Source organism: Gossypium raimondii, chromosome 10 (genome assembly GCF_025698545.1).
Source record: "Gossypium raimondii isolate GPD5lz chromosome 10, ASM2569854v1, whole genome shotgun sequence".
Lineage (NCBI taxonomy): Eukaryota > Viridiplantae > Streptophyta > Magnoliopsida > Malvales > Malvaceae > Gossypium > Gossypium raimondii.
This window is the reverse complement of record NC_068574.1, coordinates 51,603,032-51,675,120: the sequence shown is the minus strand read 5'-3', so window position 1 is coordinate 51,675,120 and position 72,089 is coordinate 51,603,032. Positions and strand designations below refer to the sequence as shown.

At 32.0% G+C, this 72,089-nt stretch overlaps 2 protein-coding genes and 4 non-coding genes across 6 annotated transcripts; 4 read left to right on the top strand and 2 right to left on the bottom strand.

The window, feature by feature from the left end:
• Nucleotides 1-2,354: 2,354 nt before the first annotated feature.
• LOC128034225 (small nucleolar RNA R71) lies at nucleotides 2,355-2,461 on the top strand. Its single transcript, XR_008190356.1, has one exon. It is a non-coding gene; the product is annotated as a small nucleolar RNA R71 (small nucleolar RNA).
• A 13,394-nt stretch (nucleotides 2,462-15,855) lies between these two features.
• On the top strand, nucleotides 15,856-15,929 carry TRNAN-GUU (transfer RNA asparagine (anticodon GUU)). Its single transcript has one exon. It is a non-coding gene; the product is annotated as a tRNA-Asn (tRNA).
• A 26,620-nt stretch (nucleotides 15,930-42,549) lies between these two features.
• TRNAN-GUU (transfer RNA asparagine (anticodon GUU)) lies at nucleotides 42,550-42,623 on the bottom strand. Its single transcript has one exon. It is a non-coding gene; the product is annotated as a tRNA-Asn (tRNA).
• Nucleotides 42,624-46,700: 4,077 nt separating this feature from the next.
• LOC105775569 (uncharacterized) lies at nucleotides 46,701-50,816 on the bottom strand. Its single transcript, XM_012598076.2, has 4 exons — nucleotides 50,795-50,816; nucleotides 47,748-47,815; nucleotides 47,469-47,676; nucleotides 46,701-47,248 (listed from the first exon to the last, which is right to left on the bottom strand). The coding sequence occupies exons 1-4, from the start codon at nucleotides 50,814-50,816 to the stop codon at nucleotides 46,701-46,703; spliced, it is 846 nt and encodes a 281-aa protein (XP_012453530.2).
• A 9,954-nt stretch (nucleotides 50,817-60,770) lies between these two features.
• On the top strand, nucleotides 60,771-63,653 carry LOC105775568 (protein CANDIDATE G-PROTEIN COUPLED RECEPTOR 2-like). The gene is made up of 7 exons (XM_052621897.1): nucleotides 60,771-60,884; nucleotides 61,041-61,091; nucleotides 62,076-62,267; nucleotides 62,632-62,786; nucleotides 62,875-62,977; nucleotides 63,085-63,166; nucleotides 63,275-63,653. Exons 4-7 carry the CDS (start codon nucleotides 62,744-62,746, stop codon nucleotides 63,350-63,352), a joined length of 306 nt encoding a protein of 101 aa, XP_052477857.1. The 5' UTR covers nucleotides 60,771-60,884; nucleotides 61,041-61,091; nucleotides 62,076-62,267; nucleotides 62,632-62,743; the 3' UTR covers nucleotides 63,353-63,653.
• A 5,999-nt stretch (nucleotides 63,654-69,652) lies between these two features.
• Nucleotides 69,653-69,726, top strand: TRNAN-GUU (transfer RNA asparagine (anticodon GUU)). The gene has a single exon. It is a non-coding gene; the product is annotated as a tRNA-Asn (tRNA).
• Nucleotides 69,727-72,089: the final 2,363 nt, after the last annotated feature.

The window sequence follows — 72,089 nt, the reverse complement described above, 5'->3', positions numbered from 1 at the left end:
GATTAAATAAGATTTTTGAGGGCTAGGAGGCTTTATGAAAATGCACGGATTGCGATACTTGAAGCCAGGTATCGCCTAACCCGATTTGTATATCGCAATACCCTATAGTGGATATTGTGATATCCTCTTTTCTTGGACCCTTCAAATTCCAATCTCTTTGAGGTATTGCGATACCACTGTGTAAACCAATTTCTTTTTTGTTTGAAATTCTAAGGGTATCGTGATATAAGGGATTTGATATCATGATACCAAAAAGAATTTTGGCCCATTTTTCAGAACTGTCCACGAAAATGCGATATCCCCCATTAGGTACTGTGATTTCACTGAGCTCATCCTAAAAACACTACAAAATCATCAAATTTCACCTTAATCCTCAAAAATTCAACCTATCAAGTTTAAAACTAGACCAACACAAAATAAAATCCTAATTTACATGTAGAAAAAAGTGGACTCAATGCTCAATAATTCAAATATTCACAAATATTTGGTTCAATCCCCACAGGCGATGAGTTAAAAATTCAACTTTGGGCGGTTAGTTACACCACCGAAATGATGTTTCATTGGTGTTCTTGACACTTGAACACGTATTTTGTTCTGTACGTGACCAAGGCCTCTTGAGAATCGTATCTTTTTTCTTATCCCTGTTCATTTCCTAACACTCTTACATGGCATTTGAACACCTAAAAAGTGACACCATTCTATGAAGTTTGCAAATCTGTTAGCATGACAATTTTTTTGTCTCAATTACTTGGCACTTATACTCTTGTGATGGCAACACCTTCTTCGACCTAGACTCAGGCTCAACACATTTGAATCTTTGGTTTCTACCTCGATGTCCATAGTCAAGGCACCCTGTCCAACTTCGATGGTAGCTCTAGACGTGGTCAAGAAATGTCTCCTTAAGAGTATAGGAATTTCCAGATCCTCCTCGAAGTCAAGCATGATAAAGTCAACAACCTTCACTAACACATATCCAAGGATCCATTAAGACGCACTAAAGATCAATCGGCTAATTATAATGTTATTATTATTTCCTTAAGCTCTCCCAAACCTAACCTTCTATAAATTGACAATGGCGTGAGGTTAATACTGGCATTTAGATAACACAGTGCCTTCTGAAACTCACTCCACCTATCTCAATTAGGATGGTAAAGCAACTGGGATCCTTTAGTTTGGGAGGAACTCTTCTAAAAACTACCGCACTACAATCCTCATTAAGTGCAATTTTCTCTCATTTCCCTATTTTCCTCCTACAAGATATAACATCCTTAAGGAATTTGTATATTTTGGCATTTTCTCCAGGATTTCTAACAATGGGAGGTTCACATTTAAGGCTTTAAACATTTTGAGAAAGTCTAAAAAGTCCTCATGATCCCTCTTTTTATTCTCTTCAAGTAGCTTGGAAAGGGTATGGGCTTCGCGCTTGGTGGTGGTGGTGGAATGGTTCTATCCTCGGGTTCGGCTTATGTGGGTTCACTATCTCGTCTCTCCTTCTCTAGCACACCATCTCCAACATTAGGAGTGTGGATGCTCTCATCCTTCTCACCTACTTCTTTCTCTCTACTATTTGATCGAATAGGTTCCTTCACCATATCCCCAAATATAAGGGTGATCACCTTTGCGTGCTCTGTTCCTTCTCTCTTCAGATTAGGTTTGGTATTACTGTGTATGCTAGAGGCTAAATTGTTTTGAAACAATTATAAAAATTGGTCTAATTGACCACGAATTTGGCGTACATTAACTTGCACTACATGTAAACCTTCCTATACTTTGCTCACCCTAATTGACAATAGGGGTCACTACTATAGGTCGATTTTTTCTCTTGGTCTTGGGGTGCCCTAAAAGGTAATGGAGGTTGATACGGTGCACTGGGTTTTAGCAGATTAAGGTTCTGGTTCCTTTGATTTGAAGGTCCCGCTTGGTTCCCTCCCCACCCGAGGTTAGGATGGTTATGGCATCCCAGGTTATAGGTGGAGTAAGGGTTATATCCTCTATTCCCTACATAGTTGACCTACATAAGGTTACCCTCATCATCGTGTCTTGCATTAAAATAGGTTAGATTGGGCTAATTTTGGGCTTGCACCTTGGCCGCATTCATTTCCAATTGATTTAACCTTTCAAGGACTTGTTGGTACTTATCTTCACTACTAATAGTGTTCACCGCCAATTGTTTGGCTCGGTATGTGAACCGCTCAATCGTCCGCATATAAGAGTTCATGGCCATGTCTTTGATGAGTTGACAAACCTCGACATAAGTCTTTGACATGAATGCTCTTATAGATGCTCTATCAAGACTAGAGCATAAGTTTCTGTCAAGTCCATTGTAAAAGACTTGAAGTTGTAACCAATCTTGTAAACCATGGTATGGACACTTGTGCCACATCAACTTAAAGCGCTCCCAAGCCTCATATAGTGATTCTCTATCCAATTGTCTGAAATTCGTAATATCCATCCTAAGTTTCATAGACTTGAATGGTGGGAAATATTTTTCCAAAAACTTGCTCGTTAGCTCGTCCTAAGTGTTGATGAAATCTACCAACTGCGAATCTAACAACATAAAAGCATCATTAGTAAGAGAGAAAGGGAATAACCGAAGACATATGGTGTCATTAGGTACCCCATTATATTTGAAAGTATCGCAAATGGTTAGTAACCACTTGAAATGCTGATTGGATCCTCATTCATCGACCCTCAAAATTGAAGGTTCGATTGTATCATTTCAATCATTGTTTGTTTGATTTCGAAGTTGTTAGCATTAATCGTTGGGCGATTAATGCTACCTTGAACAACATCTAAGTTTGGTATCGCGCAGTCGTGTAGAGTTCGCTGCTCCATAGGTAATCGTGGTGGTTGTCGAATCTCTCCTTACGGATTTTCAATAGGTTGCTCCCTTGGTGGAAATAGAATGCATCTAGGGTGTTGCACCCTCCTTACGTGTGTGATGATACATTCTGGTTCTGGCTCAAATGGTAAGAACCCGTTATCGGTTCAAGTCATACAACGTTTCCTACAAGCAAGAGATAGTGAAGAAAATTAATTAAAATTGGAAACAAAATAAAAACAAATAGAAAATAAGGCCGTATTTATAAATCCTATTTTGGCTACTTATCTCTACCTATAAGTGTACACTAAAAATTACTCAATCTTACACCATCTTCCCTAGCAACGACGCCAACAACTTGACCTAACTTTCGCGTGCCTATTAAAACGAATGATTTTATGAAACCAATTTAAAGAGCGGGTTTTAACTGTAAGTAATATTTATAGTTCCAATAGAACACGAAGTATTCCAAGGGTTCGAACCAAAAGGATGAGGCAATTTAGCAATAGCTAGCATACACAATAGAGTCTAAACGACTATAAACACTATTTTATAATACGACAATTTATAACAAGAAAAAATTGTAAGAAAATTAAATATTCTACTCTAAGGACTAAACTGCAAGAAATGTAAAACTAAATGACTATCTAATAGTTACTAATGGGGGTTGGTTCACTTCAACGTGGTTTACTGAACCTCAAAATAAAGACATAAATCGCATAAATTACTAGATGGCTCCATTTTATCTTCCAATCTCAAATTTACCAACTTAGACGAATTAGGTCCAGTTTATCTTCTGAACTCACCGGTTAATTTGAGACTAATGAATGGGTGCGCGACAATGATGTACACTAAGTAAGTGACGCTAATTGAGTGATTATATAAAACCCATGATAATTGATGTGATTATGATTATGACTATGATGTATGTCTAGATCTAATCCTCATGATATGTGATGTACGGCTTTGTGATATATGTGATGATTTAAACATGTGACATTTATATATGTGTATGTTAAAAATATTGAGATCCATGATCTAATGTGAAAAGCATGTTTAACATGTTAAAAGTGATTATCATGTGATATGTGATTATGAGAGCATGTTTACATGCACAAGTGTAAAGGTGATCCATATGTGTTAAAAAGTGAATTTAACATATCACATGCATGGGGTGGGTAATTGTAAAAGGTGAAAGTAATGGTAGTTTATTTGCAAATCAGTGGTGGCTTGTCCACAAAGTATATTAGTGGCAGTATATCTGTATATCAGTGGTGGCTTATCCACAAATGGTGTTTCAAATGGACGAGTTGTGACACCCCTAACTTGTATCCGTTGCCGGAACGGGGTTATAGAGCATTACCAGGGTTTACCGATCAAATAGATAGAAATTTCAAAAATTTCATAACATATCAATATTCATAATAAAACCAATCAAAATCATATATACTGTCCCTTATACAAGACCTCAAAGCCCTAAATAAGCATTAGAAACGAGTCGGGACTAAATTGGAAACTTAGAGAATCTTTGGAAAACATAGAAAATTTTCAAAGTTGTAGAAAATGACCACTTTCAAACCATTTCTTTCACCCTTTCAAGCATAAGCCTACAAGAAATTTGTACATGTATACAAGGCCTTTAAACAGACTCAAATTATGCAAAGAATGACTAATCTCCATACCAAATGTTCATACAACCAATATGCCAAAAGGCACCTCAATCATCAAGCATCAACTTATATATTTACATGAGCATATTTGTTCAAACCTTAACCATACATATCTAATTAATCTCAACACTATTTCCATGCTATATCAAAAATAATCTCACTACATTTGACCACAATTATACCATTTACCAAACGAATTGTTTCCATACCAATACATAACACAATTAACAAATACCAACCTTACCATATTAGGCATACCATATTTCAATCATGCACATCTATTCAAGACTTTTCCAAAACACACCATGTCTTGGCCATATTGAGATCGATACAACATATACCAACTTGGTTATTTCTAAACATGCATCAAATTGACCATATTAACCACAACCAACAAGATATCAGTAGTACCTTAAGTACCTCAAATTCAAGGCAACATTTCATGCCATGATTATCAACCAAAATGACATATATATATATACCAAACTCATCAATTAAACATTAGACATAATCCACCTATACATGCCATTATAACCTTAACCAAGATGTCAAAATCTACCGATATAATCGCTGGATAGTGTGATAGATCTCCGATGAGCTTCCAACCTGATCGAGCTTCCGATAATCTGTAAAGTAAGAGATAAACAACTACGTAAGCAATGAATGTTTAGTAAGTTCGTACAAAATTTCAACATAATATTCCAATTCAATAATAAACTTTATATGATAAATATAAAGTTATACCAATGCCTCAAGATTTATCAACTACATAACCACTAACTCATAAATGAGTAAGTCTATCAACATCATATATTTGTTCATTCCTAACATAATAAGATTCTATAAAACGTTTTACACCATCATTGACATTTTCATAAAACTATGAATAACTTCCTTTACTTACTTTCCATTCCATTTACTAAACATAAACTTAAATAATAACATCAATTAACTAATTAATATATTTATTCATAATATAGGTAAGTTCAACCATAACATACGTAATTTCTCATACATAAGTACATTATTCAACTCATCAATCCCTTTTCATCATATCACATTTCAATTATGAACTTATCGTTTCATTTATATAATACCGTATGTAAGCATATACATCAATCATAATCTCAAGCTTGTCATAAGCCTAATCACCATCATCAATACACAAGTTAGTGCATTTATGTATAAAACTCATTTTCATGTTTCAAAACACTATCCCATTTTCAATTTTCATACAATATCATCTAATATCAATCATAGTACTGTTTTATTTAATTACCCCTATTAACATAAATCAGACTCGGACGGATACACGGAGCTAACCAACACACCAGTTTGGCACCCAGTGCCTTATCGGATAAATCCAAAGGAGTAACTATGTCCAACGCTATATAAATTGACACCCAGTGTCTCATCGTTTAAACTGAAGTAAATTGGCACCTAGTGCCTCATCGACTCGAAGTCGAAGAAATACCTAAAGTTTTCCTATCCTATGGCATGCCATCTATATCTGACTCAGCCTAATACAGTTAATAAGGTTTAATTTCACATTTCAGATATAACCAATATCCAATACTAATTTTTCATATAATCATATATATACACATAAATTAAATTCAATCTATAATAATCAATATCCAACTTTCACATTAACACATATATTCATTTCAATTCAATAATCAATACATTCAATATGTATCTACCAATTCAATCCATTTCAATCAATTATCAAAATGTCAATTACTCGCCTCAACAATTACCATATGCATTAAATTGAATTATAACAATTAACAACTAAGTTCGGATTATAGAAATACAAAATGCACAATTGATATATAAACACATATTAATGACTAAGATCACAACTATCATATGTCAACCTTTTGAATTCATACATATTAGCACATCATTTCAACATCATTTCGTACTATACTCAAATTGCACATGCTAACATCTTTTATTTGATTAACAATGTCCCAATTCACACAATTGCTATATAAATAGCTATTCACATATCAAACCACAATTATTTATACATTGGCATTAGCCATTCAATACTCAATTCATGAGTACATAACTCATGTATCTCATTTAGTCACAACATATCTCATTTTCATTTATGTTCAGGTCAATATTCGATAAATAACAAATCTTTCAAATTCATTAAACAATTTACCTTACCAGGATTTTCCATATGAAGAACGACTTATGGATATGAGTACATTGTCAATCCAACCAAACACACCAAATGCTCACAAGAGTCAATCCCTCCAACACACCAAATCATGACGGTACTCTATCCCGCGTTTAATCCAATCCGAGTAATCAAATTCAACATTATCTCTCAAATTACCGTTAATTATCAAAAATAAAAAAATATACAATTTGTACCATGTTAATCTACTAAAAAATTCATATTGATGTTAAATTCTAACCGTACGAACTTACTTGGCTAAATTGCAGAAATGTCAATGTATAGGGGAATTTTGGTTATTTTCCATTCTCATCTATTTTCCACTCAACCTTAATCTAAATTAATAATTTCATTCAATTTATTAATTCAGACAATAAAGCAATTTATTTTATGACATTTATTTTTACAATTTTATAAAATTGCCTCTAACATTTTACTTTTATTCAATTTAGTCCCTAAGCCTAAAACATGCAAATTAACCATTTTTAATGCAAACCCAAGCTAGCTGAATATACATGGCATTCATTACAGCCTATTTTTGCAATAATTTTACAAAAAACCTTGTATTTTTACTATTTCAACAATTTAGCCCCTAATTAGAAAATTCATCAAAATTACTTAACAAAAACTTTTAAATATCAACCAACATCTCAAATTCATCATTTAATAACTAAAATCATATAGATTCATCAATGACAATATTCAAAATCTTTAATAGTTTCAAAATCGAAGGTACGGACTAGCTGGACCTAGTTGCAACGATCTCAAAAACATAAAAACTATTAAAAACAGGGCTAAATTGAACTTACATGCACCATCAAAAGAATGGCCGAAACTTGATGCTTCCATGGTTTCTTTCTTTCTTTTTTTCATTCGTGAAGAAGAAGACACCAAAATGAATATAAACATTTTGGTTTTAATTTAATTTAATTTAATTTAATTATCAAATTACCATTTTGCCCTTAGTTAAAAAAATAAATAAAACACCAAAGTCATGTCCATATTTGTCCATCACATAAATATATGGCATAATTACCATCAAAGGAAGGTTTAATTTCACAATTGGTCCTTCAATTTAATTAAATTCTAACTAAATAAACTTATTTACAATTTAATCCTAAACTAATTAGGATTAAAAGAACAATTAATCCAAAAGCTAGTGGATTCAATCATAACACCACTGCTTGGAAACTTTGACCATGGTTTGATTACCATTTAATTCCTTTTCCTTTATTCAATTAACCATTTAATCACTCAAATCAAATAGTGATTAAATTTTACATCTTTATAATTTAGTCCTTTTAATTAATTAACTATCGAAACGTTAAAATTTTTAACTAAACTTTCATACCACCTTAATGGCACTCTGTAAATATTTATAAAAATATTTACAGCTCTATTTATAGAAATGATGCCCCAATACCTCATTTTCTAGAACCACTTAACCTTGAGGTCTTTCCACTTAAACTTAATTAATCATTCGAATAGCATAAATTATCATATCAATAATATTTTTAAAACCATATTTGACTTGTAAATATTAAATAATAAAATTTATGAACTTACTCATCAAATTTGGTGGCCCCGAAACAACGATTTCTGACACCACTAAAAACGGGTTATTATACGAGTTTTAGGGAACTCGATTCGTGGTATGTAGTGGAGATGGGTAGGAAATTTTAAAAAATGTGTATCATTTTTAAATATGCATTGATATGTCCATACATAAGTATCAGTGTTATAATCTATGAAAATTATGCTGTTTGACATGTAGGGATTCTTTTATGGAATGATCTGTATATGAAAATATATTTGTATTGATCTCACACTAAGCCATTTAAAGCTCACCCACATTACTTGTGTGTTTTAGATAATCCTCGTGGTTAGGACTAGGATTTAGTTATCAGAATGCTCTTGAAAAATGGTTTTCATGATTATGGGCTTATATTTTATTTTGGGACTTTTATGGACTTTATGATTTTATTTGGGCTTTTATTTTCATGATAAACTATTGAACTGTGGCATGTTATTTTAAATTTTGAACATTGGTTAATTTGCATGGATTTCTATTATGGATAGAATGAATTGGTATTTTCTTAATAAAATTATTTTTGTAAACTCCATTTAATGAACATGAACTTAAGAATTACTACGAGGTTTTCAAAATAAAGACAAATGATTTTTGCATTATTTTTAAAGAAACAATAACTTCAATTTTTCAAAGACAAATGAATCCAAGTTAAAGTTTAGCTACATAATCTCAAAGTAAAGAAAATAAACATAACAATGGAAAATAAAACAGCCATGAAAGTGAAGTTTAACAAGAATATAAAAGTTTATATTTTATGAAAAAAAATTAAATAGCATGAAACTAAAATCATTTAACAAGAAAATCTAAAGCACGAAACATAAAAGGAACAAGCTTTAACAAATTTAGAGTAAAATAAACTGAAATAAATTAATCTAAAGCTTAAAAGGTTTTGAAAGCAAGGTACAGGGATTGGAAATGCAAATAAACCTTAGCTATAATAATAACTAACTTAACTAATACTAAAAACAATAAGAACAAGAAGTAAATTTAGAAAAATAAACTATAATCTAAGGTAGAAGAAGAGAAAAATAAAAACCCTAGAAAAGTGCAGAGAAAGACTAAAGAAAACCTAGAGAAAACTAAATCTAAAACTAAGCTAATGTGTGTCTCTCTCCTCCTCAGCAAATTTTGGCTATTTTGAAGTGTATTCTCTTGACGAAGGTGATATCGAGATACCTAGAAGTAGATATTGTGATATCTCGAGAAATATTGAAACCTGGGGTCTTCCTTGGGAGGTGGATATTGCGATATCCAAAGAGGATACAACATGTTCTGAAAATTCTACCTCACAAAGGTAGAATTGTAACAACCTAATTTCAGTGGAAACGAGAATGATGGTTCCAGAACCCCGTACTCAGACTGAGTCAGTATATATTATTTATTAATATTTACATGTCTGTTATAGTGTTATATTGAATTTTAATCTAATGAATTTTATCTATTGGACAATTAGTAAAAGTAAAAGTGGTTCAACCCTAAAGTTAGTGGCTTTGGATAGGTAATTTTATCAAATTATTGACTAATTACGGTACAAGGACTAAATCGTAAAAACCACAAATGTCAATCACTATTGAATTTTATTAGCTAAAATACTTAATTAGAAATTGTTTAAGGCTTTAAGTGACAATTAACCAGTTTTTAATATTAGTGGAGAGCGGGAACATGCATCTTGACTTTGTTTTGGTAATAAAATATGGTAAACAAAGAAATGGAAAATGTTGTCATCCATTTTCTTCGTTTCTTCCATCGAAATTTCAACTTAAGTAACCAAAGGAAGCCATTTTTATCTTCATGCATTCATCCTTTACATGTAAGTGATTTTGAGGTCGACTTTTTTTTGTAATTTTTATGTTTTTTAGATTGTTATAGCTTAATTTAGCTAGCTCGAGTATTAAATCGTAAAATTATTAAAGTTTTAAAATGTTTCTATGGATGGTTTTTGAGATTTTTTATGTTTATTGGTAGGAGTTGAAGCTTAGAAAAGTAATATGACTAGTTTGTAAAGTGAAATTTGTTAGTTTTGGGACTAAAATGAAAATATTTCAAAATTGGCATGAAATTTATATAACTATTGATTTTAGAGGGCTTTTCAAGGATGAAATTGAAATCAAATTGAAGAACGAGGCTTAAATATGAAATTTATGATTGTTTCGATTTTAGGGACTAAATTGAATACAAAGTTTTAAGGGCATTTGACTAATGAAATTGAGATGATATATGTTTATAATAGGATGAAATAAAAAGTTGAAATTGATAAATTGAATTGAATAATTGTATAGATTTGGAATTTAACCAAATCGAAGCAATCGTGAAAAAAGGCAAATTTATTGATTAGTCCTTAGAGAATTGTTTGTTTTCTGTTTTCCAAGTAAGTTCATATGGTAACATTGTACTTCATTTTCTATATATTTGAATTATGAATTTGTGTATCTTGATAGTAAATTAAATTGTTTGCAATTTGGTGCAAAAAGGTAAGGTATGAACTAAATCGTAACGAATTGATTAATTAATTGATAAATTGAACACAATGAATTGTAAATTGAAATGATTAAGGAATTGAACTTGAATTGGAGTGAAATAGGATATGTTATGTGATAAATTGATGATTTGATAAAATGAGCTGAATTGATTCGATTTATCTGATAGGCACTGGGTGCCAAACTGGTGTGATTGGTTGGATTTGTGTATCCGTTCGAGTCCAAGTCAGGTTAATAGGGATATGTATAATGTCAATGGAATAAATAACATTCAAATTGAGTTGATATAATGATTGGTCAATGCATATACATATTGTGAATTGATTATACAAGTCTGCAGGGCCAATATAGAAATGTGACAAATCGATGAATGTGATTCTGAATTCGTATTATGAAACGAAGTAGTGATTGACATTAAATTGACATTTGATGTATTTTTGATATAAAGATGAATTAATAAGATGTGGAAATGAAGTTTATTTGGTTTAATATGAATTGGGTTGAGAATGATATTGAATGTGATTCTAAGTGATTGGGTTTGTTTTATATTTGAATTGCTATATAATGTGGTTAAATGTTTAGTCACCTTTTTTATATTTGATTGTTCATGTTAAGCAAAAGTTACCAAGCTAAGCAACATGTATTGTTCTATTGTAAACTGAGGTAAGTTATTGGTTTAATGCCTATGAACTTACTAAGCATTGTATATACTTACCTTATTTGTTTTCCCTTTCCTTGTAGATTGCCAACTTGCGGAACAAGTCAAACGAATCGTCCAAAGCTCACACTATCTCGATATTGGTTCAGTCTTTTGACCGTATTAAGGCTCGATTATGTATGACATGTAATTAGGAGTTGTTTTGGTTTACTTGTATAGTGATATGGCTTAAAATCCTTGTTGGTATGATTGTGGCAAATAATATGCTTAGTTTAAAACATATGTATTTAGTAAATGGATTGAATTGTGCATTTGGTATCTGAAATGACATTTTGAGTATGCAATTACATAAGTAATATGATGTCATGATATGATAAAAGACTTGGTTGACGAGGTTGAGTTTATTTAAGTTAATTTGATATGTTTTGATACCAAATTGTGGAAATGTTGGATTAGTTGGTTTGAAAGGGAGATATATGATATTTTGGCATGTCTATAGAGTTTATAAATGTATATAGGCTTTATGTAAATAAGTATTATCTTGGATGTAAATGGTTATGGTATGCATATACTACTTGTTTTGATGGTTATATGTTTATAAATCTTGTTTTGTGTTCGTGCTCATTTGAGTGGTAATGTTGTGGAACTATATTGTGGTTAGCATTTAAAGTCATATATGTCTTGTAATTGAAAAGTGTGTGTTTGTGAATGAGGATGGCAATACTTTGAGTGCCTAGGTGAATGGGTTGATGTTCATGTGACTATTGAGGAATGAATAAGTATTGAGGTTGTGTGTGGTTACTTAAGTAAAGAAATGGATGTATGTTTGAATACCATTTGATGTATATTAGTAGACTAATTGAACATGGTTTAATTGAGGTCATTTGTGGTGTTTTAAATTATTTAATATAGGTTGATTGAATGCCTTTATGCACCATTGTATTCATCCATAGATTTGGGACATGATTTCCAAACTTGTGGTTTTTCTATCGATATCATGAACTAAGGTATTGGTACTTTACCAAATGAATAATTTTTTTTAAATGGACAGAATGCCAACTTGGTATCAATACCCATAAAAGTATCAATACCTATTTGTTAAGGAATGATACTTTTTGAAAGTATCAATAAAATGGTTTTGCTTCAAATTTCCAAATTTGACAAAATGTCAAACTGTATATCGATAATGTATTTAATATCAATACTTCTTAATGGGAGTATAAACTTAGTTCTAAAGTTTTAAAAATTTTCAAATTGGTCCTTAATCATGCTCGAATCTATTAAACTATGTTTGTATGCTCGAATTAGTCTCTGTTTGGTTCATAACTTCTATTATGCATGTATTTAGAATAACTTGATGATTTAAATTGAATTCAATGTTACGTTTTGCATATGAATATTCTGGTAATTGTAGTAGCATCTTGAAACTCGTGTCCGACGATTAGACCGGGTGAGGGGTGTTACAAGAACTCACAATTGCTGAACTTAGCAAAATGTTGTCTACACATCAGAGTTTGTATTAATAATTCTTTATTTTATAAATTTTTTTATATTTTTATTTACTTTATATTTTTTAAATTGCTATTGATACTCATTTATTTAAGAATTATTATCAATTGTTTTTTTTAATAATTTTCTTATACAAATACTTAAGTAAATAGAAATCATGGTGAAACTAAAACTGGAATTGCTTTTCCAACAAGGAAAAGGACCGAGTCACCACCGACTCTAATAATCTTATATAAACTCAAAAGTACCCTCGCTTTAAATCCATATTTCACTGTACTAGTATCATTGGTTATAATTTTTTTCTTTCAATTTCAAGTCATTGATTGTCTTTGAGAAATACTTGGATCACAAGAAACCATGTCATATCATCAAAGAAAATATTATAAGTATCAAGAAAATTACTACAGTCAAAAGTTTATTCATCCCAAACCGAAAAATATCGGTAATTCATGGAAACCATTGGCTACATGGGAGAAAAAATTCTATATGAAAGTGGAAGCAAAGTCATGGGAAATATTTGTTGAAAAATAATTTGTTTTAAATTATTAAAGTATTCAAGTGGGATGATTCAATTAGTTTAAAAGCTTTCCAAGAAGCCAAACAAAAATTTTGGGAAATTATCATGATTTGCCTAGCAAAAACTAGTTGTCAAGTAATGCAACAGATATGTATATCGATGATATTGACTGAAACGCCAAAATTGACCCAAAACTTTTTTTGGAAATAAAATCTATTTCCGATGATGAAGAGCAGGAGGAGAAAGATGAAGTTAAAAAGATGGATTCGTTTTCAATTTCATTAGAGCAAATTCCAGCTACTGGATGGGATGAATATAAGGAACCTATACCATGGTTACCTTTTATAGTTGAAAAAAAATATAATATTATTAAATAGGAAATAAAATAATTTTATTTGATAGAAAAAAGAGAGAGTGTGATTCAAACAAATAAAATAAGTCTGAATGCAAACCCATCTAAATACAAACAACTATATCTAAGAAACAACAACAAAAAAAAAAAAAAAAAAGAAAGGAGATTAAAGTGTGAAGTATACAAATCTCCTCAATTGCTAATATACTAGTTTTTTTATGTACAGTTGATTTACATTTTGAATTTTTTATTTAATTAGTTATATATATTTAAAAATACATGATTAATTATTTTTAATTCCTGTAATATAAAATAATTATGATATATAATAAGATGTTGCTTATATATAGATTTCAATTGTTAAAATTACAATAAAATGTAATTCGAAATTTTTATTTAGTTATAGTATAATAGTAAAATATTTTATTATTTCAAGAAAAAATTAAAATAATAAGATATTGATTATCATATAAATTTAAATATTTTAAATTACAATGAAAGTGTAATTCAATGTTTATTCGATTTTATCTATGCAAACTTTTCTATTAATTTTTTAGTTCCGATATAATAGCATAAACAATAGTTTAATTAAATCACAATGAATGTATATTTCAACATTAATTTAAAATATAATTTAATATTGTCAGTTAAGTATTTGCTCAATTGGCATCGCTATTATTGTCAACGTAGGAGGACGTGAGTTTGAGTGTGATGAAGCGCATTATCCTCCTATTTAAGTGTTGAGGAGGGATTATGAGTAGTTCTAAGCATTATATCAAAAAGAGCTAATATTATAAGAACTTAATGTTCAAAAAAATATAATTTAATATTTATCCAACTTTATCTATTCAAAAGTTTAGTTTTAATGTAATAATAAAAACATTTTGCATGTTTAAGGAAGAAATAATAAAAATAATAAAACTTTTAGATATTTGAATAATTTAAATTACAACGAAATGTAATTTAACATTGTGGTTTTAATGTATTAATAGTTATCATATTAAATTTAAATTTAATGTAAAATATTAGATTTAATTTTGAAATCTACTTAAAAACTAATTTTAACATTCTATATTAAATATATATATTTCAATTAAAAATAAAAAATTAATTTAAAGTTATAATAAAATTGAATCAAGTACAATCAAACTTCATAATTCATCTTCAAAATCCATTTTATTTATTTGGGATGAGGTTGTCATAATAATTATTTTAAAATTTTATAGTAATTTCTTTTTGTAAATGAAATAATTATTGAAATTAAATCATTTAATTGTATTATAAAAAACAATATGTTGTAAATCAAAGACAAATAAAAATAATTAAAATTAAATTATATGTAAACAAACCAAAATTCAACTTCTTCAAAAATTAAAATAAAATCTAATAAACATATTTAAATGTTCTCAATCTTGATCTTCTTCTTCAATTTATCCTACTCATCATCATCCTCTTTCTTGATCTTCTTCTTCAATCTATCATCCTTGTCGTCATCTTCAATCAAAATTGGTTCTTGAATTTTAGCACAACATCATTAAACATCAAAGCTTGAATTTTAGTTTCATAATATTTAAAAATTAAAGTAGTAAAAAGTGAATAAAAATAAAATATAAATATCACAAAACAACCTCATGTTTGGTTAAATTAATTTTCCATCACATTCTAGTGCCTTATTAACGTTAACAAGGGAATCTAATAAATAATACCAAAAATGATTTTGTTTTCCTAGCTTGTTTTAAATTTCACTTGAAAGTGTTAGAATGTTTATAATTCTCAATTTACTTTTAATTGGCATATAACTGTAGCACTAGTTAAGTGACAATTAATCTAAAATGATAATCGTAAATTAAATATTAAGATGAAATTAATATATAAAAAAATTAGTAATATAATAAAAAATTCAAAAAATTTGCTAGCAAAGATATACTAATTATTGCAATAATATTGTTTACTATATATACAACTAGTATTGTTATTAAATAATTTAAACTTATATGGTCTTCAACCGGCGTTGTTGAATTTAAGTGGGTTGCACAGAATTATACGCATGAAATACAAAGCAAGTTGCTGGAATAGCTCAGTTGGTTAGAGCGTGTGGCTGTTAACCACAAGGTCGGAGGTTCAAGCCCTCCTTCTAGCGCTTCTCACATATTTTTATGGTTTAGTTTGAAAACATTAACAATATTTTACCATAAAATACATACATGGGAATTTACGAAAATTAACAAATTTATTATTTTTCCAAAATTAGTAACATAATCAATTACCACCCATGCTACTGTGAATCATCTGTTCTTATTTTAATATTATATATTTTAAAAATTACAAATTTATTTTAAAAGTTATTTTTGATTTAGAAGATAATCTATATTTCTAATTGAGTTATTGTCTTGAAAAAAATGTTAATTGGCACCCGACTATGGGTAAGTCTTTTTTTTTTTGGGAATTAAAGTTTTTCAGACAACTAATAGTTTGTTTTAAACCCAATCCAAGTATATACTTGATTTGTTAACGGAAACAAATATGTAAGATACTAAATGTGTGCTCTCTCCTATTGCCTCACCGCAACAATTAAAGTTTTCTCAGATTATGTACTCTCCTACATAAACTCACTGGAAAGCAATCAAACGAATTCTCTTATACTTGAAAAGCACTATAAATTATGGCCTATGAATCAATTGCCAATTTTAAAACATTCTTAGCATATATGCAGATGCGGATTGGGTTAGGGACCCAACAAATCGGACTTCCACCATTGGATATATTCTCTTCTTTGGGCACACTCCTATTAGTTTATCATCGGAAAAACAACCAACTATAGCCAGGTCCTCGACTGAAGTTGAATATAGGGCTGTTGCTACCATTGCTACTAAAACATTTTGGGTGTTTCATCTTTTGCAAGAACTTCAAGTCCCTCTTTCTCGTACTCATCAATTTTTTTTTGATAATCTTGGGGCACATATTGTTGTCAACAACTTGTTATGCATAGAAATATGAAGCACCTCGTAATCGATCTTCACTTTATCCAAGATTACGTTGATTGGAAAACTTTCAATGTCAATCAACCTTACCTAAACTTGCCTTTGTTCATCAACTTTCCAAGTTAAGTGTTGTTATACAACCCCTAAACTTGAGGGGGCATATTAATGATAGAGCTTGACCAAGTCTTCCTTTGTTTGTCTTTATCTCTTTTTGAAATGATAAAATGATAAAAATTGAAATTCATTTCAACAATTTTAGAAAATTATAAAAAATAAAAGTAAATAAAATTTCAAAATATATAAAGTGAGAGAAAATGAGGAAAATTGTTTTAAACCTCTAAATTTTCTCTCTGCATTATTTGTATGGAAATAACCAATACCCATACTTAAAAAATGAAAAAAAAGTAAGAAAAATTATTGCTGCTTTGTTTTTTACCTCATATGTTTCTTAACATGGCTTTTTCCTTAAAAGAAAAGAAAACATAATATAATTTGTTTTTTGCAATTTGGGTTTTGAAAAAATAAATGAATTAAAAAATAAAATTTTGTTGTATATTTTGTGTTTTTCTAAAAAATAATATCGAGTCGATTTCACAAGCCCCTATGATATTAGTTTTGAATGTTCTTCAGAGGCATAGAACTTGACTTAAAGATATTACTAATTTGGTTTCAAGAAACATTGAGGAAACATATAATGATTTAACCTCTCTCTCTTTTTTTTTTTTAGTTTGTTATTAAATTCTATTGAATGATAATTTTTTTTTATACATATTAGTTCTTCAACAACATTGTTTGGTGTCTCTGTTATCCATGGTTAAAACCATACACCCAAAATAAATTACAATCACGTTCAAAACCTTGCATATACTTAAGTTTCTCTTTGGCCCACCGTTGTCATCATTGACATAATATTCAAGTTTTTTTTTTTTTATAATTGAGTTGATGATTTCGATTTGATTTTAATATTCTTATTTCTTAGATAAATATTGAAATATATTTGAAATTTTCAAGATTTTATTTTCTAGAATTTTGATATAGAAATTTCTATTTTAAATATTTTTGAGTTTTTATATATATTTTACATTGAACTGGCTCAAATTGAAAAAAAATTGACTATAATTGTTATTATACCAACAAAAAACTGCCACTTAACAAGACAGTGACAAAAAAATTTTAAAAGTTTAGTGATCAAATTCTAACTTTTTTAGTGAAGTGACCAAAATGAAAAGTCACACATAGTATAGTTTACTCTAATTTTAACTACTTAATTATGATTGTTATAGGAAGTGTTATAATTGAGTTGATTTCATGAATTAAATAATATCTACTCACTTACTGAATTAACTAAAATTTCAAGTAAATCATATGCCACATTTAAATATCATAAATATATTTATTACTTTTTAATCATTATGTATATTTAAAAGCTACCAACATTTCTCACTTTTCTTTAAAAACTACCCATGTATTACGATTTAGGTTTTATATAATTTTAGTTTAGGTAGTTGAATTTAATATTAGTTTTATATAAACCATAAATCATTAATTTCATCAAATTAAATTATTAAACTTTTATTTTAATAAACTAAGTCCTTATGCTAACTTTATTAATATGACAAGCGCATTTGTCAATTTAAATGGCGTCACCAAAAAATGATAACCCTCATATCAGGTCCTAAAAGCACTTTCTTTAGAACATTACACCCCTCACATTTAATTGGTAATATTCAAACCTCAAATTAATCTTGAAAAATATTGCATCAGTTCTCAACTTAGCAAACAATTCATCTATTCAAGGTAATGAATACTTATTTTGTTTTATGCTTAATATATTTCAATTTTTATTATTCAATTACATTATATTTTAAACCCCCTATTTTATTTTTCGTAGATTCACAAAAGTTGTGGGCATGAAACTGCCTACAAAATGCTTTGGTTGTAACCAATCATGAAATTAGTTAGTCTGATTTTTATGGTATCAACCTTACTTTTCTAATACGAATTTTAAACTTGTTTTAGGCGCAAGATGTTTTATTTTTGGTGAATTTGATACCTATCAAATTTTGACGTCACTATGGAGGATTAGCTCTGATTTATTTGTACTTTCTTCTATGACAAGGTATGAACGTATAGTACATGCGGATTGTCAATTGTTAATTTTAAAACATTCTTACCATATATGCAGATGCGGATTGGGCTAGGGACCCAACAGATCATGCTTCCACCATTGGATATATTCTCTTCTTTTGGTACACTCCTATTTGTTGATCGTCGAAAAAACAACCAACTATAGCTAGATCCTCTACTGAAGTTGAATATAGGGTTGTTGCTACCAATTCTACTAAAACACTTTGGGTGTTTTATCTTTTGCAAGAACTTCAAGTCCCTCTTTCTCGTACTCAATTTTTTTTTCTAATTATCTTGTGGCCATATCTTGTTATGCATGGAAATATGAAGCACCTCGTAATCGATCTTCACTTTATCCAAGATCACATTGACTACAAAACTTTCTATGTCAATCAACCCTACCCAAACTTGCCTTTGTTCATCAACTTTCCAAGCTAGGTGTTGTTCCACAACCCCAAACTTGAGGGGGCATATTAATAATAGAGCTTGACCAAGTCTTCCTTTGTTTGTTTTTATTTTTTTTAAATTGAATTTATTTTTTTAATTTTCTTATCTTTTGTTTTTATTTGAAAAACTAATGTTATCTTAGTTAGTTTTCTACTTGCATAAATAGGGCCTATTATCAATGAAATTTTTATTCCTTCCTCTCATACTGTACAAAACCTTATAATTCCAAGCATTCGTAAGTAATTACGAATGAAAACGAGGTGAAAAAGGGTTTTCAAATATTATTTGAGGCTCAATTATGTAACGTACAACCCAAGTATCAATGCACAGGTTATGGGTATCGATACCTTGGCTAAATTTCAAAAAATAAGCTTTGATGGTTTGAATATTGATACTCCAAGGGCTTATATTGATACTTGAGCACACGTATCGGTGCTAGGGAAACCATGTATTGATGCTTGACATCGAGCACCAATACTAGGGGTTAGGTACCTGTACTTGCCTCTCATTTTTTTGAAAGTTTTGCTACTAACTTTGAAAGTATCAATAATTTGAGTCTAGGCATTAAAATCCAACCTAAGAGGTATTGATTTCTAGGCTTGAGGTTCCCATACCTATGCCTGGAAATGAAAATTTCAATTGATAACACATTCCAATAGCTTTAGTTACCTATACCAAACGTACATAACATGCTATAATACTTAAACCATCAAATTTAACACATTAAAACAATCCAAAAGCACCTTTACAAAATACCAAGAAACAATTGTTATGCAAAATGACTCATTGAGTAAAATTTGAATCAAAATAGCTCTAACTATAACGACTTAGTTTTGGGCAATGTAAGAAAATATGGTTTCGATACCTTATTTTTGTAAACTAAGTTCGTAAGAATAAAATAGAGAAATGTACAAAGTTGTTATGAAAATATATTGAAGATCGGTTAAGTAGTTTAGCCGAGAAAATCATTCATTAAAGCTTAGGGACTAAATCATAAAAGCCTAATTGCTATTGAGTTCTAATTTAGGAAATGCTTGGAGACCTAGATAATAATTATCCAAAAGAATAAAATAGTTATTTAACCAATTTTAAATATGAGTTTGTGGATGTTGATGGTAATCCGCTTACTTAAGATTAGTAATTTTAATTTGTTAAATAAATAAGATTAATAAATAACAAATTAAGTGAAATAAAGTTAATGACACCTTAATTAAGTATATATAAACAATTGTTAGTGGAAAAAGATGAAAGAAGGGAAAAAAAAACATTGAGCCATCTCGAGAGAAGGGAAAGACAAGAATTTTAGACAAGTGATGAAAGAATTCGGTTCTCATAGATTTTGAGGTTCCACGAAGTGAAACGACATCCAAGTCGCAACTCTCGACTCAACAATGTTTGTATAGTTCTTTACGTTTTAAATATATGGCATGTATCTAAGGATTGAGTCGATTTTGTAACGTAATGGTCATTTAAAATCCCGAATTGGTAAGGTTAGTTTGGGTCTATTGTACATAAATTGTTAAATGCATAAATGGAGTTGGTTTAAATAGTTGAAATGGTTAAAATGTGTAAATGGTAACCTTTGTTGAATTGGTTTTTAATTTTGAATTGTCAATTAGATAATTTTGGATATTAATGTTGTTTCAATGGTAGTATATAAAGTGTTTGAAGTATGTATTATGCTTAAATGGTTTAAATATGGAATTGGTTATTTTGTTATGTTGATATGAAATAGTACCATAAGGATACTTTGGAAATAGTAGGTGGTGTCGCGATCTCAGACCCCCGACGTCGCGACGATATTCACTATTTGTTCAGGATCACGACGTGATGCATTTGACATCACGACATCGACCTAATAATTTTGAAAATTTTAGATTTTAGTCCTCAACTAACCTCGTTTTATTGAAAGAACTTTTGTAAGCTTGTTTAAATCTCGAATATGATTGTATAAAATGTAATTATGTATTGAACTTAATAGCATGTATTAATTGTTGAATTGAAATCACAAATGAGATTGTAGTTGCTTTGACAACGAATGTGGCATTTCGCTCAAACTTAGCAATTGGGTCGGGTATTGGGTGTTACACAAACATTGTCTTAAAACAATCCATAAGAAAAAAATTTTAATATTTCAGCACTATCAAAATAGTAGGTTAACTTTGAAATACATCCTTATGAATGGTTTCAAGATGGAAAATTTCTTCTAATTTTCCCACTTGGGAGTAGGATCCAAAGACAATTCTCTTACCAGAAATCTATCTAATGGCACCAGAGTTTATCACCCACTATTTTGTATGAGTCACAATATTGTATTAAGAAATGACTGCAATAATTATGTCATTTTCTTAAACCCAATTGGCATTTGACTTAGGAAAAATATCATTTGTTTCATTTTGATGTAGGCGAACTATAATAATTTGACACGTCAAATTAGGCTCAGCAATACACTCTAGGAGCTCATTCTCAAGCAAATTAAGTGTCTTTTCTATGATTTTATTGAATTTTAGCTTTCACCATTAATAAATGTTTTTGGCTGAGTTTCGCTCCTTTTTAAGACCCAAATTGGCAACACGGTGCCATGGGGGACCTAACGAGGTGTTTGTTTGAGTTGGTCTAGGAAGAAAAAAATGACCCAACCTTAAGAGAAACATCATTTAGAGTGGGTGTCATGACACTAATAATAGTGATGTCGTGACACAAAACCCTTTCACCTTGAGGATGCAAGACTTTAATGTGAAATTAACATGAAGGCTATTGTCGAAAGAGTTGCGACACTGAAGGCAGGATGTCACGACACCAAGCCAACATCGTGTTACCAAGCCTCTGAAGTCGTGATATTCCCTGAGGTGTTAAAATGAAGAAATTGGAGCCAACACTAGTGATGTCGTGACACCAGGGGTACAATGTCGCAACATCAAGACTGCCCACAACCACGAGTTTGCTATTGTCTAGGGTGTCGCAATACCGGTGCCTGACAGGGAGAAAACAACTGCAGGCATAGTCTTTTTTCCAACATCAACCCAAGCCAAAATACAACTTTTAGGGGGTATTTTTATCTAAAATTTGGAATTGTATTCAGCTGTTAAAAGGAATTTTTGGCTGGTAAATTTAGAGGCGCCATATTTTCTTCCATATTTTAAGCTTAGTAATTACTTTTTCATTTTTTTAGGGTTTTAGTTCATAGATTTTTGTGTTTAGTTAGTTTTAGTTGGTAGTTTAGCTAGATTTTACTGTAGTCTAGTATTAATCGCACTTTGGTACTTTAAATTTGCTTTGTATTTTTATTTTCATCCAAATCCTTCAATATATTTCAGATTTATTTCCTCTCTAAAGTCCAAAAAGTATGTACTTTATATGTATTTGCTATCTCTGTTGTTTCTGTCATCATCTTATTCAAGCTTCCATCAAGAAATTTCTAATGTTTTCTTAACCTTACTGTCGCGCTTATTTTTGTGTATGATTTTAGTATGTGTTGGGTTGTTAACTAAATTTATGGTGATTGGTTGGTGACAATGTTGTTTGGTTAGTTTTTGGTAAGGGACTAAATCATAAAAATTGGGATAGATCTAATAAACCTCAAAACTTAGAATTGATGCCTCTAGGTGAATATTTAAATAGGTGAGATCGAGAGGAGATCCTATTGTGCACCAATTTGATTGTCCCAAGTTAGTTTGGTGAGGTCAAGAAATAAATTAGACTAAATTGTCTAATTTGGTAAAGTGGTAACCAGAGAGGTAAAATTGAGCCAATTAGAAGTTTAAGCCTTTTAGATCCCTAATCCAAAGACTAATGAACAACATGGAAGTCAACCAACTGCTTATATGTGTACTGAATTGTTAATTGCCTAATTTTGATTGTTTTACAATTTGGTACTTTTTAGCATAAGATAGTCGATTAGTATAATTTACCATTGATTATGAATTGTCAAAATATAATACTTAGTGAGTAGTTAGCTAGATTTCCTAGTTAAATGTTTGTTGCTTAGGAATCACTTTGTCCTCAAACTCTCTTAGGTTTGACCCTTGGAATACTTAAATGTTCCACTGTAAGACTATAAATATTCTATCTCGACTTGTCACACTTGCAATGTACCGTTAGATATTTAGAAATAATTGTGTTGATTCATAGCCTCGGTGCACACACACCAAGGTACGATCATTAGGCATAATGTAACACCCTAAACCCGGCCTAGACGTTACGGCCGAATCTGGCGATGTCACATGGAAAGGGATTTGAAGACAAGATTGTCGAGTTTAAAAACTGTTACAGTAAGTTAGCTTTTATTTAATTAAAAAAAAACTAGTTGATTTGCTTTAAAACTTGTCTCTTAGCAGAAGCTTTTGTAACCAATTAATTTAGGGAAAATCGTTTCTATTTATGAAAGACCTTGGTTTTTAGAAAAAAAACCGTGTTTTGTGAAGTTGCGGTTTTAAAAAAATCCATAAAAAAACAGTATAAAGTCCCAAATTTAAAGCCAACCAGTCCATAGTCCAGAAGATACATCAAAAACCCCAAATAAGTAATAAATTCTAGGCATTAATGGAAAACAATCTAAAATTTATGTGTGGCCACCATCGAGTCCTCCGCTGCACCAACCTATCAAGTCTGTAGATTACCTGTACAGATTAAACAGAGAAAGGGTGAGTTTTCGCAAACTCAGTGTGTAATCCCCACATAAAACATGCATACAGATAATCAACAGAATTCAGTTAGATATAATCTGGGGCCCGTACCCATCACAGAATCAGTTTGGGCCTTAGCCCATTCAGATACAGTCGCAGAAATACATTAGGGCCTTGACCCATATCAGATACAGAATGCAGATACAGTAAATCAGAATCCTACCCACCAGCCTCTACACACCATCTCCGTCCAACCGTACAGAACATGTGGGGATTAAATCAACCCACCCGTCCCTACACACCATGCTGTACCAAAATACGACACATAATCAAAAGGTTGCAGTTGAGCTGCCAGATAACAGACTTAATAGCCTTTCAAACACTTCCTCCAAATATCATCAACCCACCCCAATGCAATGCAACATACAAAATATGTCATGCCATTATGCAATTAATAGTACATACATTCAGATATCGTAAGTCATGCTCGATATAGAAATCAAACAGACATATCACACATATAGGGGTTTAAGTAAAGCTTACCGACCCTACAGCAGGTCCACAGTCGACTTGGGCGACCCGTGCAACCTTATAGAACTTTTCAGAAAAATGGGCCACACGCTTGCGTGACCCACTCGGCCCAAATTGGCCTTGGCCACGTGATCCATTTTTAATGTAACCCGTGCTAATTAATTGTTCATATATGTTTTCACTATTTACTTATATGTTCCTTTAAAGCTGTCTACTTGAGTTACTGTTACTAAATTATTTATATCTTGAGCTACAGAATTCTGAATTAAGATCTGCTTGATGTTTTTGAAACTAGACTCAAATACCTTTTTATCATAAAATTTTCAGAATTTTTGGTTAGCCAATAAGTATAGTAAAATATTCAAACTTACCCCTGTTCTGCTATTTGACAGCTTCATCCCTTCTTTGCTAAAAATTAATTATATCTTAGTACAAAATTTGGATAATGTTTCAATTTGTTTCTATTGAAAATAGACTCATTAATAATTTAAACATGTAAATTTCAACCCCTAATTATTTTTCTCCAATTTTTGATGATTTTCCAAAGTCAGAATAGGGGAACCCGAATTCAATCTGACCGTGTCTCACAAAGTCTATTATACCTCATGATTTACAATTCCATTACTTACACTATTTCTTCTATAAGAAACTAGACTCAATAATATTTAATTCCATATTTTTTTCAATCTCTAATTCAATTTCCACAATTTATGGAGATATTTCAAAGTTAACCTACTGCTACTATCCAAACAGCAAGCAATTTCGGCTTTTCACTGAATCTTTTTTTTTTTTTTGCGTTTTGGGTACACACCTAGTTTTGTTTGATGTTAAAACAGCCCCTGAGCACTCCAAAGCCTATAATTAAGACACTTAACATCAATTTAATGGATTTACAAGCAAATTGACAACCAAGAACGAATAGAAACCCAACTTACCACCAAATGATAACCCTTCGTTTAACTATTGTTAAGACGAGAACACTGAATTCACCAGTCCGAGCCTCCCCCTACGCTCAAATCGCAGAGAAAAAAATACCACTTTAGTCGTTAAGAGATTCATGACAGAAACAAAGGGAAACACTTACCGAAACTAAGCGAGCACTAACCGCGTGCGAAAACGAAGGAAAATAAATGATTAGGGAAAAATCAAGAAAAAGAAAAAGAAGAGAAAGATGGAAAAACTCAGAGAATTTTGACAGCAGAATTTTTTTAAAAAAAGAGAGTCAAAATTCGGTTATGGAAAAAAAATCCTGATAACCCCCAAAATCCCTTAATCTTCTCCCCTAATTCCCACTATATATCCACTACTCAAAATCCCCCTATTACACAACTTTATCTCGAAATCTGAGCAAAAAAAATAATACCCTTGCTTGAATAGGGATTTGAACACAAGACCTCCACTATAATAACACACCATTTAACCATGAGACCAACAAGCCCATTCTAATGTAATTTACCCAACAATCAAATAAAAGCCTACTAAACAAGAGTAAGGCCTAATTCATTCAAAATACCAAAATTTTCCCAAGCAAAGACTTGAACTTTGGACCTTCCAAACACTCCTAGAACACATAACCACTAAAGCTGACAGATATTTGTGTCATATTTTCACAATAACGAAATTAGAAATTTTGTGGCGTTACACATAATGTCAAATTTAACCATCAATATTTACATTTTTTGTCAATTTGACCTCTATTCTTTTTTATTATCTAAATTTGACCATTAACCTTTTCAAAAGAGGCAACTCATTTTTTTTAATGCAAATGCTGGGTAAAATATCAATTTTTAACAATGCTGGTGTGGCAACCCGCATGGCAATCCGTATTTACTTCATCACATCAAATTGTAACTTCTTTTAATAAACTTACCCATCATGAACATCCTTAAAAATATTTTTCCATTTTAACGATCATTCTCACACCCATCAATCATGTCGCTTTGGCGTCCTATGATTAACTAGCAAGAACATTGATTACATCCAATCAGTTCATGAATATTTATTCTCAAGACTCCACACGAACCAATGATTTTTTAACGTTTGGTCATCATCTCTAGCTGAAATATGATTTCTCAGGAAACTATTTAATAAGAGACGATCTTGAGTGTGTAACGATTGACTCAACACTCATAATGAACATGCTTTCATTTGTGAGTCATCTTGAGATAATTTCACTGAAAGTCATGCATGACTAGTTGTCCTTAAAAGGAGATCCCATCCAGTGAATCTACATGACAAAGTTTACCTTAAGGTGTGGCTAAGGTAGGAAACAACTTGAAACTTCATCATGCTATCACTTAAGGACCATCAATTGAGGTCGTAGGTCTTTTTCAGGGACCTTCTCCTATTCAATATTTAAAAAAAAAACATGCTAGGTTTTTTATTCCAGATTTCAAGAATGATTATACAATAGTTCTAGTGACATTCTTACCTAATATATATGACATGCTTCCAATATATGCATGACATGCTACGGAAGTTTTATCATATTCACATATATTCATTCACAATAATTAATCAATCATAAAAATAAATAATTTTGATTCTCCACAGTTTTTCATTCAAGGGAAAAATCGAAGAAGTGAATGTGAATAGTGCACCAAGTAGGGTCCCAAGAAAGCGTGGGTCTTATTTGACCACTTAAAAATCAGGTCTTTCCTTGCCAAAGGCAATCCTAGACATACACATTTTCATTACCACACTTCTCATAATAATCGAATAACCTAAAGAAGTGAATGGAACAATACAACACATGTATTTTCTTATGACCACACTTCTTTTTTAATCGATCAAATGTGGATCATCTCATACATTTATATATCACAATTATAATATTGTAACACCCCTAACCCGTATCCATCGCCAGGACAGAGTTACGAAGTATTACCGAAATATACAGATCAAGTAAACAAATATTTCATTTTATATAGTATTCATGTCAAAAATCAAACATAAAGTCCCTTATATGAATCCTCGAAGTCCAAAACATGCATTAGAAATGTAACACCCCAAACTCGGCCCAGACGTTATGGCCATATCTAGCGATGTCACATGATAGGGTGTTTGAAAACTGTGTCGACGCGTTAAAACCATTTCCGTTGAATTCATTATCTTAATATCTTATTAGTTCCAAAATTGTGTTGCTCATTTAATCGATAGTTTCAAAACGTTATTCATTTGTGGAAGCTTTAAAAACAGATTAAACAACCGTGCTTTTAGGAAAAAAAGTTGTTTCTTTTCAAAACCGAGGTTTCTTACTACTAGCAGTTGTAATCCATAAGGGAAAGATAATTAAAACCCAAAACCAAAGTCCGAAAGTCCAATTACAACCCAAAAACTTAGCCAGAAAAAATAGAATAGAAATAAAACCAATTATCGTAAATATGGATTAAAAATCATGAAAGTCCAAAACCGTGGTCACCGCCGAGTCCTCCGCCGTACAGATCCGTCTGGACCTGGGGGTTACTTGTGCATATTCAAACAAAAGGGGTGAGTTTACGAAAACTCAGTGTGTAATCCCACAGAAAACAAACAATAGCAAATCACAGTGCACAATTAAAGCAGTCTTGGGCCTAAGCCCTTTTTCAGTATCAATAACAGTTTGGGCCTTAGCCCATCTCAGTGCAATATCAAATATGCAGTAGGACCTTAGCCCATCACAGTATCAGTAGCAGCCATGCAGTATTCAGTAACAAAGTCCTACCCAACCAACCTCTACACACCATCTCCGTCCAGCCCTACACTCCATGTGGTGATCAAATCAACCCACCCATCCCTACATCCCAGGTAGTACCGAATGCGACACAAAACAGTAATTTGCAGCTGAGCTGCTAGTATTTTAGGCTTAAGAGCCTTTCAGTACACTTCCTCCAAATATAATTAACCCAACCCCATGCAATGAAACATACAAGTCATGACATGCTATCTCAGGACATCAGTACATATAACCAGTTCAGTATACAAGCATACTATCATCATGCTCAACACATATATAAATCAAATTGTCAGTTCGTACAATTAAGGGCCTAAGTGATGCTTACCGAAACTACAGTAGGTTCACAGTTGACTTGGGCGACCCATGCAACCTTAGCAATCAATTCAGTGAAAATGGGCTCACACGCCTATGTGGTCTACCCGTGTGGGCCCACACGCCCGTGTGGCCCACTCGATACAAATTGGCCTTGGTCGCGTGATCCATTTTTAATGTAGCTCGTGTTAGCTAAATATTCATATATGTTTTCACTATTTACTTATATGTTCCTTCAAAGTTGTCTACTCGAGTAACTGTTACTAAATTATTTATATCTTGAGCTACAGAATTCCAAATTAAGGTCCGCTTGATGTCTTTGAAACTAGACTCAAATACCTTTCTACAATAAAATCTTCAATCTTACCCCTATTCTGCTATCTAACAGCTTCGACCTTTGTTTGCTAAAAATTAATTATCTCTTAGTAAAAAATTTGGCTAATTTTACCATTTGTTTCTGTTGAAAATAGACTTCTTAATAATTTAAACATGTAAATTTTAACCCCTAATTATTTTTCTCCAATTTTTGATGATTTTCCAAAGTCAAAACAGGGGAACCCGAATTCATTCTGACCTTGTCTCACAAAACTTATTATATCTCACGATTTACAATTCCATTACTTACAACATTTCTTTTATGAGAAACTAGACTTAATAAGCTTTAATTCAATATTTTGTTCATCCTCTAATTCGATTTCCACAATTTATGGTGATTTTTCAAAGTTAGCCTACTGCTGCTGTCAAAACAATAAGCAATTTCGGCGTTTCACCGAATCCTATTTTCTACGTTTTGGGTACACACCTGGTTCCGGTTTGACATGTAGACACTCCTAAGACACTCAGAACCTAGAATTGACATTCCCAAACATAGTGTCAGATTTTAAATGTGTTTTTAAAAACGTGAATACGAATGACCATAGCGCTAATCAAGTAAACAATGCTTACCCCAACACCCTTAGTGATTTCAATTACAAGGTGACACGAGGAAGACTCCGTTCTTCTTGATTGTCTGTTGTCCAAAACAGAAAATCACAACCTTCAATCGGTAATCGAATGTCAAAACTACAATAACTTAAGCCACTTACCAAACGGGGAAAAACACAGCGATCAAACAGAATTCCGAATAAGGAGACACGTCTTGGTCAAAACAATAAAAGGAAGAAAAAGGGATTTGCTAACACAAAAAGAAAGAAGAACAGTAGAAGAGAATTCGACAGAGAGAATGGAAGGGAAAAATTGCAGATTTTCTTTTGGGAAAAAATAAAAAGAAAAGACTGACATAATATACGATAACCACCTGTAATCCCTTATTTTTCTCCTAAAAACAGTCCACCACACTCCCATTATCTCTCAAACTCCCCAAAAACCGTCTACCACATTCCCTCAACAACTGAATTCAAACTTCACTCAAACACTTCAGTATTTTACTTCCCTTTAAACTCCCACACAACACAAATAACAAAAAAATAACTCCCTTGCATGCACAAGGATTCAAACTCAAGACCACCAGCATATTAGCACTCCACCTAACCATCAGACCAGCAGACTCATTCTATTATATTCTTACAACCAAACAAATACAAGCCTACTGAACAAGAGTGAGGCTTTATTCAGAAAAATTCCAAAATTTCGCCAAAGGCATGGCTTGAACTTGGGACCTCATACACACACCTAGAACACTTAACCACTGAAGCAAACATATATTTGTGTCATATTTTTACAAAAACAAAAATATACATTTTTGGGGCGTTACAAGAAACGAGTCGAGACTAAATCGGGTACTCAAAGAATTTTTCTCAAAATCTCTAAATTTTTCATAGGTGTAGGGGTCACAGGCCGGTGTAGTTAGGCCGTGTGGTTTACATGGCCAAATGACACGCCCGTGACCTAGACAATGTGGGCACTCGATGTGAGGCATACGGCCATGTCCCAGCCCGTGTCCTTACCTGTGTAACTCTCTGACTTGGGCCTTGTGTGGCTGGCCGTGTGGACAATTTAAATTTTTTAAAATTAGGTGCAGGATTCACACGGCCAATACACATGCCCGTGTGCTAGGCTGTGTGTCACACACGGCTGAGACACACGCCCGTGTCGCTACTCGTGTAGGTAATTTGCAGCATTGTATTTCTCAATATTTTTAAGATGCAAGGGACACACGACCAAACCGCATGCCCATGCAGATGGCCATGTGTCTACCCGTGTAGACGAAAATAGGCCATTTTCAAGGCTACTTTTCTTACCCAAATATACCATCAACCTACAACAACAGTTGAATACATTTACCAACCAATTCAAGACATTAAAACTAAACCAAAACCAACTTTATTCATGTCATATTAGCTCATATGTTCAAGTATTTAAACTTACCAATTTGATCATATTCTTACGTAAGCATTTAAATCTATAATACCAATCATACACACTTAAATCTCAAACATATTATAATCTTATACATATACATTAACCATAATATCACTAGCCATTTCAAATGGCTAGTTACAACCAAAACATTTTATCATTTGATCTAACTTAGCTTATACATGTCATTATACCAAAAGTAGTTTTACTAATTATACCAAATTGAGTTGAAGGATAGTGTGATGATGCTCCAACCGATTCCCAACCTTTATGAGCTTCCGAGCACTATAAAACAGAGGAAAGAAAATAAAATAAGCATTTTAATGCTTAATAAGTTCGTATAACAAGAAATTGACTTACCATTCATGTTCATTTAAAATAAGCATATAAATAACATGCACCCAAAGCAAATTGGTCAATTGCCTAAACACATATACTCATCAAACAAGTTAGTCATGAATTCCAAGTACTTTTCATGTAACAAAGATGAGCTCATCATTTAACAATTTCAAATACATATGTTTTCCCTATCATATATCCATATATCTTATACCTTTAAAATAATTCATCTTAAATTAAGATTGTTTCATATCGAAACTTTGCTCGTTGAATTTATTTGAAATTTCAATGGATACACCGGTAGTACACTCGAAGTGTATGAAACTGTAATCCATCAATTCTTATTCGGGAGTGCTCAATGGAGCACATAATCGAGAAGCACACTCTCGAGCCAAATAACGGGAAGCTCATGTCAGCCATGTAACAGGAAGCTCATGAGAGTCATAATCGGGAAGCTCGTGCGAGCCAATAACGGGTAGCTCCAAAGAGCCATTAATTGAGAAGCTCCGGATAGCCATATATAGAAAAGTTCAAGCGAGCACTATCGGGAAGCTCACAAAGAGCCAATTTAACAGGAAGCTCACGAAGAGCCTATAACCGAGATGCTCATAAGAGATAAGATGTGTCCACAACAAATGAAAGATCACGACCTATCGGGACGCTCCGAAGAGCTATAAAGAGAAGCTCATAAGAACCGTATAACAGGAAGCTCGAGAGGGCTAATAATGGGATGCTCTTTCGAGCTGTGGTGTGTCCGCAACATATGCAAGACCACAACCAATTCGGGAAAAACTTGTATCCATCTAATTTCAACTATTCAAAAAGGACTTAACAATTCTCGGGCATGTCGGATATATAATTATTTTCATATATATAACAAATTCATAAATCACATATACAACATTCAATTCAAACATGAAAATATACACAATTTAGTTACACAAACTTACCTCAACACTTGCTCGTGTATGAAAATCTACTAATCCGAAACTTTTTCTTTTCCTCGATCTAACTCCTTACTTTGTATTTTCAGATCTATATAAATGAGTTTAAGCATCAATTTATTACATTTCACATTCAAATCAATCCAATTCACATATTAGGAAATAGTACTATTTGCCCCTATATTTTCATTAATTTCAATTTCATCTCTAGGCTCGGAAAATGAAATTCATGCAATTTAATTCTTATTCCAAGCCTAATCGAATTTTTCATATAACATTTACAGCTAATGTATTTCAAAAAATAAAAATTTTCCATGAAATTTTACATCTTTACAATTTAGTCCCTAAATCACAATTTCATCAAAATTTTCTTTACAAAACTTGTTTATCTATCAACAACCTTTCATTTTCTACCATAAATTTCAAAATTTAATCCATGGAAAAATTTCAATACTTTAATATATTTACAAATTAATCCCCAAAATAGATAGATTAAGTTATTACGATCTCGAAAATATGAAAGTTACTAAAAGCGGGACATGATTACTTACCCAAATAGGCTTGATTGAATCTCTCTCTTAGCTAGGGTTTCCATAGAAAATATTTTGGGAAGAGGATGAAATAAGATGATATTAAGTTATTATCATATTTATTTATTTCTATTTCTAATTTAGTCCTTTTCTTTTCTAAATTTCCATGGATGAATCATCAAAATATCTACTAAGTTCTATTAATGGTCTAATTACCATATAAGAACCTCAAGTTTTGAATTCCATCGCTATTTAATATCTATAGCTACTAGAACTCAACTTTTGCTTTTTATGCAATTTGATCCTTTCTATAATTAAACATGAAATCAGTAAAATTTTCCTAACGAAATCGGTAAAGTTTTGAATTCCTATCATAATGCAGACCATACAATAATATTAAAAAAAATTTTCTTTCTGACTCGAATTTTGGTCCTGAAATCACTGTTCCGATTTTACTGAAAATGGGCTGTTACAAATATAACATAATATAAATATTGTAAACAATTATAAAAGAAATATATAAAGAGATGGGTAATTAAAATAAAATGGTAAGCCAAGGTTTCCAAGGTTCTATTTTGAGAAAACTAATGAAAAACAAAATTACATAGTTTTTCACCACAAGACATTCTTTGGGTCTTCAATCGTCATTGCTCCAAATTCTCGTAATAAACTTCCTTTGAAAAAAAATACATTTAAGTCCTATTCCCGTTTCTGGCTCACAAGAATTCTATGAATTTAAAAGAAGGTCTACGTAGAGATGATAGTCCACGGTCTATTTCCTAAGAACCACAACCTTGGAAAAAATAACAAATATATAATATTGCAACCATTCCCATATATAACTCCAAACATGCATAAGATCTAAAGGATGTTATTTATTATGTAATCAAATCATTCAAGAAGAGGAGAAATCTATTTTGATTAGTAGTTTATACTTATAGATATAGCACAACTTGGCTTTTATACCAATTGTTGAAAAATCGACTTCAGAAAACACAACAAAAAATAAATTTAAGGGAAAGCCAGAGTGTTAATTTTTTTCCAAAAACAAGAATTTGGTTGTGTTATCTAAATTAATAAACCCTTAATCAAAATTATACCTTTATGATTCGTCTAGGATGAACGTTTCAACTGAATAGTCTTTTTCACTATCCTCAAACTCAAGTATACTGAGTGTGGGCTCACTTTGAATTAAAATTTTTTTTTACAAAATTACCAGTGAGACAATTTCATAATTTCTCTAAACTTCTAGTGTGAAGTTGTAAACAATAAAAATATCTCTAATTTTTTTTTTGAAATAATTTCTTCACAGAATTTTCTCTCTACAAATTTTCTTGAATTCAAGTGTATGAGAATAATGATCCATGCTCTCTTTATATAGGGAGAATTTAGAGAGAGTTCAACTAGGATTAGAATTAATCATATTAATATTAAATTAATAAAATAATATATAGATAAATATTAAATTAAATATCTCATATTAATATCTAGATAAATATTAAATTTAATTTAATATAATATTAAATTCTTTAAAACAATATAATCTTTGGAAAAGTTAATTTGAAATCAAATTACCAGTAGAGTCCCACTAGAAGTCTAATTTTTCCACACTGCTCTACCATCGAAAAACCGCTTCCGCCAACCATCCGTCAGCAATTGGATTACCGTCGTCCCAGTCGCAGTGCCTGGCGGTGCCATCACAGGCGCGATTCCCTCGGTTCGACTGCTGCGATTCCTTAACAATTCAATACAACCACCAGTTAGACCATCGACCATGTTTCAAAAATAGGTCTCGATTCAACTAGTTTTGGGTTTCTACCTTGGCTTTTGGTTCTCAAGTCCAATTTTCAAGTTCAATTGCCAATTGGGTCCATTGTCTGACTTGAAAATTAATTTCCAAAAATATCATATCAATTTTAATTAACCTGATTAGTTTAATTTTACTTGGTCAAAATTAATTTTTCCAAAAATCACTGAGATTTTCCAAATTAATTTTTCAATAAAATTCTTTAATCATATTCTCTAGTTGAACAAATTCTCACAACCACCTAATCTAATTCCAGATCGAATAAATTGACTCAATTAAATTATTTTCAAATTCATGGAATTTTCTTCTGATTCAAATTCAGTCTGATTGAGCTTTTGTTGAGCTAGCAGAGGGACCAATCAGACATATACAATTAGGCTCGAGCAATTGCAATTATATCTAGAAGCACCACTCCGATAATTTGAAATTTACTTAATGATGGAGTCAATCCACAAGAAGTACCATGATTGAGAACTCTTTATTGTATATTCTTTATAAAAGCAATTCATCCAACTGCTTTATCCAATGACCTCGCCATGTGTGTGTTAGCCTCAAATGATATCATTGATTCCTTTGAGTTAAGTTCGTTCACTAAATACAATCCTATTTTATCTCATTGTCTTTATTGTGTCTTCTTGATGATTAATATGATCACTGTCAACTAATAACTATGATAAATTGCTCGTTCGAGAATAAGTAACCTATGGCCATGTTCCATATATATCAATCCACACAGTGCCAATTAGAGGATATCGTTAACTCTTTAGTCAAGTTATGGATTCTATTGTTGCTAATAAAGCCATGTCATACATACTGACTATAGGGTAGATCATTTTTAATGCATATGTCTCCATTTATATCAAAGCACATGAGTTACATACTCATGGTCAGTGAATTAATTCACAAATGGTTTCAGAACTAAATCAACTTGGGTTCAGTCCAATGTATTATTCTTCCAATGAGTACATTTATTCTCTACCCGTGGAGTCAACTACTCCGATAGCCATGGCTAGCTATCACCTTAATTGAAATTGTGGACGGCATGATAATCCTTCTATGTATTTGAATCAAATGCTCACTTTGATTCTTTTACGGGATTGCAGAATCGTTTATATTATCTATTAAAGTAAGTTATCTTTCTCGCAATGTAAATGTTCTTACAGTTATCTTTCTCGCAATGTAAATGTTCTTACAGTGCCACTTATCATCAACTTGAACTTAGACAATCAATAAACTAATATTTGTTTGTCACAATTTCCTTATGAATGCAAAACATGAAAGACAGAAACACAAAAGATATAATAGTGAAATGTGAAATTAACTTTATTTATTTATCAATCGTTCAAATACATAGAAAACAGTTACATGTTTACTACAATATGGGCACATTTCCCAACACTCTAGTAATTAAAACATTTACCCTTCCGTCGGATGTCACATATCTCCCTCGAAAAAAATCTGTCAAGATATAATTGTGTTATTCAAACTAGTAATTGATCTAGGAGGTAAATAAATAACCATTTTTTTAGTCAAATTGGCTACAGAGAAAGCAGAAGTGTGAAGTTTTATTTGATCCTCTATTACTTTCTACAATTTTATGCTTGAATAGATGATGTGAAACTCCTTGAGATGCTTGTGAGGATTCTCATTTTGGAAACCACGAAAAGTAGCAATATATGGATAAAGTTTGATTTTAGTTTAAATGGTGTCTCTACAATCGGAAAGGCAATGTAGAGTGCTTGTTAATCAATTATGCCATAGCAAGTTGTCGTAAAGTTTGGTTGTTAGCCATGTTTTTACTTTAATTACGTTGATCAACCTAGTATTTCCATTTTGGTTTCTTTAGTAGGTGGAGAATACGTTCTTACTAGTCGTTTTTTGTCGCACGATTGCTTCCCTTCTTAAAGCACTAGTGTAACAATCTGTTTTTCAGTGGTACCAGATATAGTGGTTTTGGAACCCTATTTTTTGATATTGAGTCTATAAATATTATTAATTAATACTTACGACTTTAATTTATAAGTATATTGAATTTTGTTATGGAAAATTATTCAATTGATAGTTAATTAAGGTATAAGGACTAAATCATAAAAGCCATAAAAGTTAATTGCTATAGATTTTTATTAGTTAAAAGGCTTATCTAATGATTTATCAAGGTTTTAAATGGAAATTAGCCGCTTTTCCAAAAGCTATGGACAATTAGTGCTTATTAATTAGTTAAATACATGTTAATATTAATGTTAAAATTTGATTAAAAGATATTAAAACATACAACAAAAGGTAAGTTGCCATTTTCATCATCTTTTTTTGTCTCTTCTTCACCATCCCTCCATGGTTAGAATAAAAAATTTTCAGCCAAGCTTTGATCCTCGCATGGTAAGTTAATTTGAGCCTCTTTTTCGTAAATTTTATGTTTTTGAGATCCTGAGAGCTTCATTTTGCTAACTTGTTTGTTAATTTCTAAAACTTTTAAAGATTTTAAATCTTACCATTGTTTAATCTTGAAGCTTTTGGTACTAAATTGTTAGATTTTAAGCTCAAAAATGAAAAAGGACTAATTTGTAAAGTGGAAATTGTTAAATTTGAACTTAGGGACTAAAGTGTGAATATTTCAAAATTAGTATCAAATAACTATAATTATTGTTAATATAGGGTTGTAGAAGGATGGAGTTGATATCTTTTTCAAATCGAAGCTCAAATTTGAAAGTTATAGCAATTTTGATTTTAGGAACTAAATTGTATAAAATGTGAAATTTAGGAACTTATGTAAAATGAAAATTAAATTTTCATGTTCTTGAAATAAGATGGTATAAGGTGTTTCAAACTTATAAACTGAAATGAATTCTTGTATAGATCAATTTTGAATAAACTGGAAGTTAATCGAGGAAAAGGAAAAATTACAAATTAGTCCCTAACATTGCACTTATTGCTATTTTGGTCCAGTAAGTTCATATGGTATAGTTATATATGTAAATTTAGTGTATGTGTTTGAATTATGAATTTATATTGTGTGAATGTACTTTGAATTATATACAAATTGGTACAAAAATGTTAGAAATAGACTGAATTGTAAAGAAATAATCTGATGTGTTAAATGTGCCCAAGTGAACGTAAGAAATGATAGGATACAATCAGCATTCCAGTAAGGTTATTTGTATGTTTTACGAGATATGTAAAATAGATGATAAAGAGTATACTGATGTACAAAAAATTCATTAATTATGCTAGAATCCTGCATTTGTTGCGAATTACCGAGTTATGTCTCTATGGAGACCTGGTGTGGTGGAGGGATGTATTGTCTTATGAAATATAATACCTATGGGCTTTGCACTTCGGTGCCCTAGTGTGGTGTAGTTAATGTTCAAACAAGTTATCTAGTGTGGTGTAGTTACCCGTGTATCCATATTTGTTTATTATAGTTCATCGGGCTAATCGATTAATAAGAAATAGTTGAATGACGATGTGTGTTACGATTGGGGATGGCTATATGTGAATGGAATAATGTAAATTATGTATATGTTTATTAATCCTGATAGAATGGCACTGAATTGAATTGTATTGTACAAATTGAAATGTTATAAGACTTGTATTTGATGATTTCACCTTATTGTTGTTAAATGTGAAAACAGGAAAGTTGTAGTTATCTAATTCATATGTTAATTGTGATTTGAGGTGAGTTTACTGTTTTAAAACCTATGAACTTACTAAGCATTCGTACTGCTTACTCTATTATGTTTTCCTATCTTGTAGTTGTCTTTTGCAGAGCGTGACGATTAGATCACCCAAGAGCTCGTACTATCTAACCTTCGATTTAGTAGTTTTTTTAATCGTTCTAGACTCAGTTATGTGGCATGTATATAGGTATTGTTTTGTGTGTGTGTGTGTGTTAATCTTGAACGATGATAATTTTGGACCCTAAATGGTGTTTAACTTGAATGGTTATATGTTGTGTATGAAAGTGTACAATTTGGTAATATGTTTAGCTATACTTGAATCATATAAATGATCATATTGATAGTGAAATGGTTGAGTTGGATGATGTAATTGAGTAGTATCACAAGTTTGAATGGTTGATGATTTTGTAGGTTGAAATGTTTGGCAAGGTACCTATTTGATGTTCAATGGCTTGATTGACTTTGTGAATGATCCATTATATGTTTGGTTGGTAGATGAAATTTTCATGTATTGAAAATGTATATATATAATTGATTTGGTATGAATTATTAGGTAAAAGTTTAATTATTGTGATGTAAATGCCAAAATGAGACATGTTAGAATTGTTGAATGAAGAATGGTGAATTGTAGTTTATGGTATGTTTTGGATTGAGTTTATGTAGGTTTTAGGTTTGCCTAAGACACCATTTAGATTGGTCTTTGGTTTGAGCATGAAAAGGTACCAAAATGTGGTATTTTTTACCTTCTAGCAAAAAGTATCGAGACCAAAAATTGAAGTATCAATACTTTACCAAGTTGTCTTGATTTTAAAAACGACATAATGGCAACTTGGTATCGTTACTAGTATAAGTTATCGATACTTGTTCCCAAGGATCGATATTGTATAAACCTATCGATACAAATTGACTTGTGTCCAAAATTTTGAAAATGGCAGAAAGCCAAAATGATATAGATACTGAATTTGGTGTCGATACTTCTTAACAGGGGTATCGGTACCTTATTCCAAGTATCAATACTTGTGAATTTTATCTTGATTTTTGAAACGTCGAAGTTGAAAATTTTCTCGGTGCCTGAAGTGGGTATGATACCTATTTTCAAAATTTTTAAAGTTTTCACATGGTCCTTCTTCATGCTTGGGTCAGCTTAAGAGCTTTCGTAAGCTTGATTGAGTCTCGGTTTTTTTTGTAAATCATATTATTCATGGAATTATGAAATGAATTGGTGTTTAAGTGAATTAATTATTATGAACTATGTGTGATTTGTTCCGGTAACTGTAGTAGCATACATAGCTCAGGTTTGGAAACAGGACTGGGCGAGGGTGTAACAACAAGTAAAGTTTTCAGTCTTCGGGTCATACTCAAGTGAACCTATACGTTCATACCTTGTCATAGAAGAAAGTACAAATAAATTAGTGCTAATCCTCCACAATGACGTAAAAATTTGATAGGTATCGAATTCACCAAAAATAAAAAGTCTTATGCCAAAAACAAATTTAAAATTCGTATTAGGAAAGTAGGGTTGATACCACATAAATCAGTCTAACTCATTTCGTGATTGCTTACAACCAAAACATTTTGTAGGCAGTTTCATGCCCACAACTTTGTTGAATCTGCTAAAAATAAAAGATGGGGTTTAAAATATAATGTAATTGAATAATAAAAATCGAAATATATTAAACATAAAACAAAATAAGTATCAATAATAAGTATCCCTTACCTCGAATAGATGACTTGTTTACTCAGTTGAAAGCTGATGCAATGTTTTTCAAGATTAATTTGAGGTTTGGATATTACCAATTAAATGTGAGGGGTGTGATGTTCTAAAGAAAGTGCTTTTAGGACCCGATATGAGCATTATGAATTTCTAGTGACGCCATTTAAATTGATGAATGCGCTTGTCACATTAATGAAGTTAGCATAAGGACTTGGTTTATTAAAAATAAATGTTTAATAATGTAACTTGATGAAATTAATGATTTATGGTCTATATAAAAACTAATGTTAAATTCAACTGCCCAAACTAAAATTATATAAAACCTAAAACATAATACATGGGTAATTTTTAAAGAAAAGTGAGAAATGTCGGTCGCTTTTAAATATATATAATGATTAAAAAGTAATAAATATATTTATGATATTTAAATGTGGCATATGATTTACTTGGATTTTTAGTTAATTTTGCAAGTGAGTAGATATTATTTAATTCATGAGACCAACTCAATTATACAAAAATATATATATATAACACTTCCTATAACAATCACAATTAAGTAGCTAAAATTAGAGTAAATTACACTATTAGTCACTAAACTATGTGTGAGTTTTCATTTTGGCCACTTCACTAAAAAAAGTTAGAATTTGATCACTAAACTTTTCTAAATTTTTTTGTCACGGGGCTATTAAGTGGCACTTTTTAGTTGGTATAGTAACAATTTTAGCCCTCAAATTTTATTTTTTCAATTTGAACCAAGTTCAAGATAAAATATATAAAAAACTCAAAAATATTTAAAATAGAAAATTCTTGAAAAATAAAATCTTGAAAATTCCAAATATATTTCAATATTTATCTAAGAAAATAAAAATATTAAAATCAAATCAGAAATCATCAAGTCAATTATAAAAAAAACCTTGAATATTATGTCATTGATGATAATGGTGGGTTAAAGAGAAACTTAAGTATATGCAAGGTTTTGAACATGATTGTAGTTTATTTTGTGTGTATGGTTTTAACCATGGATAACAGAGACACTAAACAATGTTGTTGAAGAACTAATATGTATAAAAAGAAAAAAGAAAATTATCATTCAATAGAATTTAATAACAAACTAAAAACAAAACAAAACAAAAAAAGAAGGTTAAATCATTATACGCTTCCTCAATGTTTCTTGAAATCAAATTAGTAATATCTTTAAGTTAAGTTCTATGCCTCTGAAGAACATCCAAAACTAATATTATAGAGGCTTGTGAAATCAACTCTAATGCCATTTTTTAGAAAAACACAAAATATACAACAAAATTTGGTTTTTAAATCAATTCAAATTTGCAATTCATTTATTTTTTTCAAAACCCAAATTACAAAAACAAATTATATTCTTTTTTCTTTTCTTTTAAGGAAAAAGCCATGTTAAGAAATAGAATAGGTAAAAACAAAGAACCAATAATTTTGCTTAATGTTTTTTTCATGTTTTTAAAGTATGGCTATTGGATATTTCTATACAAATAATGCAAAGGGAAAATTTGGAGGTTTCGAAACAATTTTCCTCATTTTCTCTCACTTTATATATTTTTGAAATTTTTATTTACTTTTATTTTTGAAAATTGACAATTGATTCATACGCCATAATTTATAGTCTTTTTCAAGTATAAGAGAATTCGTTTGATTACTTTCCAGTGGGTTTTTGTAGGATAATACATAAATTGAGAAAACTTTAATTGTTGTGGTGAGGCAATTGGAGAGAGCACACATTTATTATCTTGCATATTTGTTTTAGTTAACAAATCAAGTACATACTTGGATTAGGTTAAAAACAAACTATTAGTTGTCTAAGGAACTTTAATTCTAAAAAAAATTGATGAGTACGAGAAAGAGGGACTTGAAGTTCTTGCAAAAGATGAAACACCCAAAATGTTTTAGTAGCAGTGGTAGCAGCAACCCTATATTCAACTTTAGTCGAGGACCTGGCTATAGTTGGTTGTTTTTCCAATGATAAACTAATAGGAGTGTGCCCAAAGAAGAGAATATATCCAATGGTGGAAGCACGATTTGTTGGGTCCCTAAACCAATCCGCATCTACATATATGCTAAGAATGTTTTAAAATTGGCAATTGATTCATAGGCCATAATTTATAGTACTTTTCAAGTATAAGAGAATTCGTTTGATTGCTTTCCAGTGAGTTTATGTAGGAGAGTACATAATCTGAGAAAACTTTAATTGTTGCGGTGAGGCAATAGGAGAGAGCACACATTTAGTATCTTACATATTTGTTTCCGTTAACAAATCAAGTATATACTTGGATTGGGTTTAAAACAAACTATTAGTTGTCTGAAAAACTTTAATTCCCAAAAAAAAAAAAAAAGACTTACCCATAGTCGGGTGCCAATTAACATTTTTTTCAAGACAATAACTCAATTAGAAATATAGATTATCTTCTAAATCAAAAAATAACTTTTAAAATAAATTTGTAATTTTTTAAAATATATAATATTAAAATAAGAACAGGTGATTCACAGTAGCATGGGTGGTAATTGATTATGTTACTAATTTTGGAAAAATAATAGATTTGTTAATTTTCGTAAATTCCCATGTATGTATTTTATTGGTAAAATATTGTTAATGTTTTCAAATTAAACCATAAAAACATGTGAGAAGCGCTAGAAGGAGGGCTTGAACCTCCGACCTTGTGGTTAACAGCCACACGCTCTAACCAACTGAGCTATTCCAGCAACTTGCTTTGTATTTCATGCGTATGACTCTGTGGAACCCACTTAAATTCAACAACGCCGGTTGAAGACCATATAAGTTTAAATTATTTAATAACAATACTAGTTGTATATATAGTAAACAATATTATTGCAATAATTAGTATATCTTTGCTAGCAAATTTTTTGAATTTTTTTATTATATTACTAAATTATTTTTTTATATATTAATTTCATCTTAATATTTAATTTACTATTATCACTTAACTAGTGTTTCAGTTATATGCCAATTAAAAGTAAATTGAGCTTTATAAACATTCTAACACTTTCAAGTGAAATTTAAAACAAGCTAGGAAAACAAAATCATTTTTGGTATTATTTATTAGATTCCCTTGTTAACGTTAATAAGGCACTAGAATGTGATGGAAAATTAATTTAATCGAACATGAGGTTGTTTTGTGATATTTATATTTTATTTTTATTCACTTTTTACTACTTTAATTTTTAAATATCATGGAACTAAAATTCAAGCTTTGATGTTTAATGATGTTGGGCTAAAATTCAAGAACCAATTTTGATTGAAGATGGCGACGAGGATGATGGATTGAAGAAGAAGATCAAGAAAGAGGATGATGACGAGTAGGATAGATTGAAGAAAATCGGTAGAGCTATTCAGAGAACTCTTGAGAGATTGTTATTCTCAAATTTTAAATATATTTTTCCAGAATAAAAAATTTGTTTTACCTTTAAATTAAATTTTTTATTATGAATTAAAAAATAAATTTTAAATATAAAATGTTAAAATTATTTTTTAAGTGGATTTGAAAAATTAAAACTAATGCTTTTACATTAAATTTAAATATAATATTTAATTTGATAACTATTAATACATTAAAATTAGGGTTTGATTACAAGAAATTCAAAAAATCTAATGAAGTTTTTTTGAGAAGTACATATAAAGCTGTTTAAAAAAAATCTTAGAGACAAAATTTTTAAAACAAAGTTCACTTGTCTCAACTTCGGACACTCGAGGAATTACATAATTACAACATAGTAGACTCCAAGGTGAAACCTCTCATAGTACCCTCTTTTATGTGCATGACACCGTACCGACGTTTAATCCTTGAAATAACTCGAGCTGGCGTGGTCTCTCATCGCTCCTTAACACACGAGTCCTGCAACCACAGGTCAAACTCTTATAAGTTCAGATAAACTTAGTGAGTCTCTGCATTCCTCGAAAATAGAGCCCATCTTACATGGGTTTAAATAGAAAGAACTAAATACTGCTTGTGCGAGTAATTTCTCTTAAACCCGTCGTAGTGGACTCTGATTTATTCCCAATCCTATCTCCTTGCGGATAGATCATTAAGAGAATTATCCCTGGGCAATCCTATCAATCCACGACCAGTCTTGACGGATTCCTTGGATGTCTTACCATTTTTGCAGACTCTGCCCTTCCTTTACTTGTATTCTTCTTTCCATTTATTCCTAGTGTGGAAACTTCTTTTCCACCATGTCCGTATAAGCTAGTCTTGCAGTCTACCCTTTTCATGACCCTTGGGTATTTCCCTTTGGTGGTTATTCCAAATCTGTTCAATCCATGGCGGACTCCTTCTCTTAACCTAGTCTTGAAGGACTTGCTATCATCCCATCTTTTGGGGTAACTATTGAGATTCCCCATCACTTTGGTATATCAAGTCCCACTCGAGACGAACAATGATTGGATTACTTCTTCGTAATCTGCCTTATACAAGATACCATGCTTATAGGTGAGACATGTCCGTCTGTTGGGAACTGCTTAGGCCTACCGTACCCAATAGACTGTCATCTACGTAACTGTTGGAGTTTAGGATTTCTCTTATGAGATGGTTCCCTATAGATTTAGCCCTTTGGGGTGCACTTTACAATATAATCCCCCCTTAAACAGGAATAGTCTTGACAGACACATTTGTCACTCGGTTTATCCTTCCAAGTACCTCTTAGAGGCATCCCATGTTTACTGTCTCGGTGGACTACCACGTGTTTACTATTTTGGCGAGCTATACTGGTTGCCATAGTCGAGCTATGGTCTTACACCTCAATCCTCTTAAAGGTGTCACCCCCAAGGACCTTATCATTATTGCAGTGTCACTCCATAGAGCCTATTGACTGTCATCACAGTGATACTCTATGGAACCTAAATACCGTCAATATCATCTCATCTTATTTTCACCTTGATGCTCGAACACCAAAGTGCCCCATCCGTAAGGCCCGGAGCTTCGCACATCATGATTTGCTCCTAACAATCTCGGATGACAGAATCTTAACGAAATTCCAATTTCCTTTTTTCCTATTTCTCCGTCCATTCCTTCATTTGTCATCCTAACATTGATGCTCGAACACCACAAAGTCCCCTTTACAAGGCCTAAAGCTTCGCACATCACGAGTGCACTCAGTAAAATCGTATAGCGGTATCTAATAGAATCACCCCTTATTCCCAATCTTAACTTCGTCTAACCCAACGATGATTCCCTTACATGTTCCACTATTATAAACATGCAATACATGCATTTCACAGGTGAACTACCATGGAATCATATTTAATTCATGCATACTTAGCATTTCAAGGCTAGGTACAAAAACTCACTTGATGCTTTTTCATCTTGTCAACTTAGCTTTTCTAACCGCCAAAGCTTCCATTCTTTAGGCAGCTAAGCATGTCAACCAAATAATGGTTTAAACTCAACATGTTTAACTCAAGCCTCGGTTTTCCAAAAACTTACAGAACCTTAGCTTGTTGGATACTCTACTTTCCCGATTTAAAACTCAAAACTCATGCTCACTGCTCCATACAAAGCTTCCCATAATTATCTATTCTTCAAAGTAACCAAGGAAAAAGATGAAGAGAGAAAAAATGAAATAGAAAGGAGAAGAAATATCCTTAGGAAGTCATTTTCCCAGTTATTTATAGCTCTTTTCACTCAGCTATCAACCCCTTAAGAACTGTTCATTGATAATCATTTTGTCTTTCACTAAGGAAACTGCTGGTTCTATTCTAACCGGACCAGACTTGGACATTAACCTTGTACAATTTTAGTTACTAACTTTTCCTGATTTTCCAATAGAGGCCGCCAACTTATATGTCTTTTAGTTTAACCCACAATTTGTTCAAAATTTTTGGGTTTTAAAGGAAATCGGGTGTGAAAACATCTCCTATTCGTACCAGATGCTAAGAAGGGTAAGGGGTGTTACTTGGTAAGTGTTAGTACTTAAAATCACTTATTGTATGATGTGTTAAGATAATGGATTATCTCCATGGGCAAGGCCCCACAATAACACCCCATTACCTGACTAGATCGCCGGGTCAAGGCACTGGGATTTTACATTTGTTGCTGGAGCAACAAAAAAAATGAATTACAATTCAATTCATCATATCAGTTAGGTTGTTAGAGTCAAGTTGTATTATATCAAAATTTAAACTCATGTCTGAACTCTATACAAGCTTACGAAAACTTATTCAATAGTCTACTGTCGATCAATGACCAATTTGTAATGTTTTCAAAAATTAGACTAATGCTGCAAAGTCGAGGGCTCCTTGGCACGACATCAATTACTGACTTAATCTCATCGCGATGTGAAAAGTCCATCATCACGACCTGCACTCTGTTTTTATGAAATTTCTAAGCTTTATTTCTTAACACCCTAAACAATGCTCATCACCATATTTCAACCAATTCAATCAACATACCAATCTCATATATGTATTTTCAATCTTAAATATCATATAATTGAACATACTACTTAATTAAATATAACTAAGTTTATAAGATTAACAAAATGATTAGAATTTTACAATTGTGTTTACAAGAGTTTTACTTTCATATACTTGATTTAACCTATGTACATGTCATAACTAGGGCTAAGCCATGAAATTTCAAGAAGAAATGAGATAATGAAAATAATAAATTTAAAAATAAAAATTAATTAAATAAAAATAATTTAATAAATAAAAATAAACTAGAAAGAAATCTTAAAATTTATTTGAATTGCACTCTTCAATCCTTGACCTCACTAAAATCATCAATTATGTCGTTTATATCAAATTTTTCTGCAATTTCTTTCTCAATGTACACAACAAAAGAAGTTCTTAAAAAAATCATCTTCCATCTTGCTACAAAGTCGAGTCTTCACAATGTTCATAGTAGAAAAAACACGTTTTGAGGATACTATTGAAACTGGAAGAGCCAATATAAGACTAATCAATCTATCAACGAGTGGGTACATGACTGACTTTCCACTCTCAACTAAGCTTCTACAAAGTTCAGAAAGTGTTGATATTTTTCTAAAACCAGGATGCTTACATACATCAAGTTCATAATTCTTCAACTCATATAGGAGACGTTCTTTCTCTTGTTGAGAAAAATCTTCTCGATAAAACTTGTTTACAAGAATGCAAATTTTATCAATATCAAATAACTTGAAAAATTCCTTGGGATCTAAAGCTGTAGTAAGAGTGAGAAGGTTGACAACATGTTCGTTAAACCTACTCTTCAATTCTTGCAACTGAGCATCTATTGTATCAAAAAATATATCCACTGGATAATGATGCTCCACTGTAACATCTTCCTTCTTGTTGCGACTACGACCCATAATGTATTGAGCATTCATATCTGGAAAATCCAAATCCAAAGTTTCACAAAAAGATATCACATTTTTCAGCAATTCATTCCATCCATCATCTTTCAACTTTTGAATTAAATCTTTTGTTGTCAAAACTAAACTAATGGCATTTAATATATCTTGAGAACGACGTTGCAATGCTTGACAAAGGTTATCAGTAATCCCTAAAACTTCATTCATTATATGCAAAATAAAAATATCGAGTCTCACCAGGACTTTGTAAAGTGCCAATTTGATTCATTCTTGTTCCAGTTGCTAACTCATTGATGGATACCAAACGAGTTATTTCACCTGCTTGGGCTTTTTGTAATTCATTGTGCCGTTTGGAAGAAGCAGAAGTAATATTAACAATATCAAACAAGTCTTTAAAGAATTGATGCACTTCAAACACTTCTCTTGCTGCTGCAACTAATGCTAACTGAAGACGATGAGTAAAACAGTGAACATAATATGCATATCGACAACCATTCAAAATCAAAGCTTACAAACCGTTAAATTCCCTATGCATATTGCTTGCTCCATCATAGCCTTGACCTGGGATATTTTGTATGTCAAAACTATGTTGCAAGAGAACATTAAAAATCACATTATTCAAAGTCAATGATGCAGTATCTTTAACATGGACTATATCAAAAAACTGTTCTTTTACCCATCCTTGTTTATCAACAAATCTCAAAATAATTGCCATTTTCTCTTTTTTTTTTTATTTGTCTCTTGCTTCATCCACAATAATGTTGAACTTTCTGTCACCAATTTCTTCACAAATTACATTACGAATTCTACTGGCATAAATTTGCAATATCTCTTTTTGTATTGTTGAAGAAGTATAACTAGCATTTTGTGGAGTACTTTTCAAAACATCTTCAACTTTCTCATCATACAATTCTAATAGTGATAACAATTCAAGGAAGTTCCCACGATTTTTTGATCCCGAGTTTTCATCATAACCTCTAAAAGCACACCCTTGAAATGACAACCATCGAACAACATTTGTACTAGTGTTCAGAATAGATGATTATCTGCAATTTGCTGTGGTTTTTGTCTATCAACTGATACTTTAATATGTTGAGCTTGATTCATTAAATCTACATAAGCTCGTTGTGTAACAGCTCATTTTTGGGTCAAATCGGAACAGTGGTTTCGGGACCATAAATCTGACATCATAAAATTTATTTTATTATTATTTTATGGTCTGCAGCATGATAGTAACATCGTATAAAAAATTTGTGAAGAAATTTTATAGTTTGCATGCTAAATTTGAAAAAAAAAAAAAGACTAAATCATGTAAAGTGCAAAACTTGTGTGCTATTAGTAAAAGATGTTAAATTGTTATGGAATTTAAAAATGAGTGGCCTTAAATGGAAATTATACCATTAAAGAAGATAGTGGATGATTATGGCTTGGTAAAAGTGAAAATTTTAATGTTTTTAAAGGTTATTAAAGTAAATTAGTAAATAAAGATAAATTAAATAAAACAAAACATGGCTATCATCTTTCTTCACCATCTTCAGCTGATTTTGCTAAGGAAAGAACACCATTTAAGCTTTCTAGGTTCGGCCATGGTATCTTTGGGTGCATGATAAAGATAAGTCGAGATTGAGATTAGATCAGGGAAAAGGAAAAATGGACGAATAATCGATAATTTCCATCCGAGCAACTTGAGGTAAGTTTGTATAATTAGAATCAAACTGTCATTTAATTGCAATTGTATGAAATGAATATGTATATATATGTGAATTGAATGGTTGAAATAAATGATATTGAATTGCTTAATTTGAATTGTACTGAGTAATAACGAGCTCCGTTTCAACTATAGAAAATCGTAGGATATGAGTGACATGTCACTAGGGTTACCGTTTTGGTCGAGCTCCTGCATTTGTTGCGGACTCACCATAGCTCGTATGAGCTTACTGATATATTAGCTCTTATGATCTTACCGTTCTTCAGCAGGGAATGAGCTTACCGATCATGCCTCAAAAGAGCAAAAATGATAATGAATTGACGGATTACCGATTAATGCACATAGTGTGTATCACCCGAGTATCCTTCAATGTTTCATTAAGTTCAACGAGCATTATACTGTTACCGGTTATATGATTGAGAATGAAATGGAATATGATATGTGTTAAGAGGACGTATGGAACTGGAAACGAGATTTTATGAAATGTATGAATGAAATGCTATGTAAGTTGAATGCCAAATTGAATCATTTATGGATGAAATGTTGGTTATATGCATATTTGAGGCTCTAACCTATTGAGGTGTATATGTGATAGGCATTTGAATATTCGAGTTGGACATATTGATCTAATTGCTTAAATTATGCAATGTGGTAAGTTTAAATTCTATTATACGTAATTACTAAGCTTTAATGTTTACGTAGTTTATCTCTTCGTGTTTTATAGAGGTTCGTTAGCTAGCTCAATTCGGACGATGTTGGAGATAAGCATCACACTATCCAGTCGATTTCTCGGTACTTTTGAACTTATAGAAGTTGTGTAAATATGACATGTATAGGCTAGTTTATGGGAATATGTTTTTAGTTACTTTAGCTTATTGTATAGTTATGTGTTTTGATGTTCTTAAGCCATGAGATTTGGCTCAGTTGTTATAATGGTCAAATGTGTATAAGATGATATGTTTTGGCAAGTTTGCTTATGAAGGATTTGATGCATATGATAATATTGGTATGTAATGAGTTGGTGATTGGAAAATGCTTGAATGTTATTTGATATTAGGATAGGTATGAGGTTGAATCATATTAGTTTGATATGTGTTTAAATGCACAAATGGTATTGATTTGAGTATGTAAATGATTAGTTTTGAAATGACATATATGTGCATTGAAATGGTTGTTTATAGTTGCTCATATTGTATGTAAATTTGGTACTATATGAATGGTTTAGGTACATGTGTTTTGGGGTGTGAAAAGTGGCTTAAACCAAGCTTATTTCATGCCACACGACCTGAATACACGGGCGTGTTACCCTTATTTGAAATTTTTTCTAAGTTTTATCAAAATTTTTATATGTTATCGATTCAGTCCCAAACGTATGAATTAAGCTTTGTATGCTCAATTTAAGCATTTTATGAATATGAATGATTGATAATTACTGAAATGAAATTATATTTGTTCAATGTTTGATGAATTACCGATCTGAACTGAGTTGAAAGTCTGATTATGCCTCTTAACTTATTCTGGCGAAGGTTACGGGTTACAGGTGTTACATTTATTGGTATCAGAGCCACGATTTAGTCGATTCTAGGACTACCATAGAATATACGAGTCTAGCTATCCATGCCATATATAAACTGCGATAGTGTGATATCTCCTGACAACTTTTGAATTATGTTTTATATAGTAAATGAATCCAAATCGAGCCGTAGGTGACGACGTTGAAAGTAATGCGCCAGCTCCCGCTCTAGAGACTGTGCCTTTTAAATCTAGTCCCATTACGGGAAGTCAGGGAGGAGAAGCTAAACAAGCTTTCTTCTAAGTGTTAAATGAATGGTTCACTGAATTTGTTCGAGTAAACCTGGCTGCTCAACAACCTCCATCCCCGCCTGTTCCTCACTCGATCCCTGTAATGCCTCAAGGTACAAACCCGTTGCGATTAAATAAACCTCCCATTGATAAGATGAAAAAATATGAGGGCTGAAGAATTTCAAGCTACAGTTAGTGACGATACTGAGAGAGCTGAGTTCTGGCTTGAAAACACGATCAAGGTTTTTGATGAACTTTCTTACACACCTGATGAATGTTTGAAGTATGCTTGTAACACCCCAAACCCGGCCTAGACGTTATGGCCGAATCTGGTGATGTCACATGGAAAGGAATTTTAAGACAGGATTGTCGAGTTTAAAAATCGTTACTGTAAATTAGCTTTTTTTAATTAAAAAACTAGTTGATTTGCTTTAAAACTTGTCTCTTAGCGGAAGCTTTTGTAACCAATTAATTTAGGGAAAATCGTTTCTATTCACGAAAAATCTTAATTTTTAGAAGAAAAAAACTGTGTTTTTTGGAGTTGCAGTTTTAAAAAAATACATAAAAAACAGTATAAAGTCCCAAATTTAAAGCCAACCAATCCATAGTCCAGAAGATACATCAAAAACCCTAAATAAGTAATAAATTCTAGGCATTAACAGAAAGTAGTCTAAAATTTATGTCTAGTCACCGTGGAGTCCTCTGCTGCATCGACCCGTCAAGTCTGGGGATTACCTGTACAGATTAAACAGAGAAAAGGCGAGTTTTCACAAACTCAATGTGTAATCCCCACAAAAAATGCATACAAATAATCAACGAAATTCAGTTAGACACAGTCTAGGGCCCGTGCCCATCACAGAATCAGTTTGGGCCTTAGCCGATTCAGATACAGTCTCAGAAATACATTAGGGCCTTGGCCCATAACAGATACAGAATGCAAGTACAGTAAATTAGAATCCTACCCACCAGCCTCTACACACCATCTTCGTCCAACCCTACATACCATGTAGGGATTAAATCAACCCACCCATCCCTACACACCATGCTGTATCGAAATGCGGCACATAATAAGAAGGTTGCAGCAGAGCTGTGAGATAACAGGCTTAATAGCCTTTCAGACACTTCCTCCAAATATCATCAACCCACCCCGATGCAATGCAACATACAAAATATGTCATACCATTATGCAATTAATAGTTCATACATTCAAATATCAGAATTCATGCTCAGTATAGAAATCATATAGACAGATCACACATATAGGGGTCTAAGTAAAGCTTATCGACCCTACAGTAGGTCCACAGTCGACTTGGGCGACCCGTGCAACCTTATAGAACTTTTCAAAAAAATGGGCTCATACGCCCATGTGGCCCACTCGGCCCAAATTAGCCTTGGCCACGTGATCCATTTTTAATGTAACCCGTGCTAGTTAATTATTCATATATGTTTTCACTATTTACTTATATGTTCCTTCAAAGTTGTCTACTTGAGTCACTGTTACTAAATTATTTATATCTTGAGCTATAGAATTCTGAATTAAGATCCGCTTCATGTATTTGAAACTAGACTCAAATAAATTTCTACCATAAAATTTGTAGAATTTTTGGTTTAGCCAATAAGTATAGCAAAATCTTCAAATTTACCCCTGTTCTACTATCTGACAGTTTCGTCCCATCTTTGCTAAAAATTAATTATCTCTTAATAAAAAATTTGGATGATGTTTCCATTTGTTTCTATTGAAAATAGACTCATTAATAATTTAAACATATAAATTTTAACCCCTAATTATTTTTCTCCAATTTTTGATAATTTTCCAAAGTCAGAACAGGGGAACCCGAATCAATCTAACCTTGTCTCACAAAGTTTATTATACCTCACGATTTACAACTCCATTACGTACACCGTTTCTTCTATGAGAAACTAGAATCAATAACCTTTAATTTCATATTTTTATCCTCTAATTCGATTTCCACAATTTATGGCGATTTTTCAAAGTTAGCCTACTATTGTTGTCCAAACAGCAAGCAATTTTAGCTTTTCGCCGAATCCCTTTTTGTTGCGTTTCGGGTACACACCTAGTTTTGTTTGATGCTAAAATAGTCCAGGAGCACTTCATAGCCTATAATCAAGATACTCAACATCAATTTAATGGATTTACAAGCGAATTGACAACCAAGAACAAATAGAAACCCAACTTACCACCAATGATAATCCTTCGTTTAACTATTGTTAAGATGAGAACACTGAATCCACCAGTCTGAGCCTCCCCCTACACCCAAATCTTAGAGAAAAAACATTACCACTTCAGTCATTAAGATATTTATGACAGAAACAAAGAGAAATACTTACCGAAACTAAGCGAGCACTAATCGCGTACAAAAATGAAAGAAAATAAATGAATTAGGGAAAAATCAAGAAGAAGAAAAAGAAGAGAAAGATGGAAAAACTCAGAAAAATTTGGCAAGAGGAGAGGGAGAAGAATAGACAGTAGAACTTTTTTTTTAGAAAAGAGAGTCAAAATTCGGTTATGGAAAAAAATCAAATAAAATCTTGATAATCCCCAAAATCCCTTAATCTTCTCCCCTAATTCCTACTACACATCCACTACTCAGAATCCCCCTATTACACAACTCTATCCTAAAATCTAAGCAAAAAAAAAATAATACCCTTGCTTGCATAGGGATTCAACACAAGACCTCCACCATAATAACACACCATTTAACCACTAGACCAGCAGGCTCATTCTGACGTAATTTACCCAACAATCAAATAAAAGCCTACTAAAAAATAGTAAGGCCTAATTCATTCAAAATACCAAAATCTGCCCAAACGAAGGCTTGAACTTAGGACCTCCCAAACACACCCAGAATACATAACCACTAAATCTGACAGATATTTGTGTCATATTTTCACAATAACGAAATTAGAAATTTTGGGGCGTTACAGTGCTATATCTTTGTTGAGAGATACAGCGTACCAGTGGTGAAATACACTAATATCTATTGTTCTGCAAGAAAGAGTTACTTGGGAATTCTTCCAATCTGAGTTCAGAAAGAAATATATCAGCCAATGGTTCATCGATCAGAAACGAAAGGAATTCCTTGAATTGAAACAAGATCGAATGACAGTAATTGAGTATGAGCGAGAATTTGTACGACTCAACAAATATGCTCGTGAATGTATTTCTACCGAGGCTATAATGTGTAAAATATTCTAGGATGAATTGAATGAAGATATCTGATTGCTAGTCGGGATCCTTGAGTTGAAAGAGTTTGTTGTCCTAGTTGAACGAGCCTGTAAAGCTGAAGAGCTTGGTAAAGAGAAAAGAAAAGTTGATTCTAAAGCTAGAGATGTTAGAAAAAGATTTGCGGGAAAGTCTCATCAGTCTGCATCAAAGAAATTTAAAGAGTATCATCCTCGTTCTACTGCTTCTGTGGAGATTTCGATCTGAGATAGAGAGGTCAGATAGTACAACTCTAAACCTCAGACGACGTCTATTGCAAGTGTGGACAGTGTTAAAAATGTTGGACCTGAGTGTAAGCATTGTAGCATATGCCATTACGGTGAATGTAGAGTGATGAGCGGAGGGTGTTTTAGATGTGGATCGTTGGATCACTATCTCCGGGACTGTCTAGAGAAACCTACAGCTGAAAGAGATCAACCAGTGAAAGTGAGTAATACGACTGCTAGAGGACGACCAGCCAAAAACATAGGAAATATGAGTGGAAATAGAGGTGTTACGAGAGATTCAGCTGTAAGATCTGAGGCACAAACGCCTACTCGAGCTTATGCTATCCGTGCACGAGAGGAGGTGTCATCTCCAGATGTGATTACCGGTACTTTTTCTCTTTACAACACTAATATAGTTGCATTGATAGATCCTGGATCAACCCATTCTTACATATGTATAAACTTAGTGTCTAAAAAGAGTTTACATGTCGAGTTTGCAGAATTTGTAATTAAAGTACCGAACCCCTTAGGCAAGTCTGTTCTAGTTGATAAAATTTGTAAGAAGTGTCTTTTGAATACTCGAGGTTACTGATTTTCGATTTATTTAATGCTTCTACCATTTGATGAGTTTGATGTGATACTGGGTATGGATTGGTTGACGTTGCATGATGTGATTGTGAACTGTAAACGAAAGACGATCGATTTGAGATTTTAGAATAATAAGATTATCCGGATTGAGTCAGATGATCTGAATGGTTTGCTGACTGTGATTTCATCGATGAAAGCTTGGAGTTATGTGAGAAAAGGCTATGAAACTTACTTTGCTTATGTTATTGATACAAAAGTGACTGAAAAGAAGATTGAATCTGTGCCAGTTGTGTGTGAGTATCCAGATGTATTTCCCGAATAGCTACCAGGATTACCATCGATTTGAGAAGTTGAATTTGGTATTGAACTAGTGTCGAGAACTACCCTGATATCAATAGCTCCATATAGAATGGCTCCGACCGAGTTAAAAGAATTAAAATTTCAATTGCAAGAGTTGACCGATAGAGGATTTGGACGATCGAGTTTCTCTCCCTAGGGTGTTCTGGTATTATTTGTGAAAAAAAAAGACGGAACTATGAGAATGTGCATTGATTATAAACAGCTCAATAAAGTGACAATCAAGAATATGTATCCTCTGCCCAGAATAAACGATTTTTTTAATCAGTTGAAAGGGGCTACTCTATTCTAAAAAATAGACCTGAGATTTGGTTACTATCAATTGCCAGTAAACAAATTCAATGTGCCAAAGACCACTTTCCGGACAAGGTATGGACATTATGAATTTTTATTTATTCCTTTCGGATTGAGGAACATCTTGCAGTCTTTATGGACTTCATGAACCGAATTTTTAAACTGTACTTAGACCGATTTGTTGTCGTATTTATTGATGACATATTAATTTACTCACAAGATGAATCTGAACATGCCAAGCATTTGAGAATCGTGTTGCAGACCCTGCGAGATAAACAACTATTTGCAAAGTTCAGTAAATGTGAATTCTAGTTATGAGAAGTTGGTTTTCTGGGACATATAGTGTTAGGATCGGGTATAAGAGTTTACTCGAGCAAAATTTCTACAATAATGGATTGGAAACCTTCGAGATATGTATCCTAAGTTTGTAGCTTTCTGGGACTTCCAGGCTATTATAGACGATTTGTGAAAGGCTTTTCAATGATTGCGACTCCGTTGACGAGATTGCTTCAGAAAGATGTAAAATTTGAATGGCCCGAGAAGTGTCAGAAAATTTTCGATCAGTTGAAAGTCTTATTAACTGAAGCTCCAGTGTTAGTACAGCCAAAATCAAGTAAAGAATTTGTGATCTATAGTGATGCATCGTTGAATGACCTGGGTTGTGTTTTGATGCAAAAAGGAAAATTCATAGCTTATGCCTCGAGACAGTTGAAGCTACATGAAAAGAATTATCTGACACACGATTTAGAGTTAGCAGCCATTGTGTTTGCATTGAATATTTGGCACCATTATTTGTTTGGTGACAAATGTCATGTATATTCTGATCACAAGAGTTTGAAATATCTAATGACTCAGAAATATTTGAATTTGCGACAACGAAGATGGTTAGAGTTACTAAAAGATTATGAGTTAGTAATTGATTTTCATCCAGGAAAAGCAATTGTTGTTGTTGATGCAGTAAGCCAGAAATCTTTACTTGCTCTATGTGCAATGAATACTCAGTTGACTCTATCTGACGACGGCTCAGTTGTAGCTAAGTTGAAAGCGAGACCGTTGTTTTTGCAACAGATTTGTGAAGTATAGAAAATTGATAATGAAATATTAGCAAAATGAGCTCAATGTGATTCAAGCCTTGATTTAGAGTTTCAAGTTGATTCTGATGACTGTTTAAGATTTAAAGGTCGATTATGTGTTTTGAGAAATTTAGAGTTGATTCAGATGATTTTGAATGAAGAACATAGTAGTCATTTATCTATTTATCCAAGAAGCACGAAATGTATAATGACTTGAAACAGCTTTATTGGTGGCATGGCATGAAACGTGATATTTTAGAATTTGTTTCGAAATGTTTAATCTGTCAGCAAGTCAAAACTGAGCATCAGGTACCGTCTGGGTTATTGCAGCGGATTATGATTCCCGAGTTGAAATAGGATAGAATCACAATGGATTTTGTATCAGGTTTGCCTCTATCACTAAGTAAGAAAGTTGCGATCTGGGTAATTGTTGATAGACTGACTAAGTTGGTTCATTTCATTTCGGTACACACAAATTATTCACTTGATAAGCTAGCTGAGCTATATATCTCTCAGGTTGTGAGGTTGCACGGAGTACCTATGTCCATTGTTTCAGATAGAGATCCGAGATTCACATCGCATTTTTGGAAGAAATTGCAAGATGCATTGGGTACAAAGTTGCACTTTAGTACTGCTTTTCAAATAGATGGTCAATCTGAGCGAGTTATACAGATACTGGAGGATATGTAGAGATGTTGAATTCTTGAGTTTAAAGGTACGTGGGAGCGATACATGCCATTGATTGAATTTGTATAGAATAAAAGCTATCAATTGAGTATAAAAATGGCACCAAACGAAGCTTTATACGGTCACAAATGTCGAACACCTTTGTACTGGACTGAACTTAGTGAGAATAAGATTCACAGGGTTGATTTGATCAAAGAGACTGAATAGAAAGTGAAAGTGATTCGTGATAGTCTGAAAGCAGCGTTAGATCGTCAGAAATCGTACGCAGATTTGAAACGGAAAGATATTAAGTTTCAGGTCGGGGATAAGGTGTTTTTGAAAGTCTCTCCGTGGAAGAAAATACTTAGATACGTTGAGTCTGAGATTCATCGGGCCGTCTGAGATCATAGAGAGAGTAGGTCCAGTGGCATATTGGTTAGCTCTACCGAATGAGTTAGAGAAAATCCATAACGTTTTTCATGTATCGATGCTTCGACGATACCGATCCAATCCCTGGCATGTGATTTCTCCTTCTGAGATTGAAATATAGCCTGATATGACATATAATGAAGAACCTATCAGAATATTAGCTCCCGAGGTCAAAGAACTGAGAAATAAGAAAATTTCTTTAGTGAAAGTCTTATGGTATTGACATGGGTCAAAGGAGCTACTTGGGAAACTGAGGATGCTATGAGAGAGCAATACCCGAACCTATTCACTGGTAAGATTTTGGGGACGAAAATCCCTAAGGGGGAGAGAGTTGTAACAGCCCGTTTTTGGGTCAAATCAGAATAGTGGTTTCAAGACCACAAATTTGACATCATAAAATTTATTTTATTATTATTTTATGGCCTGCACCATGATAGTAGCATCGTATAAAAATTTCGTGAAGAAATTTTATAGTTTGCATGCTAAATTTGAAAAAAAAAAGACTAAATCGCGTAAAGTGCAAAACTTGTGTGCTATAGTAAAAGATGTTAAATTGTTATGGAATTTAAAAATGAGTGGCCTTAAATGGAAATTATACCATTAAAGAAGATAGTGGGTGATTATGGCTTGGTAAGAGTGAAAATTTTAATGTTTTTAAAGGTTATTAAAGTAAATTAGTAAATAAAGATAAATTAAATAAAACAAAACATGGCTACCATCTTTCTTCACCATCTTCAACCGATTTTGCTAAGGAAAGAACACCATTTAAGCTTTCTAGGTTCAGCCATGGTATCCTTGGGTGCATGATCAAGATAAGTCAAGATTGGGATTAGATCGGGGAACAGGAAAAGTGGACGAATAGTCAATAATTTCTATCCGAGCAACTCGAGGTAAGTTCGTATAATTAGAATCAAAATTTTATTTAATTGAAATTGTATGAAATGAATATGTATATATATATATATGTGAATTGAATGGTTGAAATAAACGATATTAAATTGCTTAATTTGAAATGTATTGAGTAATACTGAGCCCCGTTTGAACTATAGAAAATCATAGGATACGAGTGACATGTCACTAGGGTTACCGTTTTGGTCGAGCTCCTACACTTGTTGCGGACTCACCACAACTCGTATGAGCTTATCGATATATCAGCTCTTATGAGCTTACCGTTTTAGCTCAATAGAGCTTACCGTTCTTCAGTAGGGAATGAGCTTACCGATCATGGCTCGAAAAAGTAGAAATGATAATGAATTGACGGATTACCGATTAATGCACATAGTATGTATCACCCGAGTATCCTTCGATGTTTCATTAGGTTCAAATGGTATTATACTATTATCGGTTATATGATTGAGAATGAAATGGAATATGATCTATATGAATTGTATAGATGAAATATGATATGTGTTATGAGAACGTATGGAACTGGAAACGAGATTTTATGAAATGTATGAATGAAATGTTATGTTAGTTGAATGCCAAATTGAATCATTCATGGATGAAATGTTGGTTATATGCATATTTGAAACTCTAACCTATTGAGGTGTATGTGTGATAGGCATTTGAATATTAGAGTTGGACATATTGATTTAATTGCTTAAATTATGCAATGTGGAAAGTTTAAATTCTATTATACGGGCTTACTAAGCTTTAATGTTTACTCATTTTATTTCTTCGTGTGTTATAGAGGTTCGTTAGCTAGCTCGATTCGGATGACATCGGAGATAAGCATCACACTATCTAGTCAATTTCTCGGTACTTTTGAACTCATGGAAGTTGTGTAAATATGACATGTATAGGCTAGTTTATGGGAATATGTTTTTAGTTACTTTAGCTTATTGTATAGTTATGTGTTTTGATGTTCTTAAGCCATGAGATTTGGCTCAGTTGTTATAATGGTCAAATGTGTATAAGATGATATGTTTTGGCAAGTTTGCTTATGAAGGATTTGATGCATATGATAATATTGGTATGTAATGAGTTGGTGATTGGAAAATGCTTGAATGTTATTTGATATTAAGATAGGTATGAGGTTGAATCATATTAGTTTGATATGTGTTTAAATGCACAAATGGTATTGATTTGAGTATGTAAATGATTAGTTTTGAAATGGCATATATGTGCATTGAAGTGGTTGCTTATAGTTGCTCATATTGTATGTAAATTTGGTACCATATGAATGGTTTAGGTACATATTTTTTGGGGTGCGAAAAGTGGCTTAAACCAAGCCTATTTCATGTCACACGGCCAGAGTACACTGGCGTGTGACCCTTATTTGAAAATTGTTCTAAGTTTTCTCAAAAATTTTATATGTTATCGATTTAGTCCCAAACGTATGAATTAATCTTTGTATGCTCGAATTAAGCATGTTATGAATATGAATGATTGATAATTACTGAAATAAAATGATATTTGTTAAATGTTCGATGAATTACCGATCTGAACTGAGTTGAAAGTCCGGTTATTCCTCTTAACCTATTTTGTCGACAGTTACGGGTTAGGGGTGTTACACATTGTGCATTGTTATGCAATAAATCCAGATATTTTCCCATATGTGTCAAAAAAGCACAATTGCATCCATCATATACCTATGTTCAATTACTAAAGCCACTATGAGTAAATGCAGTTGATCCAAAATGACTACTTGGATTGCTATTAAAAAGAAAACAAGGCAAACTAAATAATGCATCTTTAGAAGGTGAATATTCTAACTAGGAAAATTGTTTAAACCGTGATGGTTGAAAATAACAATGATGCTTTTTTGAATTGGAAGGAGGATATTCGCAAAGAATAGGTTAATATGCTGTAACCTTAATATAAGCTCTTCGAATTTTATCACACATATTAACCGGATACTCATATATTTGCTTACGTAAACTAGGTTCACGTTCTAAGTTAGACAAATCAAGTGCCTCATCTTCAACTCTAGAAATTTTAGAACGACGAGCATCAGAGTTTAACAGCATGTTTGGTTGGGTGTAATGGCTATGCCATTACAGCCCTATTCTGTGAGCCCCACCTAATCATCTGTTTGATTGGGTGTAATGCGCTATTACGGGCTTATTACATTACGTGTGTATTCCCAAAATTGGCTGCTTAATGGCCGATTTCTATTCCCTTCCAAAAGCAGCGTTTAGCTATTCCTTCCCTCTGTTCTAATTTTTTTTCTCATTTTTCAATTTTTGCCCTCAGCTTCATTTTCTACTTCTGTAACTTTCTTTCCAACCATCTCTACGTTTCCCTTTTTTTCCATTGATTGCAGAGAAGACCTAGATATTTCAGGTAATTTTTACTTTTTCCTTCTTTATGATTTTTCTTCTTTAACGTTTGGGTTATAATTTTCCCTTCTTTTCTCTTTGTTCTGTTTCTGGGTTTTTAAGCTAAAAAAACTTTCAAAAGCTCTCTCATGGAAGGTCTTATATCATGATTTCTTATTAGGGTTGCCTTTGGCTCGTTAGCTTGCTCAACCTTGTTTGGTGTTTCATTCAGGTTTGTGGGTTTTTTCCCCTCTAATTAATTTTAATGAGTTGATGTTTTTCTTGAATTTGATTATTGGATCTTTTATACTATGGTTGTTTCCTTGATATGGTTGCTTTTTATTTTTATTGTAAAGCAAATTGCAATGGAAATTACTGTAAAAGACTAGCTGATATTGAAAAGTAAAATTAATAATTGATTAAATGAAGGAATTGCTAAAATCTGACATTAGTTATAAACAAAATCTAATTAGTCAACTTATAAGTCAGGCATTTTGCATCCAAATAACAATGTACTTTCTTGTTTTAATTCTTCACAAATTTGTTTAGGTGATATCCAAAATACTCTTTTTGTTCTTGCTTCTGTGAGTCTGGGACAACGCAATAAGTAATGCTACTTAAATTAGTGGAATGTAACTTGGGTGTCTTGGTCTCATTAGACAAGGTGCAAAAGTTGTTCGGCAATTTTTTCGCATTGTAAAATTAAGATCAAGATTATTGGACAGGAAAGCTATCTAGTATGAGTTTTTTAGGTGATGCTCCTTTGATGTTGTATCTAAGAACAATGCAGAGAAGCCAATAATGAATAATATAAATCAATAGAATGGAAATATGTATAGTAAAAGCCTTCTTTCTTGAGCTTGTGTTCGATAGCTGTGTCTTTTTTAGTGTGGCATGAGCTAACATCTAACTCATTTACTATCATGAATGGTCAATTTTCCCTTTTTCTTAAGTGAGAGAAAATCTGTTTACTTTATCCTTTCACGTATGAATTGTATCTTAATGATCGTTACCAAATAGTGTTTTCTGCTTAACATGGCTTATTTGAAAATGATTTCTGTTAAGCAGCTGGGCATCTTATTCTTTGATAGTATGAATGAGTTAGGTTAGTAAACTATATGTTTTTAGGAAAATCATAGCCATCAAGATTAATGAAATATGATTGAACCCTGAAGATCATAATTCTAGTTGACAGTAACTTTATTTCTCCATGCAGGCCTGGGAATGCACTCTTGGAAAGGAAATGGCATGGAATATCTTATCATTGTTCACAACTTCTGGGATGCTATTCCTGGAAGTTAGCTTGTTGGCATTTCTACTGCAAGGAAATCATGCTAGTGGGTTGCAAGCTTTGACACGGACATTTGTTATTTCAGGGCTTATTGTTGGTTTGGACTTACTTCTCAAGGTATTTATTTTATTCTTAAATATTTCACCTTTCTTGGAAGTTGCATATCTATTGCTGGTGAATCAGATGGTGGTGGAATAACATTACAGGTTCTTCCTTCCTGCACACTTTACTATTAATAGCAGAGTCACCATTCTTGTGGCCTATAGTTAGATCATTGATCTACTTTAACTTCTTAAGAAATCTCAAATTTGAAGTATGATCATGCATACTTGTTTTTTAATTGTTTTCATTTTCTAATATGGAAAACACACGATGTTGTTCGCTTTAGTATTTTTCTTGTAGTGAATTCTTTTAACATTTCTCTGTTGATGCTTTATATATTATGATATTAATATTTCAATGTATGTTTTCCCTCCTTTAGGCTATTTACCTATTTGGATTCGGTGTGCCCTTGTTCATTGACAACTCCGAACATCCACGTCAGATAAAATGGGGTCTGTGGGTTGTTCACAGGCTAGTGCTGACTGCTATTTATGGCTCCATACTGTTTATGTACCATTCCAAGTGGAGAGAAAGGTAACCTAGTATGTTCATCTAAGTTACTTACATTTTTTGCAAGTTGCTTAATCATAGACAAATATGTTGCTTCTTTGTCCTTCTGCAGCAAGACCTGCATTCTACAAATTTGTTGCCTTCATGTTCATCTTGAATGCACTAGAACTGTTTGCTTGTGCACTAACTGGAAATGGAGCTAGCTTTGGGTTTTGGTAAATACAAGCTTGTTGCCAATTTATAATCCAAATATTATTTATATTATTATATTATGTTCCTTTTCAAACGGTATTCTAAAGAGGTGTACAAAACACATTTACAGGTTGTACAGCGCCACAATCGTTTGCTACCATGCCTTTTGCCTTCCTCTTCTGTATATTACTTTTCTAGCAGATTTTTTTGAGGTAATAATTTACTTTCATATTGATAGTAAAAAATGCATCTGTTTAATTGATTTTTAGCTCAGATTTATAACATGTAAGCGTGGCCAAAATATCTTTTAATGAATGCAGGAGGAAGACATGCGTTTAGAGAATGTGTACTACTCAGAGATGAAAGATGCTGGTTTCTTTGATGCTGACTGGGAGTAAGCATCGAATGAACTTTGAATTAGTAGCTTCTCTATACATAAAGCTCTGTAAATATAAAGTGCAGTTCAGATTGTAAAATCTTTGCTCAAACGGATGATGGATCTATGTCTCAATATACCGATATTGCTGTCGGAACAAATCCAATAATGTAGAATGTGCTTTACCTAGAGCTTCTTGCTAAAGATCAGTTAGTCCTTGATTTTTTTTTTCAGTATGAACTATGTGTTATCAAGTAGATTTGGAGTTTGAATATCTACATCTAAATTATTTTCATTTCTAAGCAGAGATCTTTTCTGTTCAATTTTCTTGCAACAAAATAAATAGTATCATTGTGTTTGTTATTGTAGAATTCCAAGAGTCTTGTACTGATAGAATTTGATGGAGTTTGAATGGCTCACAAGTTTGATGGAGTTTATTTTTAATTCTTTTTAATTTTTAATTTTGTTCAATTATAATTAACACTACAAAATTATCTCAACAAACGAAACAAAAAAATGTAAAATGCTACAAACAAATCATGTTTTTTTTTTTAAAAAAGGAAGATATTTAACACACTATATTAATCAAATGAGTTTTTTTAATAATCATTATTAAGTCATCAATTAATCAAATCCACAACAACACATTCTTTTCTTTTCTTTTTGGGTGATTGATAAAGAAATGAATTTCAAGTTTTTATAGTATTATACATTATATTATATATTATTTTTATAGTATTATATATTATGATTTTAGTAAATTCATATAAGAATAACTATATTAAGAATTTTATTAAATTATATATTTTTATTAAATTATATTTAATAATAATTATTTTAGATTATATTTTATAGTATTATATATTATGATTTTAGCAAATTCATTTAAGAATATTTAATATTAAGAATTTTATTAAATTATATATTTTATTAAATTATATTTAATAATAATTATTTTAAATTATATTTTATACTATTATATATTATGATTTTAGTAAATTCATATAAGAATATTTTATATTAAGAATTTTATTAAATTATATATTTTTATTAAATTATAATTAATAATAATTATGTTAAAATATGATTAAATTATTTATTATTTATATTAATAATCTTATTAAAATTTAATAACAATAACAATAATCATCTTCCCAAAAAAAATTCTGCTAAGGGGTATTCTAGTCATTTTATTTTTTTCCTTATGCTATTACAACATCATTCCATTCAACCAAACACAAGAATACTATTACGCCTCTATTCCATTCCATTCAACCAAACAATTGAATTACTATTACGCCTCTATTCCATTACACCTTTATTCCATTACAGCGAACCAAACGTGCTCTAAAAGAGCAAACGATGAAAGTGGTACCTCAATCTGTGACGCTTCTGAAGGTGATTGTGTTGTCTCTATACTTTTCTTTTTAAAAAACGAATCAATTGTTTTTGACTTCATAACTACAATATCTTAAAAGATAAAAAAATTAATAACTATAAAATAAAATTAAACTATAAACTTTAAAACATGATAAAAACAATTGTAAAATTGTAAAAAAATGAAAAATATAACCTTAGAAGATGAACTCGATGCCGCATTTGAAGGACAAACGTTGATGACAGTAGTTGCTAATAGCAATAGGAAAATAGACTTCTTTTTCACTAGTTAACAAATTGAATTTTAACCTAAATTCACATTTAATGTTATATTAAAAAGGGAACAACTATCATCTAAAAAAATAAAGTTGTAATATATTATATAAATAGTTAAAGTTAAAAGGTTAAAATATATTATATGGAAAAAATAAAAAACAAAAAAAGAAAGATTTTTTTTAATGTTCAAAGTTGGAAATGGGGGCCAAACAACAATTTAAGGGGGCCAAAATTTTCAAATATTAAGGGGCTAAATAATAAATATTCATTTTTATAATTTTAGGGGGGCCGGGGCCACTACCATCCCCCCAGATTCGCCACTGGTCATAACTATTACAAAAATGACAAACCGTACTTTCTTCCAAGCTTGGGATGTGATCAGATGAGTAGAGGTTAATATTCATCCTAGAGTTTCAAGTCTAGCCTTTACTTACGCGTTGGAAAAATAACGCATTAAGCTTGTGACAACTTAGTAAGTATAACAATAATTAAACTTTACTTTAACATTTTAACCATTAAATATGTAGCTCCTCAAAAATCCCTTATGTATTTATTTTTGTATGTTTGTGACACAAATATCTATCTGCTTTAGTGGTTAAGTGTTCTAGGAGTGTTTAGGAGGTCCTAAGTTCAAGCCTTAGTTTGGACAAATTTTTGTTCTTAAACGAATAAACCCCTATCTCTAATCAGTAGGCTTATAAATAAATGTTGGTGAAATATGTCAGAATGGGTCTGCTGGTCTAGTAGATAAGTGGAGTGGCAAAGTGTTGGTGGTCTTGAGTTTGAGTCTTGGTGTGTGTAGGGGAGTGTTTTATTTTGTTGCTTGTGTTGTGTGGGTGTTCTAGTTTAGCCGAAATACTGAAGAGTTTGAGTGGAATTTGAATTAGGTGGTTGAGGGAGGGGTGGACGGTTTTGGGGAGAGGATTAAGGGATATGGTGAGGAAATTAAGGAGTGAGGAGTTTGAGAGCACTCAAACTGTAGTTGCAAGTTTGGCTTTCCCCTCACTCTTTCATTTCTGACAATTTGCCCTCTGTTGTTTTGTTTCCCCATTACCGAAATTTTCTTTTTGGTTTCTAAAAGTTCTCTGCTGAAACTTCTGCTAGTTTCCCTTCCTTGCCGATTTCCTTTTCTACCCTCATTGTGCTGATTCTATTCTTATTGCTTTCTACCGAACTATCATTCTTGTGGTCTCTCTCTTTTGGCTTTCCAAAATATTTACTCTTCGGAAAAAGGTAAGCAAACGTTGCCCTCTTCCCTTGGTCAAATATTCCCGCTCTTTTCATCATTTCCTTTCATTTCTTTTTGTCGATTCTTTTCTTTCCCTTGCAGTTGACTATTTTTCCTGTGATGTCTTTCTGGTTATCAATCTCTACTTGTTGATAATTTCTTGTACTTCGTAGTTGGTACTCTTCTCGCGTTGTTGGTAAGGGTAGATAGTATATTGTTATCTTGTTGCCTAATGAACCAATGCTTATCTAATTTTGGCTCGTGCCTAAGAGTTTTTCGAGGGGTGGAGGATCGTTAATTGGCAATTAAGTGGACGAAAGCTCCCTTTTTACTCCATTGAAGGTAACGTTGTTGCTAGTTAATGCTTGGTCAACTCATGTGTTTTTGATTGAGTAAGGGTATAAGTGATTAATTGGTGATTGTTTGGTCAAATGCAGGTTTCAAAGGCTCGGGGCTTTCCTTCTCGGCGAATGGAATCCAGGTATGTAAACACAACTCCAAAATTAGAATTCGGCAAAAAGCCAAAACAGGTGAATGTTGACGTCACATGGGTGTGCGGCTGCCCGTGTGATCGAACATGGGCGTATGATCGATGAGGCTAGCCATGTGTGATTCATGTGCCGGGACGAATTGGGCTGTGTGGGTCACACAGGTGTGTGGGCCCACACGAGTGTGTAGGAATATTGGGTTGGGCCGAGCCGTGAGATCCACACGGCCAAGGCTATTTCGAGCCATGTGGGCCACACAAGCGTGTGGGCCCATTTTCACTGTTTGACTGCTAAGGTTGCACGGGTCGCCTGAGTCGACTGTGGATCTACTGTAGGGCCGGTAAGCTTACCTAGACCCCTAATTGACTGAAATTACTGTATGACTGATACGATTATGCATGTTATTAAGCATGATGATGTCTCACCGGTTTGATATTGTATGCCCTGATTTTATGCATAATATTATGTTTTAGCATGTCAAATATATATATTGCATTGCATTGGGGTAGGGTTATATTGTTCGAAGGAAGTGTACTGAAAGGCCTCGAGCATAAATTACTGGCAGCTCAGCTACAAACTACTGTCTAGTGCCGCATTCGGTACTTTTTGGAGTGTAGGGATGGGTGGGTTGATTATATCCCCACATGGAGTGTAGGGTTAGACGGAGTTGGAGTGTAGAGGCTGGCTGGGTAGGATTTGATACTGCATATCTATTACTATATTGAGTATTGATACTGTAATGGGCCAAGGCCCAAATGCATAACTGCTTCTGTATTGTAATGAGCTAAGGCCCTAACTGAAACAGAAACTGTTACCGAAATGAGCTTAGGCCCAGACTATGATTGCATATTGTCTGCTTGTTTATGTGGGGATTACACACTGAGTTTTCGTAAACTCACCCTTCTGATTCATCTATTCAGGTAATCCCTAGACTTAGGCGGATCGGAGCGGCAGAGGACTCAGCAATGGCCACACGACTCCTTTTTACTGTTTCATATTTAATTAGGTTTATTTTTTTAAAAAGCTTTATTTGGGGTCTTTTTCTATAATAATGTCCGCTATGAGTTTTTGCTTAAAATTTGGGTTTTATACTGCTTTATATTTTATATCTGCTAGAGGTAGATAAAACACGAGTTTTTAAAAGAAATGCATGTATTTTAGCAAAATACCCACAAGGACACAAACTGTTTTAAAAAGCTTCCGCAACATATAATATTTTTAAAACTAACGAGTGAATAAAAATCACTATTTTAGGATTAATAAAAGATAACAACGTGATCTAAATGGAAAATGTTTTAAGCAAAGTTACGGGTTTTTTTTCAACAAGAGCATCAATTTTCAAGCAATCAATTCATAGTTCACTTTCAATCTCTTTAATAAAATAGTTACCATTAATATTTATATAGCTCAGCTGTAGACTCAATAGAACATATAGGATATACGGAACAATCACTGTATTGCATCGAAGTGTCACTTTTATTTGCACCAAAGTGCAACTTTCATTTGTGCGCATAAAGTTTCCTAATTGCATGCTATTTATGTCCTACTAGTTCTCATCTTGTCTACATGAACTTTTAATACAATTGAATCCATTGTATTCACACAAGCAAATGAAAACAATTCAAAGTTTACACTATTTAGAAATTAGTCCTTAGCATCACAATTATTTAGAAATTAGTCTTCATTTCCATATCAAGAAATACAATATTTTCTTATTAAAATCATAATCAAAAATATATCTATATTCATTTAAATAAAAATAGCATGAATTTAGTTAGATTTAATTTATCAAAAAACAACTTTATATGTAGTTCTCAAAAACTTCATTAGATTTTTGAATTTCTTGTAATCAAACCCTTATTTTAATATATTAACAGTTATTAAATTAAATATTAAATTTAAATTTAATGTAAAAACATTAGTTTTAATTTTTGAAATTCACTTAAAAAAACTAAATTTTAAAATTTTATATTTAAAATATATTTTTAAATTAGAATAAAAAATTTTAATTCAAAGGTAAAATAAAATTGAATCAATTACAATTAAAGTTCATAATTCATGTTCAAAATCGATTTTATTTAATTGGGATGAGGTTGTCATAATAATTTTTAAAATTTTATAGTAATTTCTTTTGTAAGTGAAATAATTATTCAAATTAAATCATTTAATTGTATTATAAAAACAATATGTTGTAAATCAAAGACAAATAAAAATAATTAAAATTAAATTATATGTAAACAAACCGAAATTCAACTTCCTAAAAAATTAAAATGAAATCTAATAAACATATTTAAATGTTCTCAATCTTGATCTTCTTCTTCAATTTGTCCTCCTCGGCATCATCCTCTTTCTTGATCTTCTTCTTCAATCTATCATCCTCGTCACCATCTTCAATCAAAATTAGTTCTTGAATATTAGCACAACATAATTAAACATCGAGCTTGAATTTTAGTTCCATGATAATTAAAAATTAAAATAGTAAAAAGTGAATAAAATAAAATATAAATATCACAAAACAACCTCATGTTCGATTAAATTGATTTTCCATCACATACTAGTGCCTTATTAACGTTAACAAGGGAATCTAATAAATAATACCAAAAATAATTTTGTTTTCCTAGCTTTTTTAAATTCCACTTCAAAGTGTTACAATGTTTATAAAACTCAATTTACTTTTAATTGGTATATAACGTAACACTAGTTAAGTGACAATTAATCTAAAATGATAATCGTAAATTAAATATTAAGATGAAATTAATATATAAAAAAATAATTTAGTAATATAATAAAAAAATTTCAAAAAATTTGCTAGCAAATATATACTAATTATTGCAATAATATTGTTTAAACTTATATGGTCTTTAACCGGCGTTGTTGAATTAAAGTGGGTTGCACAGAATTATAAAACAAGAAAGCCTAATAAATTGGATACCCATGAAAAACGCAGCAAGTTGCTGGAATAGCTCAGTTGGTTAGAGCGTGTGGCTGTTAACCACAAGGTCGGAGGTTCAAGCCCTCCTTCGAGCGTTTCTCACACCATATTTTTGTGGTTTAATTTGAAGCCCAACTCGATCCAATATCAAAACTGACCCAACCCAATAACATTAACAATATTTTACATATATCGGAATTTACGAAAATTAACAAATTTATTACTTTTCCAAAATTAGTAACATAATCAATTACCACCCATGCTACTGTGAATCATCTGTTCTTATTTTAATATTATATATTTTAAAAAATTACAAATTTATTTTAAAAGTTATTTTTTGATTTAAAAGATAATCTATATTTCTAGTTGAGTTATTATTGTCTTGAAAAAAAAGTTAATTGGCACCCGACTATGGGTAAGTCTTTCTTTTTTTTGGAATTAAAGTTCTTCAGACAAGTAATAGTTTGTTCTTAACCCAACCCAAGTATATACTTAAGTTGTTAACTGAAACAAATATGCAAGATGGTAAATGTGTGCTCTCTCCAATTGCCTCATCGCAGCAATTAAAGTTTTCTCAGTTTATGCACTCTCTTATAGAAACTCACTGGAAAGCAATCAAACGAATCCTTTGATACTTGAAAAACACTATAAATTATGGCCTATGAATTAATTGCCAATATTAAAACATTCTTAGCATATATGCAAATGCGGATTTGGATAGGGACCCAACAGATCGTGTTTCCACCATTGGATATATTCTCTTCTTTGGGCACACTTTAGGTGTTTTATCTTTTGCAAGAACTTCAAGTCCCTCTTTCTCATACTTTGTATATTAACTTGGTAGGTTATCTATAAGGATGAAAATTAAACGGGGAACGACCTATAACACTCAGTGTGAGTTCCATCACAAGAAAATCAGTGCAAATGAAGAAACCAAGCATATAACAACAATATTCAATATAGTAACAATCATATAGTATAGTAGTAATTGACAAAACATTCGAGCATGCTTATGTGTGCCAATGTAAAGCAATTCAATTTAACAGTAAAGAAAAGTCCTATCCCACCACTACACTCTACTGTAAGAGTTTCCCCAGAACTCTTATATCTCGGGCTTGTGGATGAACCACAAGTGTTGTAGGTTAATACGCTACTAGTAATTGTGAATACACAATGGGTTTACAGATAAAAGCTGCCATTAAATGTTGTGGATAAACCACAATTGTTTGTAGGTTAATACGCTACCAGTAGTTGTGAATACACAATGGGTTTGCAGATAAAAGCTACCAGTAAAACTTGTGGATAAACCACCAGTGTTTGTAGAGAACCTGTCAATACTTCCTCATTTCAAAGCGTCCCAGCCCATGTAATACAGTATGACATACGGTTAATTGAGATTTTTTTGTCACACCCCAAGTCCGGCGGATCCAAGATTTAGGCGTGTTCTAGTGAAATAATTTTTTTTGGCGAAGTGTAATCTGCCTAATTGTTTCTTTTAGCGAATAAGAACTGTGTATTGTAATTTTCGTGTAAGTAAGAGAAGATTCTAATTCAGATTATTCTACTATTTAAAGAGAAAATGGGGTGCTAAGAAAAAAGATAGTCATGGTATGAGATACCGCCAAATGTATAGTACGCCTTGTTGATTGAGTACGGTGTTAGTTGGGTTGTAAAGTAATCTGGTTAGGAATCAACTAGTTTGATTGATTTAATATCCCTTGTGCAAAATTCTCATTTAAGTTTCTCTCGAAAATTATAGGTCATTAAGAAAGACAACTTCTGAATAGACAACTTCTGAATCTATATGACACTTGTTAAGTTCCACTAAATGGGATGGAGTGATATATATATGAGTGAGAAGGTTTCTAAAAAAGGGTATTATTTCTACAATATTACATTATGTTCTTTCTTCTTCTCAAATCTAATTGTATTTCTTCTTCCTCAAGTTGGAAGCTAAAGTTCTTGGGTAAATTAGTGATCATTCCATCTTTGCGTAAGTATCACTACTCTGCATGTTGAGTTTTTAAAGAGTAAGTCTATAAGAGGTATATGAACAATAAGTTGTTAGTATGAAACCATGCATGAGCGTTATATATGGTTTAGATGTTAAGTAATTTGAATGCATAGAGGTTGTGATAGTGGATTTATGTTCTTAAGTAGTTGTTGTTGCTAGTTGGAGAAGAATGTCTGGGTCCGGAACTTTGAGCTACAGTGGGTGACTATCAGGTGAGTCTCTATTCTAACTCTTGCATGTGTACTGTTCAAGTAGAAGTATATATAAAATTCATGATATTACTAATAATTGGTAAATGTTTGAGCATAGTAAAGATGATGTATGTATTGTGATGATATTATGAGGTTCAGTTTGAATACAATGTTGGATGATAAGTATGCAGTTAAGTCTGATATAAAAAGTATGAATCAATCAGGAATGGAAACTAATCTGGGTAAGTAAATG

Bases quoted from the DNA above. Each gene is read 5' to 3' on its own strand.
- LOC105775569 (XM_012598076.2), bottom strand. From the start codon at position 50,816: ATGGAGGTTGTTGAGCAGCCAG. The intron at 47,816-50,794 runs GTTTACTCGAAC...CTTGCAACATAG, and splicing joins GGAGGTTGTTGAGCAGCCAG to TTTTGACATACAAAATATCC. The intron at 47,249-47,468 runs GTGAGACTCGAT...TGGATTTTCCAG, and splicing joins TGGCACTTTACAAAGTCCTG to ATATGAATGCTCAATACATT.
- LOC105775568 (XM_052621897.1), top strand. From the start codon at position 62,744: ATGGCTCCATACTGTTTATGTACCATTCCAAGTGGAGAGAAAG. The intron at 62,978-63,084 runs GTAAATACAAGC...ACACATTTACAG, and splicing joins GGAGCTAGCTTTGGGTTTTG to GTTGTACAGCGCCACAATCG. The intron at 63,167-63,274 runs GTAATAATTTAC...TAATGAATGCAG, and splicing joins TTCTAGCAGATTTTTTTGAG to GAGGAAGACATGCGTTTAGA.